General features: G+C 41.7%; 1 protein-coding gene across 2 annotated transcripts; it reads left to right on the plus strand.

The window, feature by feature from the left end:
• Positions 1 to 15,348: 15,348 nt before the first annotated feature.
• Positions 15,349 to 37,584, plus strand: LOC141737840 (cell surface glycoprotein CD200 receptor 1-A-like). Of its 2 annotated transcripts, none has more exons than XM_074572830.1 (6): positions 15,349 to 15,659; positions 28,990 to 29,298; positions 30,065 to 30,310; positions 31,094 to 31,193; positions 32,720 to 32,771; positions 34,596 to 37,575. In XM_074572830.1, the coding sequence occupies exons 1-6, from the start codon at positions 15,590 to 15,592 to the stop codon at positions 34,716 to 34,718; spliced, it is 900 nt and encodes a 299-aa protein (XP_074428931.1). In that variant the 5' UTR covers positions 15,349 to 15,589; the 3' UTR covers positions 34,719 to 37,575. The 2 variants fall into 2 exon arrangements, with proteins under 2 accessions (XP_074428931.1, XP_074428930.1); XM_074572829.1 differs by having other exon boundaries at positions 15,405 to 15,716; positions 34,596 to 37,584.
• Positions 37,585 to 72,089: the final 34,505 nt, after the last annotated feature.

Consider the following 72,089-nt stretch of genomic DNA (forward strand, 5'->3'; position numbering starts at 1 on the left):
ATGGTTTCTCTCTTATCTCAGTAATGAGACTGAAAACCTAATAACACTACCGGAGTCAGAGTTTGTTTCTATTTACAAGAGAGTAAAAGGGCAGAATTTCCACTACAGAAATATTTGTAATAACAAGGAGTTAATAACAAATTGAGTATTCTTGCCAGTATAATTCAGGATGACATTTACATGGCTAATAACAGTCTAATAAGTTAAAAAAAAAAATCATCTTCCCCCACCTATGCCAGTCTAAGACTTAAGCTGAACTAAAGCAAGGGCTCTGCTTTATTAATCTTCCATCTAGTACAAGGTAGAAACTCCACGCAGGCTGTGGATGGAATAGCAACAGTCTGGGGCTGAGGAATACCTATGTGTCGGGTGCAATGACTATCAGGGGTAAGACTAAAGTTACTCTATCACCACTCTTCCATCAAGGAAAAGCAAGGTTAGAAGGCTTCCTCTTCCTGCAGGACAGTCCAGGGGACAGTAGCCCAGTCTAGACCATCAGACAAGTTCGCAGGGATAAGGCTGGTCTAAGGTCATGCTGGGAAGTCAATCCACAAGTCAAGGTCAGATGAAGGTCAGGGTCCAACACGAGGCAGTGATGATCAGGCATCTCTACAGCCACAAAACATGCCTGGAGTCAAGCTGTGAAATCAGTCCAGAGCTAGGCACAGGCAACTCAGAGATCAGCACTCCTACAAGGCAGCTCAAGGAAGAAGCAAGGACCTACACCTGGGCTTAAATGGGATTCCTGGGCCTATGGGCAGAAAGCTTAGGTGGAGGTCCAGGTGAGGCCAGTGAGGGACATTAAGGCTTATTAATGCACCCTGACAGTAGTACCCTAACCCCTATAAAGGGCAAACTAGCTGCACAGGGATGAGTTTTATAAGTCTACCCAGGAATGGGTTTTAGTTGCTGGTTACTAGAGCTGTTGCATCAAGTCTTACACAGAGTGCAGTCACTCCTGAAGACTGTAATGTAGATACAGAAACAGGGGAGGGACTAGCTACTGTGAGTCATGCATCAGTGTGGTAGCCACAAAATTGGTTGTTTCTTGTAGGATTGCAAAAGAGGCTGCATGTCACTTGTAGCTACCACTGAGCAGGAGAGCCTTGGTTCAGAGGGCTGTGCTTAAACTGAACATAATGCCAGGGCTTCATATAGGCTTTGTCAGCATCCAGGGTTTTCTTCACAACCGAAGTTGTTTCTTGCATTCGTTTGTTCATTTCTAGGATAATAATCAGCCTGGAGAGAGCCCTACTTGTCTCTGTGCAAAAGGAATTAAAAATCGAAGAGTTCTAGTCTGACCAACAGTGCAAAAGGATATCCTGGTTGGGACGATCTCAGTGATGGCGGACTGCCCAGTGCCCAGTCTTCAGGATACGATTGCAAATGTTCACAATGCAGCTAGTGTAACTATGCAAAAATAAGTAGTGCCTGCCTAATCTTCACTTATTGCTATCTCTACTTCCATCAGTAAGCTGGTTGGCCCTTGTTTATTTTCACTGCTTGTGGTATTTCCGTTCATGCATATGAACCTTTTCCCATTAAGTAATTTGCTTAACATCTATGCATCAGCACGTTATCTTTCATTGCATCAAATAGAGCGTATTCATTTCACGTATTGCCTGACAGTGTCTTCAAAATGCAGCACATTATGAGACAGGGCAAGCACAAGCAACTCTCTAAAATGGTGAGTGTCAGCTTTTGCAGGTGAGTGGCACATTCCATCAGGAAAAATATTTCGTTATGGAACTCCTTCCTATATAAACCATGTCACAGTAAAGCTGTGCCTGTTTTCTGTAGAGCAGGCCCATTCATATACACTGCATTGAGAGGCAAATACAAACTCAACCCTTTATTTGAAAACAATGAGTTAAATCACAGCTATCAAGTACATCTGAGGCAATGTTCCTCATAGCAAACTCAGTTCTGCTTATTTCAGGTTTTATGTCATGGGGTTCAAGCAGCAATTCTTACGATGCTTACATTCTTAAATCTTTAGATTTAATGAGAAAATACCATTAAGTTGTTTTTTCTCATTTTTTCTATTCTCAAATGTGCAAAAGAATGAACTTATCTTTCTTAGACAAAGAAGAGTCTTTACAGGAGTCTAAATGCAGGTGAATATATGGATAAAAAAATTCTAATAAACCCTTTTGATTTAAATATTTTAAAATAAACCTACATATAATGATGACAAATTATTATGCCATACCTGTTCAAGCAATTACATTAGGTATAAATCATGCAGTAGTACGTGATTTCTCCTAAAGTTTCACAGAAATTAGACCTTCAAAAATACTTTAAAAAAACCCCACAAATCCCGCTCTGTTGAACAACTAAAATATTTTGCTTTGGGTTGAACATAGTATTTCATTCCATCCTAAAATGTATTTCTGAAAGAAGGAAGCATCGTCTGGTTTGACCACAAGGTGGAGATGAAAGGGCAGCTAGAGTGGTGTTTTTTTAATCTTCTACGGAAGTCACCCACAAGTCAAATGCCCATTAATGCAACTGTCTAGTTTTATCCACTGGGCAATGAGAAAAATAATGACTATCAGACACCATGTTTTCAAACAGCTGTGAAAGAGACTAAAAACCGTTCTGGTTCACTGTGAATTCTAGCAAAACCTGTGGGACAGACTGGAGAAAAAGGGACAGTTTTCTCCTCTAGAAGCAATATAACACCCATCTCTTAGATCCTACTGCTAGAAGAGCTGAAAAAGGGGGGTGGTAAGTAGAGGCAATGGGAGAAACAAACATAGATGTTCCTTGTAAAGTCTTTTCTGGTCTTTCAATATTTCTGATGAAACATGACTTCATGACATGTTTATCAGCAGAGAAACCCTACCAGGGAGAAAATGTGGCTGGTAACTTTGAGAAAGTATTGTTCTCGCAGATGGTACTGATGGACAACTCTATCAGGTACAAAGTCCATGCTGAATGTGGATAGCAATGCAAGAAATCTTAGTTACTTCAGCTGTCTGAAGGACAGTTATTTTTAAGGTGGTCACATGATTTGAGTTCTCAGATCATTAATTTTACTCATCAAGACAGTATCTGTGAAAAGATTTGGGGTATCTGTAAGGTGCAGAGCGTGGGCCGAACTCCACAGTGTAAAACGTTTGCCATTGCCTTTTCTCTTTGTTCTGGTCCTTCTGGACTTAGATTTAGATGTTTGATTCTCACTGAAATCAAACATTAATATGTGCCAAAAAGCCTCTGTAATTTCAAGGCAATAACTGTATATGCCATTTCATATTCAGTCGTGTTATCTTCTAGATGGTATTACTGAACCGAGTCTTGGCAGAGAGAAGTTGGGAAACTTCAGCTGGTCTACATAATGACTTAAACAATACATGTATCCCAGCCTACCTTGAAAGCAAGCAGAATATTTAATCACAGAAGATTTAATCTGAAGTTGTACTCAGTTTAGGCAGTTATTTGGATCACAACAATCTATTGACAAAGTGACTTTAGAAGAAGAAAAGCTGCCGTACTCCTGCTGCACATTCACTGACAACAGTGACAAACTCATTAGTAAGCTGCTGTTGGTATTTATAGCTTATCAGGGTAAACAGTTGCTCTTTACAGAGCTCAAATTGTAAGCTGCCATCATAATCAAAGGGCACAAGGTTCAGGAAGCCATCCCAAAGTGGGAAGCTTAGAATGCTCTGCTCAATACCACCCTTTTGTCTCATCAAAATTCAAGTTGCAGTATTTCCTGGATTTTAGTGCTGCTTTATTCTACTTTCAGCATTTTCATCCCAAAGAGCAGCTACAGCAGTTTCTAAAGAAAGAACAGAGCAGTATGAGGCAACATGTCATTGCTAGTCCCCAAATTACACTTTTTGAGCTTCTGATTTACTGCCTCTTTCTTATTCCTGTTGAGACAAGCTTGCCAAGCACTGGAGTGATGCAAATTTCAAATGTCATCACTTGTATTCACCAATATCTAGTTTAGAAATCACACAGAATCACAGAATGGTAGGGGTTGGAAGGGACCTTCAGAGATCATCTAGTCCAACTCCCCTGCCAAAGCAGGTTCACCTAGAGCAGGTCGGACAGGAAGGCATCCGGCTGGGTTTTGAATACCTCCAGAGCAGGAGACTCCACAACCTCTCTGGGCAGCCTGTTGCAATGCTCTGTCACCCTCAAAGTAAAGAAGTTTTTCCTCATGTTCAGCCAGAATATCCTGTGTTCCAGTCTGTGCCCATTGCCCCTTGTCCTGTCAGTGGGCACCACTGAAAAAAGTCTGGCCCCATCCTCTTGGTACCGTCCCTTTAGATATTTATAAGCATTGATGAGATCCCCTCTCAGCCTTCTCTTCTCCAGACTAAAGAGACTCAGGTCTCAGTCTTTCCTCATGAGAGAGATGCTCCATTCCCTTGATCATCTTTATAGCCCTCTGCTGGACTCTCTCCAGTGGTTCCTTGTCTTTCTTGAACTGGGGAGCCCACAACTGGACACAGTACTCCAGATGTGGCCTCACCAGGACAGAGTAGAGGGGGAGGATGACCTCCCTCGACCTGCTGGCCACGCAATTTTTAATGCACCCCAGGAGACCATTGGCCTTCTTGACCTCGAGGGCTCATTGCTGGCTTTTGGTCATCCTGTTGTCCACCAGGACTCATAGATCCTTCTCTGCAGAGCTGCTTTCCAGCAGGTCAACCCCTAACCTGTACTGGTGCATGGGGTTATTCCTCCCTAGGTGCAGGACACTACACTTACCCTTGTTGAACTTCATTAGGTTCCTCTCTGCCCAACTCTCTAGCCTGTCGAGGTCTCACTGAATGGTAGCACAGCCTTCTAGTGTGTCAGCCACTCCTCCCAGTTTTGTTTCATCAGCAAATTCAGACCCACACCCAGGTTATTGATGAATATGTTGAATAAGACTGGACCCAGTACTGACCCCTGGGGAACACTGCTAGTTACAGGCCTCCAAGTAGACTCTGTGTTGCTGATCACAACCCTCTGGAGTTTTAAATCCACCTCAACCCATGCTTCCTAAGCTTACCTATGAGCATGTTATGGGAGACAGTGTCAAAAGCCTTGCTGAAGTCGAGGTAGACAACGTCCACTGCTCTCCCTCATCTACCCAGCCAGTCATGCCACCATCGAAGGCTATCAGATTGGTCAAGCATGATTTCCCCTTGGTGAATCCATGTTGACCACTCACAATAATCTTCTTGTCCTCTACATGCTTAGAGATGACATCCATAATGAGCCGTTCCACCACCTTTCCAGGGATGGAGGTGAGGCTGACTGGCCTGTTGTTTCCCGGGTCCTCCTTCTTGCCCTTTTTGAAGACTGGAATGACATCGGCTTTCCTCCAGTCCTCAGACACCTCTCCTCTTTCCCATGACCCTTCAAAGATGATGGAGAGTGGCTTCACAATAACATCTGCCACCTCTCTCAGCACTTCTGGATGCATCCCATCAGGGCCCATGGATTCGTGGGTGTCAAGTTTGCCTAAATGATCTTTAACCCAATCATCCTCGACCAAGGAAAAGTCTTCCTTTCTGACCTGATTAAAACAGAAAAAGCCAAATTGATTATAACTACCAGAATTTTACCATCACGTTCTTTTCTTCGCCTGAAGTGTTCTTAGTATTGCAAAATTCCCAAACTAAGTGATATTTAGAGTTCTTCTGACCCAGCTGGAGTCATATAGTTCTGAGACCTCATATTTTAGCCATTGGTGTTACAGAACAAAACCACCCAAGCAAATGCGTTTCTTTTGCAGTCATATGATTTGTGTCCAGCAAGCTGAGAAATTATTTTCAATCTTCAGGGCTGGCAAGGCCCTGTTTTCCACATCATATAGATGACGTACCCACCCTGTGCTGCTTTTAGTCATACATCACTAACAACCGTAGGCTGGTATTTCCTTGTGCAAGACAGGCCTTGTTTGTTCTGGTGTAGCAAGCAGGGCTGATTCCTAGTCATATATTAGTATCAGAAACAATGAACTGTTTAGGTCATCAAGTCTGCTTAGATGGGAGAAGCCCATTTGTTCTCAGTTTCCAATACATGCATCCCAATCATTACATAAGCATTGTATGCGTATCATATATGTAGCTGTGGGAGTTGAGCTTCTATGTGGCAGAAGCAGTTTTTACAAATCACTTATAAAAAGTGAAAGTGACAGAATGAGCCAGTAGCAAAACTGGAAGAGAGATTTTTATCTTTGGCCTGTCCTGAACCCCCCGGATCAAGTCTCCTGCCTTCCTCAGAAAGTGGCAGAAATGAGATAAGCCAGAGCATGGTACAAGATCCAGAGATTCAGACTTTTTGTGGCCTTCAGAAAATTTTGAGTTCCATATTATTTTTCAATTTAGTCTTCTTTCACCTTTCAGTATAGCTATCTTTCTTTCACTGGAAAAATCAACGGTAGTGCAGGCTAAAAGCCTAAAGCTGTCAACGCATAACTTCCCTTCATCACCTACAGTTCATCACTGCTATGCAATTCACAAAGGTGTTTAAGATTAATTCTGGGAGACGTGAATAGGTATGAACAAAGGGTGTTTCAAATTTTGTGTGTGTCCTGTTCTTCATCTCAGTAGAGGTACTCCTAGTACTCATTCTCTGTGGTACGATAACCCAGGCTCCAGTAGAGCACTTTTTCTAAGAAGGCAGCCAGTCTTTACTTGAAGGAAATGAGGCATGGGAATCATCACTTCCTACAGTAGTTTGTTGCAACACTGAGTCATGCTCACTGTTAAAAATACATGTCTGATTTATAGTTTGAATTTGACTGGCTGTAGTTTGGTGGGTGTTGCACCTTTTTCACTGAGTGAAAAAGTCCTTTACCACCTGCGCTTTTCCCCTGTGCACATATTTGCATGTGGTGATCAGATCACATTTTTAATCTCCCGTGTTTCCATTTACCTGTTTGTTTATATGCTATTATAGCTATCTAACCAAAGGATTGGTTCTTCCCAAAAGGGTTTTCTTCATATAGTGGAGGAAATTAATATGTGCAGACCAAGATAACCTGTCAGTTTCTTTCACGGAAGGTGCTTCAAACCTTGAGGCAAAATATCATTGAAACAAATTAATTTGTCCCCATTTAGCTTGAAATATTAGGCCTTTTCAGGACAAGATATATCACTGAATGCTCTTGGTCAATTTGATGGTGGTGAACCCAAAAAGAAAAGCTTTCTTTCCTATCTCTAGTCCCACCGTTCAACCAGATTAGACAAAGCTGCACTCAATACTGTTGGAAAACAGGCGCACAGTACAGCCATGTCCCAGTTGCAGCTACTAGCTGCTAACATTAATGTAATATTACACAGTACATACAATACTATCTCAGTGCCCGGCTCTGCACACAGTGACGCACTGTGTGCTCCCCTCAGCCTCTCTTTTCTGTCCTTTCATCTCAACATCCCATCTTGTGAAATGGGGTGCCATATCTCTCTCATGTCTTCCCTGCTCCATCAGTGCAAAGGAAGGTGAAGACTCTTCTATCCCAGATGGTGGCACTTTCCAAGCGATGTAGGAGAATGAGTCAGTGGGTCACAGGGGTAGAGGGTAGCAGGAATGGGGTTTTGCCAAGGAGAGGGAATCAGAGACAAGGAGGGAGTCACAGCAATTTCTACACTATTTGCTTTGTCTGTGGAGATAAGTGCCCTAGGAAAAAGTCCTACAACCCCCATACCCGACTTGTGAGATCAGATCACTTGGACAATAGGGAAGGGTTAGTGAGGCTGGAGAAAAGATGTCTGCCTCCACCTCCTGTCCCCCAGAGTTCTACTTACCTCTGTCCTAAAAGTTTTAACACAATGCTGATTTAGCATGGTTTCCTGATGGCTTTTTGTTTTTATGAAAAAAAAAGACTAATTTCAACTCTCTGTGACTGCTGGGTTCCTGATGGATGAATGTCATGGTGGATCTCAGTGTAATTTATACACTGTAAGAATGATTTTAAGCTGTGAGGTTTTTTGTGGATGTCTCTGTGGTAAACTGAACTTTACAGAGAAGACAGGCTATGCTAGTAAACCAGAGGAAGTGAGAGACGTTTCCTCTCTACTGACGAAAAGCAAGATGCTGAAAATAATAATTTTAAATGGCCAATTTGATGTTTTACTAATTCTCTGTGGAAGTATAGCTGTATTTGGGGAGTCCTTTTGATGCAGGTGCAGAAAACAACAATGAACCTAGCGTATATTTTAATCAATATTGTGGCCTTCCTGCACATAAACAGTCCATGATTGACTGAAATTATAGACAGTAACAAGAGCAATACACACACCCTCACATACAAGGCTCATTATTGCACGTCTTGACTGCACTTTGGAAAGGCTGTAGCTTTTTAAAGTGACAGGAGATATTCAGACCTGGCAACACTTTTAGTTTCATATCTTTCTCCAACTGTACTGGGGAATATGTTTTGCACAGAAATCCCTCCTAAACTACAGTCTATCATTTCAGAGTAGTCTTAAAAACCTGGTCATATATTAGCAAATCATCTATTCCAGACTTGAATCATATGCTTCTCTTTACTTCCTTCTGTTTTTTCTTCAGATTATGTTAAATGAAGTCTGAACAGAAAGGGAGAGAAACCAAAGGTTTTAGAAGAAAGGCATAAAGATTAGGATTCAAGCTTGGATAGCTAATTATTAATTATTATTATTATAATAGCTAATTATAGTATTATTATTATGATGACAAGAAAATAGTTTCTGTTTTCCCTGATCCCCACAATGCAAAAAACAGCAGGATGCCTCACCTCACCTCATACCAACTTCAAGGCAAGAAAAGGAAGTAACTTTTCATTCAATGCATAAATGGCCTGCGTATGTCTTTATCACCAGATATTACTGAAATAAGAAAACAAGCATGACTCCATAAAATGTTAGATAATCATGAATTGTGGAAACATTAGAAATAAGAACAATGCTGGTCCAGTACTGAAACAGATATTAAGCTTTAGGTACTGTCATTTAAATCAATACCTGTCTCCTGAAGATTAGAAAGCGTCTTACTCCTTTCTGTGATCTGATGATGGACTTTAATTTCTTCACTAGAAATGTCCATTCTATTAGAACCATCTTCTCTCAGCCTTATTGCCATTTACTAAGCAAAATAAGGCAGAAATAACTTTCCAAACCCCAAATCAGACAGAATCTCCTGCTTCTGCTTACCTGTGTAGCATCTGTTGCAGAAAATGAAATAAATGCCTCCACACACTGAAAATTTCTCCATACATCAGCTTCTTTCCACTAACCTCCATTTATTTATGTCAGGGAACAATTTCCCACAGATTTCTCATGTTTTCTTACTCCAGCTACTTGAAATAATAGAGGACATATAACATACAGCCTTAGTATTCTGTGCAGCCACACTGGGGATGATAGACTCAGCACAACATGCAGGGTAGTGCAGAGGTTAGTCCCAACCTAGCTGAGCTAGTGGATTTCCAGGCCACAAATGGTGTACAAATGCAGAACTTCCTCCTTCATATCCTTAGCGTGCCCACCCTCCACTGGGAGTTTACTAGGACACATCTCCATTGGGAAAAAAATCAGCCTCAGGCTTTGCCGTCAAGTGAAGACATCCTGTTCATTCCTCAGGCCAAGGATTTCAGCATTTTAAGGAATCACAGAAGTGAAACGTCTTCCTATTGTTCAAGTAGACCCTTAACAATTGCTTATTTCTGTGCAATCTCCTGACCAAAGAAAAGAGAGGCTAAGTCCAATGCTTTGGGCCTCCAGCACAGAGGGGAGCTAGGATTCATTGGGAGGTTCCTGCTCCTTTCCTCTCACCAAACATCCGCCTCAGTTCATCCGGTCCTATGAGTCACTTCCTCCCCACTTTTAAGTCATGCGCTCTCAGTGCACTTGTCCAAGTAAGCCCAGTCTTCTTTACCCAATATCTGGAGCAGAGTTCAAGGGAAGCCTTGCTAGGAGGTAGGCTAGAACATAACCACAACATAATCACAAGGTGAAGCTCCTAGGCGTTGTGGCCTGTGCAGGAGGTCAGGGCAGATGAATGTCATGCATGTTAGTGATCTTAATGCTGATTTCAAAAGAGCCACAACATTTCATACCAGCAGAAACTGTGTGCCTTCTGCATATGTTAGTGACCCCAGAACTAGCTCCAAGTAAGCTGATACGTCATAGCATTGCACTGGGTGGAATCATTCATCCCTAATGGATAGCAGTTAGTTGCATGAACAAGTTGCTGTGCCCTGGCTCAATGCAGTGCTGTGCTGACTTCACCATTTCTATTTCTGAAGCTAGCTCAAAGCCAGATGAGGGAGTCCTGCACTGTCAGCAACTGTACAGCATGGACATGGGCAACAGAAGTTATTGAGACAGGAATGCAAGGAGTGATGGGAAGCAGAATTTCAGACTAGGCTGCAGGGAGGTGTTTAGTATGTGTAGCCCCTACATCCAGCACCCCCAGAAATACTTTGAAACATTAGTAGTGTTTTATTTACCTACAAATGTGTATAAAGGGTGCACAACAGCTCTGAATTCAAAGTCACATCCTCCAATTTCAGTCTTGCTATTAAATGCAAGCTTCTCTGAAGGGAGAGGGACTCTGGGAATGTGGGCATCACCTCAGCCTTACCTACCCTCCAGTATGAGTTGTGTAAAAGAAACCATATTCTCCTTAGGACTTTCAGGTGTGTGGGTGTTTCCAGCAATAAACAACACCCAACCACAGAACAACCAGGAAGCGGCTTTATAAGCATACCATGTCACTTTACTGCCACAAAATTTATAAATTTTATCTCCATAGCCAGCCTACCATATTATGCCATTCTACTCAGGGACTTGCCATGCGGAGGGACTAATGGGCTAGGAAATGACCACTGCACATTGCCCTTCATAGCATGCTGAAAGCACAAGGTGAAATTAAAGAATCTGCAATTGGAACATTCACACAATCAAATTTTGGGCAGATCATGGGTATGTCAATCATATTCCAGGTAGACTGGATGAACTCCGTTAAGAGTTAACAACTGGAATAATCAGAGGACCAGCCAGTAAAGTAAAGTGCATCAGCAAGGCAGATACAGGAGAAGTTTTGTATTTGCCCACACAAGAAGTGATGCTACCCAATAATTTTGCTTTCTCTTTCACATACCCCTATATGCAAAATTAACGTATTTTGTTACAAAGTATGCAAATAAAACTTATGACATTATTTTTCCTTCATTATAAATGTAGCAAGTTCTAAGCACTATGACAGGCCATCAAAAGGCAGGAAATTCACTGACAAGTGTGATACACACTGCTGTCTCTGAAAGAATTAAAGTGGTCTTAATGTCCTATACATCGGACATCGGACGTGATGTAATCCAGCCTTAATTTCACTTCCTTGCCAAATTGTCAGACAAAACCATTGTATTTCATTGCTGGGGTGAGCATTTACTCAGTGAGTAAAACAGATCTGTCAGTACACAGAGAATCATGATGCTTTTCCAGAACCATTCCCAGCTTCAGAGACAATTGGATTTCCTCATTTATGTGCAGCCTGTTGAGCTATCTGTACAGTCAGAAGATTTAGGATCCTCCGCTGTCATACAAAGAGAGAGCAGGGAGAATTCTCCCATGGAAAAAGTCATGGTAGGTCCATAAGAAGTCAAGAGAACCAAGCCAGCTTAAAAGTTTATATGGGCTGAGGTTCCAGAACTCTGATATTCATGTTATCATTGGAAATGAAGTTCCTGGAAAGAATTTAATTTCTGCCTGCACCTTGATAATTAAAATCCAGCTTTACACCTCCAGCACTTCCTGTTGCATGATCTATTAGCATGGAATCTGCTGTCAGCAAGGACTTTTAAGGCTGAGGAAAACCACTTCAAACAGAGTAGATCACAGACTGTGCCTTTGTCAAATAATATCTGATGACATTATGATAATTAACATCAAATGGGTCTGCAATAACCCACACTGAAAACCACAGGCAGAGCCCAGATCTGTTCTCTGAGAACACAGAAGACAGGGAAAGTTCAGTCTCCATGAAGGCTGTGATGGCTCTGCATAAACAACAATGTTTGAGTTTTCTCTGCTGCTATATGGAAAAGTGCGCTTGCTGAAAGTGGGTCTTTAGTTGCACCTTGTTGGCAATGTCTTCACCCTCAGCTACGTCTCGGGCTTTGGCTTCAGCTATCACAATCACTTTATCCCTCTCCTTCTCCTCCTTTCCATCAAATGCACACTACATTTCTGACTGATGCAGCCAGCAAACCCTGACAACTTTCCTCCTTCTGCATGCAATATTTCTCCATCCAGGTCATCCTCTGTCCCACTCTGGCCATTCTCAGAGTCAGTTCCTCTGTCATTGGATCCTGTCTCTCAACGTGTAACTGAGAGGACAGGCTCCAGTGAATAAGAAATAAAGTACTTCTCACTTCTTGTGGTAAATTTATGTTTTCAGTCGTGTCCTGACACAGACTTCACATATCTCACTTCCCAAGTTCTGTTGCCTGTAGCAGAATTTTCACAAGATAGAAGAAGGAACTTGCACTACTTCCCAGACTCAGTCCTCCTCAGATTTCTAGATGTTGCCATGTCCCTATAGATGTGATCAAAGATAGCAACTATGTCTGCACCAGCTAACAGTTACAGTCAGCTGGTGAGCCCTCTCTATTGACTAACCCGAAAGAAGAACTGTTTTGAGTGGGGTCTTGAGCAACAGCAAGCCTTTGAGCAGATCAAAGGGAGAGAGCTCGTGTGGTAGCTCTTGGGCCTGTCTGTATAGCACCAGCTGTGCAAAATGTACTCTACACTGCAGCCAGCAAGCATGGTATCACCTGGAGCCTCTGTCAGAAAACATCAGGATAAACCCAAGGTTGACCACTAGTGTTTTGGAGCCAGGGGTATCGAGAATCGGAAGCCCACAGCACCTCAACTGAAAAAGAGATACCAGCAGCGTATGAGGGGGTTCAAGCTGCTTCAGAAATTGTTGGTAGAGAAGCAAATCTCCTCTTAGCACTGCGATTGTCCATGTTACACTGGATGTTCAAAGGAAACATCTCCTCTACACACCACACAAACAGCGCTACATGGCGTAAGTGGGTAGTGTTGATCGTGTAACAGGCTCGATGGGGGAAACCCAGACATTCAGAAACCCCTGAAGAGATCATGGTCTGGCCAGAAGGCATAGATTTTGGAGCATTGCAGGAGGAGGTGGCTGGTGCCGCAGAAGCACAACCATCTAATGAGTTGTCAGAAGATGAAGGGCGTTATGCTCTGTTTACTGATGGATCCTATCATGTGGTAGGAAACCATTGGAAGTGGAAAGCTGTGGAGTCACACATGGCAAGTCATTGAAGCCACTGAAGGAGAAGGTGAGTCAAGTCAGTTTGCAGAAGTGAAAGTCATCCAGCTATCCCTAGACATTGCTCCCTGGAATAAAGAGCGGTGGCTGGGTTTTCAATATGGCGAGGCCTGGCAAGTGGACTGTATTGGACTACTGCCACGGACATGCCAAGGAAAGCTCACTGTGGTGGAAGCAACTACCAGTTGGATGGAAACATACCCTATAAACCATGCCACTGCCCTAAAGACTGTCTTGTTTTGCCCGTGACGGTAATTGATGAGTGATCTCCCTGTCCTTATCTTGACCCATAAGCCTTTTGTCGTATTTTTCTCCCCTTGTCCAGCTGAGGAGGGGGAGTGATAGAGCGGCTTGGTGAGCACCTGGCAACCAGCCAAAATCAACCCACCACACCTCCTCATATGAGCCCCTCACTTGTACCTATAAACTTAGGCTTTAACAACAAAGTTGCTCCCAAAGTGTCTTAATGACAGCTTAAATAATATTTGCCTACCAAAAGCTGTCTAACTTCTGGTTCCAAATGAATTCCTGTAGGAACGGCAGAGACCTTTCATTGTGGCAACTCAAAGTAGGACTCTTCTTACTTAGATGACAGTTTGCTGTCTTCCAAAATCTCCTCTATCCCATTGTATCTTTTCAATTTTTCACATTCATGCAGCAATCATCTATGCAATATGCCACATGTCTGCACATTTACACTGTCTTAGTTTCCTCTTGCCTTTGCCTTTGAGCACCATTTCTTTTGCCTTTGAGGCCTCATACTGCTTGCATGTTGCCGGCTTCTCTCTCCAGCCTTGCATCTGAATCTCTACTTACATAAAAACCTCTTCTTCCTCTCCATGCCCTTGTCTAAAACATAGCTATGATATCTGTTCACAAGCATTACTAACAGCAAATACTCCAAAAATAAGCCAGAGTGTTACTGTGAATAGCATATCGAAAACCTTAGAACACTGTGGAGGAGTGTCAAAATGTTAAATTGAATTTAAAACATATAGTGGGGAAAAATATACAGAACGCCCTCCCACACAAAACTGTAGTCAATAAGATGATTGTGGGACCAAGATCTGATTTTCTTTACATGAACATTATCAGTCTTTTTTTACTTATTTACATAGGACCTTAATTCACACTTTTCTGTTCCAGTGAACATCAATGCAGACCATTTTTGAACACCAGTCTGATCAAACAAAATTACCAGAACATCAGACTACAGTCATCAGTACAGCTTACTGATGTTCAAACACGGTGTGCAGTCCTAGCTCCTGAGCCGTTCAATTTCCTGCCGACTTTGATATGTTTTCTGTCTTTACCTCTTATGTCGCTGTCCTCAGTGGTAATTATTCTGACTTGTAGCTTTCAACAGCCCTTTCTCTACTGCTAGCCCACAGAACTGTGCTGGGAAAGTGCTGTGGCTAAAAAAAGGAAAAGAAACTCTGAATCTAAAATTAGTAGATCAGTGAGGCAGTGGGGAAACAAGTACAATATTATTTAAAAAAAAAAACCACACAAGAGCATTCTGAAAAATCCAAACAGTTTTTCAGGGAAAGATGTGGGCCAGCTTCAATTCTGTATTATTTCTGCTGAAAAGTATATAAAATAGGCTTTTCTTTCCCTTCAAAACTCAATTATTCCCCCCATGGTCTAGAAAGCCATGGTGTTCAAGATGAGAACTATACTGCCAGTAGCTAAGTAGCTACTGAAGGGAGAAATCATTTAAAATGTCACTTATAGGGAAGAGACTGCTAATTTTTTTGAGGGAGACATAAGGAGGAATGTTCTTGGAGGCAGTGTCAAAGAAGTGACAGAGAAGTAGCAGTAGTAGCAGCAGCAGTAGTAGTAGTGACAAATATGAAGAATAAGTTTCTCTGTAGCTTCCCAAGACTGTTTTCCGTTTTGATATTAAACTCAGCCTTGAATAATCTCCTCTGCTTTTACCCCCTCTGAGGTCTGCTGCAGGGTTTATCTCCACGCATCAGCCTCTTGAGGAGAGCCAATGAACGGAAGGCAGAGTTGTTCAGTCTGTTTCCTCAGCATTTGCCTAGGCTCGGCACAGGAAGCCTAGTGCTCTGAAAAGTCAGAAGGAGGAACCTCTCCAGCTTTGAGGAGCCACTCGATCGGGAGCACGCACAGTTAGAGGAGAGCAGTGGGAAAGGGGGAGAGAAAACACTGGTTGATATTGGCTGTTGAGGACGCACTGGCGAGCAAGAAATACTCCCCATGACCACAGCTAGGTTGGCGGCGGGATGGATGGAGTGACGGAGCTGCCTGAGCTGTGAAAGCAGGAGCCGACATGAAGACTGCTGGAAAGACTGTGTGTGTTTTTGTGCTGCTCACCATCACCAAGGTCACGAGAACAGTAGGTGAGTCCAACGGAAACCAATCAGCCATCGGGATGGAAGAAAGGGAAATGTGCACAGGTATTTTCTTTCCATAAAAGCTATTCATCAGGCTGTGACTTTCTGTAATTGCTAAAAGTTATCGAGCACAACTAAAACGTGCTTCCCCAATATCCGCTCCTGCTCCTTTTTTCCTCAGTGGTCACAAGGCTGCCAGGCATTATCCCTGTGACTTCCATGTAAGCAATTATTCTGTGACCCTTAGCTGGGAACGTACTGTTTGTCACAGATAGCCTTTTTACTCAGACCTCTGAATCCACACCATCTGAAAACTGACCCATGTGACATGTTAAAATAGGGCCATGAAAGTGTTTGTGAACTTGAAGCTTTTGCCCATGTTGTTTCTGCTGAAGAGAGGCTACAGATACTCTGAAATAGGGCAGGGATCTCTTGCATCTTTCTGAGGAGTGGTGGAAGATCACTGATGCGCTGACAGAAGGGAGCAGTTTCTGGAATTTTGTTCTGAGGCTAATGGCCACGTATCAAGTATCGAAAGCGGGAAAGGCTCTTGTGCCAAAGACAGAGGCACTCCTAAGCCTTTCTAACCCCCTCTTTTAGTGTAGTTGACTTGGTTTTAATATAGTCTAGCTACGGCAGTTAATGTCTCTCACATACTGTTCATTTGCATTTCTAGAGCCTGTGCTCTTCCAGGGACCACATAGCAGTCTGTGGACTTGGTAATGGAACTAGGGATTTAAGCAGCGGTTCCAGAAACCTAAACTGTCTATGTATAGAGGGAGAAGGCAGATAGGTCTGTGAGATCCAAATTAAACTAGGGACATCTCCGAATAATATGTAACGTGCCTGCGTCCATTCCTATTATGGAGAGGTTGAACTAAACTGCATGGACAGGTGTTACTCTGTTCTACTTGGCCAGAAAATAAAAACAGCCTCTGGTGATATTTTAAAGCAAAATGGATGCAGTCATTGCCGGCAGCGAGGAAACACCCGTCTATAATGTGTTTTGGCTGCTTAAATGAGGGATCTAAAATGGTTACCTCAGTGCTACCCATTGGAAAAAACTGAAATACTTCACAAGCCTTATTAAACTTTGCATCGGTAACCTCACAACAGGCACGCTGGAGGTAAAAAACCTGTCCTTATTCTCTAGTAAAGAACTATCTCCGAAGAATATTGATGAACCTGCTCAGGGTCATACAGACAGATTCTGGTGGCATCAGAGACAGTCTACACTTTGAATACAGCTGCTCAAAAAGTAAAGAAGCATGGACATGTCAGAAAACATTGAAGAAAAGAGGGGAGACAAAGTGGAATCCTACTGGCAAAAATTCTTTTTAAAAAAGGACTTTTCTGGAAATATTAAAAAAAATCCAATGCCAAAAAGCTATTTTTTTCACCCAAAAGGTAATTGGATTTTAACTTCTTGGTGTCTTGGTGAATCAATGATATTCCCCTTCAAAGAACACAGAAAAAGCTGATTAGTTAAAATGTAATTTCATGCTTGAACCTTCCCCTCCCTCCCCCAAATAAAAAGCAGGTCACATTTGATGGGACATTTTTAGCTAACACTGCTCTTAAACTTGTTTCCTTCAATATTAGGGTGGCTGTTCTGAGCAAGATGTAATGACAAGGTTTTTTTCTTCAGAGTTCACATGCTGAATATGTCAAGGTGACCCAATGTGTCTATTACATCCAGAGAATTTTAGTGTCATATGAAGCTCAGAAGGAACTATGTCCCTGCTGCTGAAGACTACAGCAAGCTACCCTGAATGAAATAAGGTCATGCAAAACCTGTTGTGTGTAACCAGGCTTTATCTGCATTAGCATTTTCCTTAACATTTCCTTAGCGTGTTGTTGTGTGTGGTTTGGTTAGTTTTTATAACAGCAGAAGGGCCAGTTCAGAAGCAAGGCTGACATCACGTCATGATTGTCAAAACTAGATCTGCCCACAAGCAGAATTGGATAACATGCTATGGAAGCTGCTGGTGTGAGATCTGTATTAGCAATCCTTCTGCGACAATCCCCATAGAAGCAGCAGTGGAAAAGATGCAAAATTAAAATCTTTTCTAGTAACACTTTGAAGACTTCTTTATTTTAACTAAGCAGACAGGACACCTCAAGTGGTTGTGTACTTACTCCAAAGGAGAGGGGACAAGGGAAGGCAAGATCTGCCATGAGAGGTTCATGCAACAAATCCTTTTTATTGGATTAACATTTGCAATGTTGGACTGTGTAAATCCTGCATCTGCAGTTGTATCCTGTGACAAGAGATAGGACCGAGTGCTTCAGAGGAAGCTGCAAGAAATCCATTGTCAGTGATGAGATGTGATTCTCCATGGTTGGTTCAGTTCTGTCAATGGTGAAAAACTGAAAGCAGGGGCATTGCATTAAAGATGTGGAATTAGAGTGTATGAGGTGAATAAAATGGAGTAGATTTACAGAGCAACCTGGCTAGAGTTCAAGTTTACCGGCATACATAACTTTCTTAAATGCTGCTGCTTTCATTGAGTTTCTTTCCTTAATATAACTTGTAAATTCTCTTTCACTAGCGTACTAGTGAAAAGTTATTGCCTTCTTACTTTCTCTGTCCTAGTGTGTTTCAGTGATCCGGTCTCCCTCCTATTCTAGATTACCGTGGAATCTTGCTCCAGATACAAAGAATCACAGCCTAAAAAAATATTCTAGTAAACTTACATTTGTCTCCATTTCACTATTTCTTTGCTGTTCCTTTGGGTCTATGTGCTGGAATCATTCTGACTTCTTTTACCTCAAAAAAGCCTAATCCAAACAGCCTGTTTTTCTTACCTACATGCTTAAAACAGAATTCTGTACTATTAAATTAAGCAAAAATTTTCTCAGAAGGCACCCAAATTGCCCTAGAACAATTTTCAAAGCATGTCCTTGTGACATTAATGCTTTACTTTGCTGTGGTCCAAATGCAGTGTCTGAACATGTCTAGTGTCAAAACCATGGAAACAACGGAGTTGTCTTCCATGCTGACCATATACTCCATGACTACAAAGCTGATTTCCCTTAACTGGGAATGCACTTGCAGAAGTACCTGCTACTTAAAACTCATAGTTGATATATTTTGTATTTAGAGGTACAATCATTCATTAAAAAAAAAGTGCAGGGAATCTTCTTATGCTGCCTTATCGTTGCATTGAGCACGAAAATGCTAGGAAGTACTATGCTAAAGCTAAGCACTAAACAGGGTATGACTGAGATTTTGATGACATAGAAGTGAGGGCATAAGCACGTTTTCACAACGACCCCTTATGTGGTCTCTGCAAAGTATAAAAAGAGGGCATACAACCTACTGTTTGGAGTCACTGATCAGTTTTTGTTCAGAATAGCAAGAAAATGCCACTTAAGCATAAATAAACAGTACAAGTTATTTTATTCTTCTTATCATGGGGAAGAGAGTAAAGTCCAAGTTCAGTGTGCAGAACAGAGTATAAAACATTCTGTATCTCTTTTTCTATACTGAGAAGTGGGGAGCCTTTGCACTTTTTAACACATGGTGTCACAGTGCTACTCTGAAAGAAACACTACCTAAGGCACTTTGGCATCCCGTGCAAATCCCTTTTCTCCTCATCCATTCCAGCTCGCATTCTGCAAGGATCAAGATCTGCTTACTTTGCACACAGAAGTTGCTATACCAAGTTTAAAGTTTACAGCCAGACTGATGTAATATGTGACAGCTTGTGAAGTTCAGTGATGATTTATTATCAGTTGAGGATTTGGCCAACAGTGTTTGTTCGACAAGCTCGATGGCTCTAAACATACAATTTAAACACCAATTCCTTCATTAAAGAATTGTACCCATCCTTTTTTCTACAAAGTCATGTTTATATTGAGACATAGCCCATTTATGTGAGGGTAGAAACACAGCTTCAGAAAGACCCCTGCATCACTGCATCAAATTGCCTTTTTTTGCAGTCATTGTATCATGAAACATTTTTCATAAACAATCTGAGCGCCAAAAGAAGCACCCACCTTCTTGAAAGGCTGATTTTAATCCTGATTGAGGCAAGATTCTCTATTCTAATTTCCAGCTTAAATTTGTTGTTCTGCCTGTTTTTACTGTTATTACATTTTAGGATGCTGAATTTCAGCACACATCTACCATTCAATTCATCAAGGTCACCTGATTCTTTTTGTGTGACATTGCCATACTTTATATTAAAAATACTTTATTCTTCCTGCTTTCAACAAATTTCCTCACACACTCCTGATACAAATGCCAATGCCATTAGTAAAACTGTTAAACAAAATTACCATAAAATCATCTGCTGAGAAACACTATTAGCAAGCTACCTTCAACCTGACAACTCCTTTTAACGCTGACTTTTGCTTTCCTTCTTTAATCCAGTTTTTTGTCCATCATGTTTCCCTCCACTTTTCCCTCTATTCTTCAGCTTAATTTATGATTTTCAAGAGGACGCTGTATCAAACTGCATCTCTAACTAGGTGAGCTTTAACATCTCTCCTTTGCCTTCAAAATCAGCTGTCTTGAATGACTGCTTGAAAGGATCCTGGAGAAAGCTAAAGAGAGTGAAAAGGTCATATAAAAATTAAAAAATAGGAACTGGCAACTGCAAAGATATATTCCACCTTGAATGGGAAGACTGAAACCTTAAGTTCATTATTAAGTTTTGTCAGTGTGCTCACCTCTCTGCAACATATAAAGTCACTTCCTAATATTAAAGTTTGCCATCTGAAAAAAATCCAGCCATGCTGCAGACACTTTATACTGGAAAAACGGAGTTTACATTGACAAAGTGTATTTTTCTGGCTGTGTTTTAAGGTTGCTATTTCAGCTTGTATGAGACAGCATCAGGAAAGAGATGCATACTGCAAGTGACAGTAATGGTGGCAGAAGAGAAATGTGTTAAAAGGAGAACAAAAGAAGAATTTAAGTATGAGGAAGAATGGAATTTTTGAGAATAGAAAAAAAAGCCTAAATAGAATGAAATGGGAATGGGAGATATTTTTAAGGAATAATGATGATTATGGATAAAAGAGTGTGAATGGGAAACTAACAATAAAGGTATAAGTCTCTCATTATGTCCTTTCAAAGATATGTCCACGCTGAAAAAGCTGTGATTGCAGCTTCTAAAAGCAGAGCCATGTGAGCTCAGGCCAGCTAGTTCATGTATTTCCATCACGAAAATTAGAGTAACTACTTACTACTCACCCTACACACGGGGCTGGTTTTCAGCCTACACCCCATCCTGTGCTGTTGTGGCTACAGCTTCGGAGTCACAAAGCTGCCATATATAAAACTCTGTCAGTACTTCAGCAATCCCTACCCTAGTACAAAGCACTTCTATTTGTTTGTCTTTCACTTCATTCCAGACAAGCCTTGCCAAGTGTCACAGGCACTCTGTGGCAGTAGAAGAGGAAAACAGACGCAGAGCTCAGCCTGGTGTATCCGGCCTCTTCCAAGCGTCCTGTATTGCCTTTTTGATTATGACTTGCTATGACTCATATAATATATTCATTCCAAGATACAGTTAGTCATTTGCTTGTGGCATGATCAGTGTTTCAGTTCATTATACCTCTCAGTTTAATATGTCACTATCTGCAGTGGAAGTGTGGAGGGTGGGGGAGACGCCCCAAAACGCTGTGGTAGATTGTTACTGTAAGAAATAGAGACACAATAAGTAAAGTGCGAAAAGCTCTTTAACAACTAAATTTCTGAAGGTGTCATGGAACTTGAGTCATTTTGGGGGCAAGAAAAAATACTACTGTGGGTTAAAACCTGCTATAAAGAGTAACAGGCTGGAAATCTTTCCTATTTGAAAGCAATCAAAAGCACTTTCAAGCTGCTTAGCTGTTTCTTATTTTGCAGTGATTCCCCTAAAAATTTCAGTGGCTTCACAATCAAGTTATCCTGTTTTTCAAATCTTTCTTTCTCCTTTTACTGTGAGACAGATTCTGAGAAACAGGAGAAATGACTAAATAAGTGACACTGCAAAGGAACAGGTGCAACTAGTTATCCACAAGAAATGTCAAAGACACTACATAAACCATGTTGAAAAAAACAGAGCAAAATCTTTCCCCCAATCTTTTTCAATTAAAGTAATGACAAAAGTATCCTGCACATTTATGAAACACAAATGCGAACTCCTCAACTGAGTTTGTTTTTTCCTGAGAAAGGATATGTCCATTTCCAAACATAAAAGTGGAATCTGTCAGTGCATTGGAATGTGCACTCAATGTGCTGGAATAGAGTTTGAGAACCTCCTCAGACATGGCTTGAAATCTTCTTCAACAGTCAAGGAGAGACAATGAGGACAAGGAGAGGGCATAATATTATTGGTGTCATAATTAGATGAACTTCAGAGGCTGGAGTCAAATTGGAGGACCTCAGTCTAAAAGCCTGCTACCCACCCCAGCTGTCAGATGAGTCTCTGAGGTGAAACCTGCTCATGATGGATTTGCATCCACAACCAAAAAAGGCTGGTTCAGCCTGGAGCTGTACAGGACTCCCGGAACCTGACTTGCCTATTTTCTACATCAGTGTGACAGACAGCACGTATGCCTGGGCTCCTGAACTCTGCTCCTTCTGGCTAACAGAAAAAATGATTGCCATTTTCCAGAGTCCACTCATTTGTGAAGAATAAGACTGAAAATGAGAAGTTCTTTACAATAAATGTGTAGGTATACTATCCTTCATTTCATCTCTCGAGTGCAATGAAATAGTTAACAGGACTGACATTTAATTATCGTCCTTTGGTTATCACTGCACTGAGATGAGCTTGATAGCTCACACCACATTTCTTGTTCTCTGCAAACTTGTGGCGAGGCCTTTGCTGCACTGATTATCCCCTCTTCAGGTGCAGCAAGCAGTCAGTTCATCTCAGCTATAACATGGGATTTCACCTTGAGAGAAGTAGCAGTGCAACACACTAGCTTGTTTCCGAGCCTTCATTTGAATAGATAAATGCTGACGTGTATGACATATATGCCCCAAGGCACTGGTCATAAACCAACCAGCTATCGCAGAGGAAACTTTACCAACTGACTTTTAGCCATTTTACAGTATGAAAGCACAATTCCAGAAAACTGTGGTGCAATGACAGGTCTGAATTAAAACACTTGCAGCACTGAAACTTTCCTCCTTAACAGACTGGAATACTTTTGTTTGTTTAGTTCTCCTGCAGAGCAGACACATGCCCTTTAGGTTTAGAGAAATTCCCAGAGAGAAGGGGAGGTTGTGTCCTCCCTCAGAGCTGCTGAGTACATACCCAAGAGTGCAGGCTGGGGCGGGCAGCATAAGGAGGGCAGAGAAAGCAGATGGGGAGACCCTGGCAAAGGGTTTGATTGGAGCAGATCCACAAGTAGCAACAAAAAAAGGAGCTCAGAAGAGATCATGCGGAATCTGTGCAGACTGACAAGTCAACAGAAGCTAGTGGAGCAGAAGAGACGACTGGGGGAAAGACCCCGTTGTGTAGCGGCAGAGAGCAGGGGAGATTTATTTTCAGGCAGGTTTTTTTTACATTAGTATAGCTAGCAATTATGTGTTCCCTAAAGAGCTATCACTATCTAGCATATCGGTTTCTGTTCTAATAAAACATATTTTTAGAGACTAGATGGCTTTTGGTATGCTCACTCGAAAAAGAAAGCAGGGCATGTCCAACTTTAGCCCAAGATGAGGTCCTATCAACATCTCCAAATTAAAGGAAATGCTATGGCTGACCAGGAGGCACAGGACAGGGATGTGCATAATTTCTATTTAAAGAACTGCCTTTGTGCTGGTGGGTTGCATAGTTCTTTACAGATCAAACCCTGAGAATATACATTTTGGACTGTTTTTAAATAAAGCTAACTCTGTGCTACAAACCAGCAAGTCTTGACATCTCATTAGGCTATATTTTAGCTTGAAATAGACAGAAGGGCGAATCCTTTTTTCATTAGAAACAGTTATCAAAATGGCTGACACTATTCTTTATGGTTTGGAAGCTTCTTATCGAGTATTACCCAGGCCCAGACCTATTTTTCTTGTGAGTGACAAGATTTTAGCTCACACAGTTCAAAACCTCACATTATCTGAACTTGGTACTATGCTCTGTGGTAAAACGAAGCAGAGCTCTCTCTTTGCGTATACTTTCTTGGGAGAATAGAAAGCACGCTGGAAGATTTCTGCACCATGTGATAATGTGAATGACCATCTATAGAAAAGGAAGCACTATAATCATGCATATGGCTGACAAGCAGGGCTAATGAGCAAATGCCCAGCAGAACTATCAGCCTGGCTACGCTGGTTTTGGGACTCAGTCGAGCCGGTATCCAGAGCACTCTGCTATCACAACATGCTTCCACGCCACATTGAACTGGAAGAGGATCAAAATAGGCACAGGCTCTGCAGTTATGCCTTGCTCCCTTACCATTTTGTTACTTTCTCTGTCTTCCACACAAAGATAGACAATCAGAGTTTTAGACAGTCTTGGGAGAATAACAGGCTAACAGGGTCATAACACAGGATAAAATCTCTTCCTAATAATATATATCTGTTCTACAGAGCTAAAAACATATTCCCTTTTCCACCTTAAGAGGAGGCATTCAAAGTAATTTCCCAAATACAAATTAACCAAACCTTTCAGGATTTTTGGCACACACATTCTTCTGTAAAAGAAGTTTAAAGATCACGTTTCCAGCAGCATGCCTGAGAACAGAAGCAAAGCAAGGAAGAAGTACGGAATTCATATTTTCACTGATGCCACTTACCTGTGCTCTAGAGACAATAAAGAGGACAATAAAGTGAAAGCAGTTTAACTTTATTATGTTTATAAGGCCTCTTCACAACAGTAGGAAACTGTATGTAAGAGTAGGATAAACGAGAAGATTTTTTACCAATTAATCTACTGTTTGGGGAAAAGCTCTTGCCTTGCTAAAAGCCTTCTAAACTCATAACAAGATACTGGGGAATTCATAAATTCACAGAATCACAGAATAGTTTGTGTTGGAAGATCATCTAGTTCCAACCCCCGTGCCCCAGGCAGGGACACTTTCCACTAGACCAGGTTGCTCAAAGCCCCATCCAGCCTCGCCTTGAACACTTCCAGGGATGGGGCCTCAGCAACTTCTCTGGGCAACCTGTTCCAGTGTCTCACCACCCTCAGAGTAAAGAATCCCTCTACAAATGTTTTGTAAACCTAACATTGTACTTAAACATGATTCAGCAGATTTTAATCTGACTGATGTGGCTTATCATTTAAAGTGAATGGTACCCGATTCATTCAGGGGAGAATATGACAGAAAGGCACAGCAGAAAGCACCACTTTCACTCCCTCTTTGTTCATTATCTTGAAGCACACAAGCTGTTAGGTTGTGGAATGTGTACATTGCAACAGGCTGCTTAGGAGATGCAGAGTTGAAAGACAAGTAAAATGATACTGCTTTAATATGTAAATTAAAGTGCATGCACTTAAATATGCACAACATTGTCATTCCTGCACAATCTTTGCAAGCGTTATCCACAGAAACCCCAGCCCCAACACACAGGCTCTTTGAATGCTTAGGGTTGCTTAGTCATTTTCAGATGAGGTCAGCCATACTGATGACATGACTCGGAGCTCTGAGGCTCTTGGCAGTATTAACCTGGGAGAGGAAACACTTTGTTCTCCAATTTTCAGAGATATTCATAGAACTCACATCCAGAAACGTCATGAGACAAAAGGCTTCTTTCAGTTCCTCTCCTGGTAAAATCATCTGAGCTCAAAACACACACGTCACATTAGCTGGAAATGCCATTAAGCAGAAAAAACTTGTCATTTAAAAACACTTCCAGTGTAATAATGTATCCCAGAAGACTGTTGACAATTGAAGTAAGGAAACAAGCATTTGAAGAGTTCGTGGGTAATTTGTGTCTCAGAAAATGCTGTGAATAGATAGCACTTTTCTTCTTCAGCCATGCTTGGAAACATTAATCAATGAATCCTTGCAATACTGAGCAGCAGGAAGCTAACCATTATTTCCCTTATTTAATAAAAATGGGAAGAGGATGGCTTCAGTGAAATACTATCCTTACCTAATTTTCCTCTTCTACCAGAAAAAAACCCCAGACTTCTCAAAATTAGACTCTGACTTCCATGTTAATACAGCTGGAGTAACTAACACATTACAGCACTGTACAGTGTAGACAGTGTGAGGCAATATTGCAGCTCCACCTTCTATCAATCTGCAGGAGCTAGGTCTAGGTTTGGAAATGTCTTCACCCAAAGGATAATTAATCCTCAAAACAAAAAGACAAAAACCTCTAAAGGAATCTTTAAGTGGTGAAAATGCAGGCAACAGTATTCATTTTGTAAGTCAGAAATCATTTCCCAAGAAAACAGTTAAACAGAAGGAAAAGCAGTTGAGCTGGAATGGTTCATTCACCTAGATTCCAGAAGATAATGAGATTTCAGACAATATTATTAAGGTAAAACTAACTGTAGTTTTCTCAAAGAGAATAATAGTAATGATTTGACTAATAATTTGAAGTTGATGCTCATTAAGACCATTTCTCATAGTGTTGTGAATGTTCAGGAACTGGGCTTCATATGGTGCCAGCCAGCAGAGACAATAGAATTCCAGCTCTGCATAGAGGATAGAGAAAGACAACAAAGTCAGGTCTGGTACCTCAGAGGGAGACTTTGACAGAGGTTTGATTAATCACACAAAACTTAGGTCTTTTAATTCTTTGCATATTCCAGCTGAACTTCCAATTGCCTCTTTAGTATATCTGCTTGAAAGGTTTGGGGAGGGGTTTAACATTTTTGGAATGATTTGTGAAACATTCATTTGTCAGTACAAATCAGGTTGGTTAACTTTTGTTGTCCTTCCAGATTAATGCATGGTGTGAAAGTAGTGCTCTGATTTTCTCCTCACACACAGCTCTCAGAGTATGGCTAAAACCATTACTCAGCCCAAGGAAAGAGCAACTTGGGGTTCTACCAGAGACACAGAGCACTCAAACATCAGTGGTTTACAGTCCCTGGTTTCATAGAATCATAGAAAGGTTAGAGTTGGAAGAGACCTTAAAGATCATCTAGTTCCAGCCCCCCTGCCCCAGGCAGGGTCACTTTCCACTACACCAGGTTTCCTAAAGCCCCATCCAACCTGGCTTTGAACACCTCCAGGGAAGGGGCAGTTCAATAGTTTACAGTTTAATGGTCATCTATTAAAAGAGAAAATGACTGAGGTGGTAAATGGAGGCTGGTTTGGACTGCAGCTATGGGTATTATTCCTATTAACTCACTAATTGTTGCACCTAGGAGATTTGGAAAAAGAAAGGTTATTTATCTGTAACAGGTGGTCATTTATACACATACATGCATTGTGGATTTTTGGGGTTGTTTGCTTTTAATTTCAGCAGGTCCCAAAGGACACAAAAGTCCCATTCCCTCACCTATACTTCCCACTGGTTTACAACCTGTGCCTCAGACTCTTGTTTTCTCTCAGCCTCAAAAGTGTCTCACAAAGGAGGGTGGGTTGTGTATGTAAGTGTAAGCAACACTAATGCACATAATAAGCAACTCATCTTGAAGAACAGTAACAGGTAACCTTTGTTGCATCTCTGACTGCTTGCCCACATGTGCCTTCACTGCGAACAAAGCCCACCAGAGAATACTTCATTAATGAAAAGGTCCCAATATGACTAGTTGAAACGAAGCAAAAGAACCAACTGTCCCAAAGGTGGCACCATGTTGAGAGGCTTCAATGGTCAAGGAAATAGTGAAACGAATCTTGGGGTTAGAAACTTCACCCCTTGGATGTGTCAGATGAAGAAATGGGCAGATGAGGGGCCCAAATCTGGTCAATACAAAGAGAGGAAGAGTGACTCATGTTCAATACATGCAAAAAAGAATCAGTCCTGAAAGCTTGTGGAAGAAGAAAGCCTGGGCAAATTAGTTTCTTGGCTAAGGAGAAATTCAGGGGCCCATAAGGAAAAAAAAAATTAAAAAAAATATATTAGAGGCAATCCTCAGAGTGTGCCTTGTCTTCACAGAATCACAGAATGGTTTGGGTTGGAAGGGATCTTAAAGATCACCTAGTTCCAAGCCCTCTGCCATGGGCAGCGACACCTCCCACTAGACCAGGCTGCTTAAAGCCTCATCCAGCCTGGCCTTGAACACCTCCAGGGATGGGGCATTGACAGCTTCCCTTGGCAACCTGTTCCAGTGCCTCACTACCCTTATAGTGAAGAATGTTTTCCTGATATCGAATCTAAATCTGCCCTCCTTCAGTTTGAGGCCATTACCCCGTGTCCTATCACAACACTCCCTAATAAAGAGCCCCTCCCCATCCTTCCTGTAGGCCTCCTTTAGGTACTGGAAGGCCGCTGTAAGGTCTCCTCGGAGCCTTCTCTTCTCCAGGCTGAACAACCCCAATTCTCTCAGCCTGTCCTCATAGCATAGGTGCTCCAGCCCTCTCATCATCTTCATGGCCCTCCACTGGACCCATTCCAACAGCTCCGTGTCCTTCTTGTGCTGAGGACTCCAGAGCTAGACACAGTACACCAGGTGGGGTCTCACCAGAGCAGAGTAGAGGGGCAAACCCAGAACACAGAGAAGCCATAATAGTGGTCTGGCTCTCCACCCTTCACTGGCCAATGTGATAACTTCCGAAAAGGACAAGAGGACTAGGTCCAAGCTTTTCCATACAGACATCTAGCTTCAAGTACATAGTTCAAGGATCACGAAAAGATAGAAAGGACATATCGTGCCTAACTCCAAGCAAGAGTCATCTCTTAAAACCCAAAAGAAGAGTCAGTGTCATAGAAAGAAACAGAACATGTTTCCAAGCAAATGCAAAACAGAATCAAGAACAAGACATACTCACTATTAGGGAGTCAACACAGTTGATTCATCAACTGAAAAAGGTGTTTCTGCAACCTTAGCCTCACCAGCAAGAGACACAGGGATATGGGCATATTTTACACTTTCATAACTGCATGCCTGGCGCAAAGATAGGCAGGACCTACATTCATGTACTATTGGTACCTCTTCAGTAAAAAAAGTACAGTCACAGTGTGAATGCATATGTACGCATTGTGTACATTCATAGTGTGAATGAATATGTTCACAAATATTCAGGAAATGAAATGACACCCCTGAGGCAAAATCTTTTCCCCCTACACGAAGCTCTGCCGTTGTTACTTATGTTGTGTTTATGCCTGAGAGGTATGGACAAGGCCTTTGTCCACAGCGGACCCTAACCCTTACCCTGGCATGCAACAGTGCAGGTATTTCTCTGTGAAGCACAGACCAGAACTCCAAGGCTGTGAGTGACTTCCCTGGGATCCTTCTCAAATATCCCTCTCCTTCTTTCTCTCCTTCAGGGCACAAGAGAGTGTCAGTGACAGTAGGTAACAGCTCTGTGCTCATCTGCTCTCCCAAACCAAATATGACTATGGCAACATGGAAAATAAACCCCAAGGCTGGAGGCCCCTGCAGCCTGGGATACAGGGCTGACCAGAACAAGACAGACAGAACAAACTGCAGTGAGAGCATCAACTGGAAATTCAGACCAGATCAGGATCCTACCCTTGAGATACAGCAAGTGGGAAGAGCCCATGAGGGAAGTTACACCTGCGAAGTAGTAGTAGCAGAAGGGAATTTCCACACGTCATACTACCTGACTGTGCTGGGTAAGGGACTCCTTCCTTATTTTACAGTTCTCCAAAGGACCGTGGCTGGGCCTGGACATACAAAGGGACATGCATGGGGATGCACCAGGGGAAGCGCGCAGTAAGAAGTGGAGGTTTCTTCCTGGGATAAACTTCATGCATTTCATTGATAGCAGCTCCATGTCTCCCTTCTCCTTATTTCCCAAAACTTCTCTTCCTTGTCCCGCCCCCTTCTCCACTGCCTAGTTAGAAATGGCAGGTGTGAAGCAATATCCAATATACCAACAGAGAATTCTGCATATGCATACAGTCATCCTGTGGAATCAATTCTAAATACACTAATTTAAGAGAACTAAAGCATGCGAGACTGACATTTCCAAGTGCTGAGATATTGTACTGAACAGGGGATGTTCTTTTCCAGACAGTAAGAATGGACCCATTTCCTCTTATGCTGCCATTCAAATACATTTTAAAAAATGTGTACAATGGCTGCTTAGGTCAAAAGTCTAATTCAGTCCTGCATTTGGGATAATTGCCTACCGCAATGTCCAGGGAAACCTCCTCCATGGCTGTGGTAAGCCACCTGAATGGGGGAGAGTTGTCCAAAAGGAAAAAAGAGGCACGATCTCTGTCTCTTGTGACTTGGGCCCATGTCACTGTAACGGGATTGCACCTCCTACCTTATTCTCCTCTTTTCACTCTGTTCATTTTGGGTAGAAAACAAGAACATCCTACCCCAGCTGCAGCAAACTCATTCCATGTATCTCCTCCTCCTGATGCTTTGCAGTCCCCCCGAGGCTGACCCTCTACTGTGATGATCAAGGGAACCCCGTGTGCAAGGCAGCGGCAGGGAAACCGGCTGCTCAGATCTCGTGGGTCCTAGAGAACAACTCCACCCCCAAGGAAGAAGGCCATGACGACGGGACAGTGACTGTTCTCAGCAAGTTCACAGCATACAGCACCAATGGGACAACCTGCATTGTGTCCCACCTGGCTGGGAACTGGAGCAAGTCCATAGCCTGTCATCCCACAAGTAAGCTTCCCCCTGTGCATTCGGCATTCAAAATCCTGTGCACATTCTTGTTCCTTCTAGGAAGGAAAATCTGTAAAAGCTACAGAAATCTTCAGTGAAGTCCCATATAGACAGAGTACAATCCCCAACTGCCTTTGCCCATAAACATGACCAGCTTGTTTGTGTTCTAGACACTATTTCCTAATGCTTTCTTTCTTAGGACAGATATACATAAGTGCGGTAGTATTGTTTTGGTAATGGAGATGTTGGAACCAGAAACAAAGCACTCATGATCTTAGTGTTAAAATAATCACTTGGAAGCAGAATATCAGCAAAATTTTTTTGGATGCAAATGTAAAGTCTCTTGCTCAGATCACAGTAAGAGAGACAAAGAGAACCAACTCTTGCATGGCCAGCAAAAACAAATAAATGACTTAATTCTGAGTTGTGAATGTCTGACTGTATGACATTTGGTTTCTCATTTTTGCTTTTTTTCTTGCTTTTGAGAACTACACATAAGTTGCAGTACTGAGATATGCTGAGTTCTTGAGAGGATCTCAGGTATGACTTAGTGAAAAAATACCATGAGTGTCCACTGTGGGATTTGTGGGATCTGCTTTTGTCTCTGACGCAGATTCCATTTGTGTTTCTCAGACAAGTTTCATTACTGACTTTCCCTTCTGCTGAAGTGGATTTTATTTATTTTACAAGCATGAATTAAAATGTGTGTACGTACTAAAGCAGCTTTAATCTTATACTGAAATAACAAAGAAGACATAACTAAGACTAACTCTTTGTGTTTAGAGTCCACCATCTTTACCCGATACGTCTACATCATTCTTTGCTTCCTGAGCATTATCACCTTCATGGCTGTCTTTTACTACTTTAAGCTCCACCGTGACAGGTACGTATGATAGAGTGTTAAGAAAAGATTGTCTGCTACTGGAAGAAATCTTTAAGTAGCATTTGTGTCTTGAAACCATATGAGTTTGACAGTCTGTGCTGCTATGAATAACTGAATTAACTACATCAAATAATTCTATACTGCAGACACTGTGCGTTGCTCACATCTTCACTGAATAATGCACCTGAGTAAAATATAAATGGGCAGAAGCTGGCAGAGGTTCCTCATTGCATTGCCTGCTATGCTAAAGGGGAGCTCTTCTTTTTAATAGGAAACTGGGAGAGTAAAGCTGTTCTTCAGATCGGGTGACAGTTTGTCAATGTCTCTCTTGTTTAGATCGGGGGGTTGGTTCTGCTGCCTAGTAAGTTCCATCAAGTGCCAGAGGACTGACCAGTGCTATCCTGCCATATCAACAGAGGGAACAGCAGATTGTAACTGTATTTATGAAAAAGCTCCCTGCGTGAAGCTGGACTCTAGCCCCACTAGGACTATCTGGGGAGAAAAAAAGCAGTTCCAATAAAAAACTACAGAAATCATTTCTGCAGAGAAAGGCTCAATTAGCACCTGTACTGAAAACCTCAGCTATGTTTCCTCTTTCCCCTGTTCCAAAACTGATTTTCTCCCAAACCTTCTACCTCAAGGTTAAGAATTGGTTCAATATAATTTCACTAACCGCAAATTGTACATCCTTCCAGAGAACTTTGATTTCAATCTTCTGCTTCCACTTTGTACTTAAGCTCCCACAAACAGGGGAAAGAACTCTAAAGAAAGTCAGGGTGCCATAATTTCAGGATTGCCATGGTTTAACCCCAGCTGGCAACTAGGACCACACAGCCACTCGCTCGCTCCCCTAGTTGGGAGGGGGGAGAGAATCAGAAGATTAAAAGTGAGAAAAAACTCATGGGTTGAGATGAAGACAGTTTAATAGGTAGAGCAAAAGCTACACACACAAGCAAAGCAAACCAAGGAATTCATTCCCTGCTTCCCATCAGCAGGCAGGTGTTCAACCATGACCAGGAAAGCAGGGCTCCATCATGCGTAATGGTTACTTGGGAAGACAAACACCGTCACTCTGAACATCCCCCCTTCCTTCTTCTACCTCCAACTTTATATACTGAGTATGACATCACATGGCATGGAATAGCCCTTTGGTCAGTTGGGGTCAGCTCTCCCAGCTGTATTCCCTCCCAATTTCTTGTGCACTCCCAGCCTACTCACTGGTGGGTGGTATGAGGAGCAGAAAAGGCCTTGACTGCTTAGCAGCAACCAAAACCACTAGTGTGCTATCGACACTATTTCCCATCCCAAAGGAAGGGAAAGTTAACTCTATCCCAACTGAAACCACAACTACACAAGGATCAAAAGTCAAGGAGAAAGAGATATGAGAAGGCTTTTTGGCTTTACTCTTCATGACAAAAAAGAAAGAAATGCTTCATAAGATTGTGATCAAAGAAACCAGGCTGTGATCCAGCCAAACCTAGTATTAAGAAAGGAATTAGCTTTAATACTTGTTTTCTTTTCTACAGACTGTGCCACAAAACCAAACCTCCTGAGACTGCTCCTACACATTCCCCACAGGTAAGGAGAATTACACAAATTAGACCATCACCAAATCAGGGATCTTTTGGTAGCCCTGAAAACATAGTCAGTAAAGGGAAACTATTAGATTTTTACACTCTGCTTTCAGCAGGTGCTTATGTCTTATATATTTACTCTTAGCTGTATCTCAGGACAAAAGAAAGCCTATCATCACCATAATTTTGACTTGGAGCAAACATTAGAGGCATGTTCCAACAGCAAAGGCTCAGCAACTGCCACCCCTTATCTTAGCAAGTAGTGAGTCCCACCACATCTCCCTGCTGAAAACAGATAGACTGACCACAACTGCTGTACAAACAATACTCAGGAAGGATACTGCATTGTCAGGGGTTAGGGAATATTAATAAAGCTATTAGTAAAGAAGAGGATTAAATAACAAAATTAACAGACACAGGAGAAAAAAGAATATTCCTCTTGATGTCCAGAATGATAATGTGCAAGTTTTGAAAGCCACTCTTTATCTTGTATGGTTAATCCACAATCAAGGACCAACCATACTCAAGACAAAACATTTTATAAAACAATGTAAGCAGTGCTGACCTGCAAGCTGGGAGGTATTCTTGAATTCCCTATGCTGTTACAAGCTTCCTGTGTAGCCGAGCAATTCACTCATCAGCTCTGTGTCTCTGTTCTCTGCTACTAAATATAAACAGGATTTCTATGCAGGCAAGATTTGTTACATCTATATTGTGACTATCTGTGCACCTAGAGTAGACCCTAGGCTCAAGTTCTATCATCAATTTAAAAAGGTGCTTCAGTTTTGATTTCTGAAAAGACTTAGTCCATTATAGTTACTATTCCTCCTGCCCTACCTCACAGTTGTTGCTGACAGATGCAGTTGCATTATTGTAAAATAATGGGTTAATAACCAGTGTTCTTGCTGTCACATCAGGCAACTTTCATTAGTTTGTCTGTAGACTGAAATTGTAGACTAATGGAGGGATCAATCTTGGTCAAGACTCTAGCATGTTATTTGCTCTTTCTAGAGAATTGGAATCATAGAATCATAGAATCATAGAATTGTTGAGGTTGGAAGGGACCTTTAAGATCATCGAGTCCAACCTTTAGCCTACCCTGACAAGAGCCACTTCTAAACCGTGTCCCTCAGTGCCCCATCTACCCTTTTTTTAAACACCTCCAGAGATGGTGAATCCACCACCTCCCTGGGCAGCCTATTCCAATGTTTAATAACCCTTTCAGTGAAAAAATGTCTCCTAATATCTAATCTAAACCTCCCCTGACGTAACTTGAACCCGTTTCCCCTCGTCCTATCACTTGTCACCAGGGAGAAGAGGTCAGTCCCCATCTCTCTACAACCTCCTTTCAGGTAGTTGTAGAGGGTGATAAGGTCTCCCCTCAGCCTCCTCTTCTCCAGGCTAAACAACCCCAGCTCCCTCAGTCGTTCCTCATAAGGTTTGTCCTCCAGGCCCCTCACCAGCTTTGTAGCCCTTCTCTGGACACGCTCCAACACCTCAATGTCCCTCTTGTAGCGAGGGGCCCAAAACTGAACGCAGTACTCGAGACCCTAATACAATTTTTTTCAGGCCAAAAAAAGTGAGGTAGAAGGGGAGGAAAAGGAGGCAGGTGAACCAATACCTCAGCTTTACCCTAAAAATATTTCACAGAAACAGCAATACATGTTCTTTCGTAGAAATAGCAATAGAGTTTCGTTCTTAAATACAAGAGGAATAAATATGGGAGCACTATTTTCCAGTTACATTCTTCAGTCCAGATCAAAGGCTTGCAGGCTCTTGCCAAACTAAACTAATCGTTGCATTTACAGTTTTTGGTTTTGTTTTCTAGGACGACACAATGGAAGTGGAACCTTATACTACTTATGTGCAGAAGGAAAATGTAATTTATAACTCAGTGTCTGATCTGACAGTGGGGCAGAATCTTCTACAAGGACTGTCGCCAGCAACATGAGTGATTCAACAACACTGGAAAGGGAGAGAGACACTTTATAAAAGACTCGTTATTGACAGAAACTTACCAGAGAATTTCTTCATATTTAGGGACAACATAGCTCACTAGGTCTGTTCAAATACTTGTGCTTGCTGATGAGTCTGTATAGTTCTTTTTTCCCCATTTTGCCTTCTTCCTTGGGAAAGGAAACACGTTTCCTGTTATTCCTTGGGAAAATGTGACTGACCCCACGCCATAGTTTCTCCTGGAAAAGTTGCTGTGATCAGTCTTCCCTTTGCTGTTCTTGCCTTGGAGATTCTAGTTTTGTCAGGCACTTCTAGGCATTACTTTGATGCACTTGACACTATGTTGCACACATCTGGGAGATGGGAGGAGTGTTAACCTCTGAACTAAAATGAAACACTCTTCAATCAACAGCCACTTTTTTCTAAGTCACAAATTACTAATATAGTGGCCTGAGTACTGATCATGATGGAATAGCTCAAATGGCGGAATATATTGGTAGGCAAGACCTTTAATCCCCCGGTTCTGAAAACGGAAATGAGTGATGAATTTAGAAGGTCATCCACTAAGACAGAGACTTCACTGGCATAGAATCATGGAGTCACAGAATCATACAATACCAGGTTGGAGGGGACCTCAAGAATCACCTGGCCCAACCTTTCTCGGCAAAAGCACGGTCTAGACAAGATGGCCCAGCACCCTGCCCAGCCAAATCTTAAAATTGTCCAGTGTTGGGGAATTCACCACATCCCTGGGGAGACTATTCCAATGGCTGAATGTTCTCATTGTGAAAAGTTTTCCTCTTGTGTCAATTGGAATCTCCCCAGGAGTAACTCGTACCCATTACCCCTCGTCTTTTCCATGCGACTCCTTGAAAAAAGGGAGTCTCCATCTTCTTTGTAGCCACCCTTTAAATACTGGAACATGGTGATAATGTCTCCCCTAAGCCTTCTTTTCTAAGGCTGAACTAACCCAATTTTCTCAGCCTTTCCTCATGTGTCAGGCTTCCCCATCCTTTGATCATCTTTGCGGTCCTTCTCTGGACCCTCTCCAGCTTGTCCACATCTTTTTTTGCCTAGCGGAGACCAAAACAGAACACAGTGTTCCAGTTATGACCTCACAAGTGCTGACTATAATGGGATAATGGCTTCTTTACCTCTGCTGGTGAAGCCCTTGTTGATGCAGCCCAGCATCCTGTTGGCTTGCTTTGCCGCAGCAGCACACTGTTCACTCATATGGAACTTGTTGTCCACCAGGACCCCCCAGTCCCTTTCCACAGAGCTGCTCCCCAGCCGGGTAGATCCCAGCCTGTGCTGCAGTCCTGGATTATGTTTTCCCAGGTGTAAGACCTTACACTTGTCCTTGTTGAACTCCATAAGGTTCTTGTTAGCCCTCTCTTAGGTCTTCCTGCAGGGTGGCTCTCCCTTCTGAAGTGTCCACTTCCCCACTCAGTTTGGTGTCATCAGGGTACGCTTGATTCCATCATCCAGTTGACTTGTGAAGATATTAAACAGCATTGGGCCCAATATCGATCCCTGGGGGATCCCACTTTTCCTGTCAAAAGGTTGCCAGTTTGAAAAGGAGCTATTTACCACCACCCTCTGGGTATGGCCTGTCAGCCAGTTCCCCACCCACCATACAGACCACTGTGTAGATCATAACACAACAGTTTCTCAGGAGGAGGCAGTGTGGAACCATACTGAAAGCCTTGGAGAAATCCAGGTAGAGAATGTCTACTGCTCACAGCTCACCAACCAAACAGGCTACTTTGTTGTAGAAGGCAATCAGGTTTGTCAAACTCGATTTGCCCTTGGTGAATCCATGCTGGCTTTTCCCAATCCCATGCTTCATTTGACTTGTGATAGCCCCCAGGAGGATTTGTTCCATAACTTTCCCAGGGACTGAAGTAAGACTGATTGGCCTATAATTTCCTGGATCCTCCTTCAAGCCCTTCTTGTAGATGGGGGTGACATTAGCCTTCTTCCAGTCTTCTGGGACATCCCCTGATCTCCACAACTTCTCAAAGATTATGGAGAATGGCCTTGCAACGACGTCAGCCAGCTCTCTTAACACCCTTGGGTGGGTAACATCAGGGCTTATTGATTTCTAGGGGTCAAGCTCCTGTAATAATTCGCATACCAACTCTTCCTTCACTGACAGTGTGTTTGTGTTTGCATCAACCTGGATATTTTTTTCCCAAGGCCTGTGGCACAACAGTGCTGGTAAAGACAGAAGTGAAGAAAGTGTTGAGAACCTCTGCCTTTTCAGCATGATAAATGTATTTGTTAAGTTCATATATAGTATTTCCACTAAACGTGTTCATTCTGTATTTCAGATTATCGTTATGATTACTTTTCTGTATGATTCTCTGAAGATATGGTATTCCTCTCTTTCTTAAGAGTATTTGCATTAAGATACTGTAAAAGAATTATGTTACTCAGATTTGGTAAACTACTTGTAACAGAAGCAAACATCAAATATTTCACAAAATGAAACTAGTTAAAATATATCTTCTATAACTGTGCAATATTGTACAAAAAGGATAAAATGCTTGCTAATTCTAGTCATATTTATTTTAACTACCACAACTGAAGATTTTTTCATTAATATGTCTAGATGTTTTATTGATTTTTTTAAAATATACTTGCAAATTCACATTTTTGTATGTAAATTAGCCTATACATCTTAATGTCTCTCATGTTGAGGTTGACTTCTTCTCACCTTCCCAAAATATCCTTTGGGAATAAGATAAATAAATTGTCCTTTACATACTATCAGTTCTCAGAAGTTTTGATTGATGCCTTACTAGCTGAAGTATGAAAAATAAGAGTAAATAAATCCATTTGTAAACCTCTGCTTACTACCTCTTATTTCAGTATTTTAAAGGACTGACTGGTTACTTGTCTGATGGTAGGATCAGAAGAACAAGATTTTTCCTTTACGCCATAGAAATGTCTTTGCCACACATTGCTAGAACTTTTCTTTGGGATAGCCTCCCAAGGGCTATGACCTACTGCTTGTAAAACAGACTTCTAAATTGATTACAGTTCCTAAATGTATTACTCATGTAAACTCATACAATTGGTTATTCTCACTCTACCAGCAACGTAACGGCCACTTTTTTCCAGGCGCTTTCTGCATGTAAGTGTTGCTTTTCTCTGTTTCTGTCATTTTGGAATGGAAGGGTGCCAGGCTGAATATCAGTCAGCTACAAACAGAAAGTTTTAAAGGAATCTCAGTTTCCAGTGACTTACCAAGGAAGAGAGCCAGTCAACTCAGTCATAAACCTCTGAAACTCCCCACTCAAAATAGTGTAATACTATCCAATGATCTTTCTTCCCTTCCAAAAACAGAGTGCCATCATTTCTTAGACTTCTTTTGTGTGGACTGGAAGGTCATTTATGTTGTTCAGTGTCCATAATGTGGGGCTCGTCCTATGAGACAGCGGCTCTTGAAGGTTTGTATGTACTATATATATGCCAGTTTATATGTAATATATTTGCAGAAGTATAATACCTGCTGTCTAGCTGTAGGGGCTTATGATCCTTTACAGGCCTATTTCATTGTACTAAATCATGTATGTTCCATACCTGGCTGTTGCTAAGTTGCTAACTGGTTAATTAATTCCTTTGTCCTCTACCTTTTTCCACATTCAGGCCTGCTATGGGCACTTTGAGTCAAAAGTCATGTAGGCTGTTGATGATGGCATGTATGTCTTCTGCTCCGAAGCCCAAAGCAGCAAAGTGGCTAGAAAGCCAAAGCAGCCATCACAACAGCTAATCCTGCCCATTCATGTAGGCAGGAAGACCACTGTTTCTGTGCCTAACTGATTAGCATAGCCAAGAATGTAGCCAGATCCTCTGCAGTAAGTTGGCAGACAACAAGATTTTAGTTTGTCACTGTGATAAATAATATGTCAAGAGTCTTATGTATACACACATATACAAATATGCTCTTTGCTCCTAGCAGCACAGAAGGTCTAGAGCAGAAAGTCCCTTCCTGCACTTCCACATCAAGGTACTTGCAATTTCTTTGCAATGTGCTGCTATTGTGCTGCAGCCATCCTCCATGCAAAAGTGCTGTGTTGACTATCTCTTAGCAGCCAGGCAAGTTTGCCCTCTAAGCTCCCCAGCATGTTGCAGAGTCACAGGAAGAAAGTCAGCAGCTTTTCAGCTCCTCCCATAAAGAAATGCTTTGGCTTTAACCACATTTACCAATGCTATCTCTTGCTGCAACACTTAATTTTGCTTAATTTGTATCATCTCCCACCTTTACTGCTATTTTTTATCTTCACACACATATTCCAGTCTCTTGACAGTTTACAACTGGCATTCCGGCTCTAATCAGGCAGTCAATAATCATGGTTATCTTATGACTATAGAGAGTCCTGAGCACTGAGCTCACATGCAGAGCAAGTTAGCAGATTCTGTGCTGTTGTGCATCCACAGAGGAACTGCTCGCTGAAGTGCAGCAGGCCTCCTTCAGACCAAAGGCCTATTCTTTAAGATGGCACTGGCAATACTAAAAAATAGATGCACTACAAATCCTGAGACTGAACATAGCTTCTGTACATACATTAATTCTTGTGCCTTTCTAACCGGAAATTCATGGGAAAAAAGTCAAGCCCCTCATCACCCATTACAGCAATGTGTAAGATTTCATTAAATTGAAAATTTTTGCAGAAGGGTCATTATATCACCACTTGCCTGGTTCAAACAGCTTTCCTAACAACAGAATCCATTAAAAGTGGTGTTTCAAAAACTACCCTGTCTCTGCATCCCAACAGGTTTCAGAACTTACAACTACATTCTCCTGCCAGTATCACCTACTCGTGTTTGTGGTTTACTACTTACAGTCTAGTTTGTAATCCTGCTGTCCATCACAGACCTTCTGTTTCAGTGTGGGACTGCTCTGTCGTTCTGCCCAGCTTACGTCCAGTTATGAATTAAAATGACTTCAGTATCTTCTATTTTCATCCTACTGGCAATAGAAATTTAAGTTTCACATTAGAGCTGGATGACTTTCACATGAGCATTGACATAGCCACCTGCCTCTAGTGGTAGCAGGGACTTCCTCATACAAATCTAGAGAATGAATGTATTGGCATGGGAATGCTAAAGGAATATTTTTCAAAAAAACATTTATCAAAAGAAATTTAAAAAAATCTAAATTCTTTATAGGCAGAGCAAAAACTGATTCATACTGGTAGGGAAAGAAAAGTACGCAATGCATTTAGTCATAACTAGAAAGAAAGCTCAAAAACTACATTTGGACAGAAAGAAGCTATGCAGTCAGACCAAAACCTATTCACAGAAAATACTGAGCAAAGAATTTTCACTACCGAATATGTAAGAAAGGCTCCCTAGCCTAACTTGTTGTCCCTTGCATTCATTATTGAGAAACCATTTCTCTCTGATGGAATATAGATGCCACCTATCTTTGACCACATGTTAAATTTAAAAATAATTCACCTTGTGCTTTTTGTCATTTACGTCAGATGGGACACTCCTCAGTTAGGAAACCGCATAAGCATCCAGAAAAGTACCTCATCATTTTTTCAATGTCTTTGCTTAACTTCTGCAATAACACCTGTACAATAAAAATTACATTTTTTAGGGTGTGAACATACTGGAATTACTGCTAATTACATAGAGCAGATTGTCTTGTAATTCCCTTATGGTTCTCATCATCTGCTCTGTCAGCATTGCCCCTCAATATAGACTTAAAACTGAAGGCATTTTAAGTCAGATGCTATCTTGAGGTTCTGAGTTTGCAAGCACCTTGAATAAAGGGATCCTAATCCAAAACTGGGGCTCCAACACCTTGTGAAAATAATTCAAATCATACACAGAATCGGCAAACTGAGATAGACGGGAAGTTTGTTTGCTAAGTATTATGACTTATATTAGCCAATTTGCTCCAAAAGGCACAGCTTGCATAAAAGCTTCCTCACTGATCAGTACACATGAATCTCTCAAAAAATTGAGAATCGCGCCTGCTTCTGTCCACAGTATCACAGATACTAGAGGCAAATGTTAATGCTATGCAGCAGTATTCTAGCCTGAGTCATCAAACTCGTAAGACTGCACTTTGCTCTGCCAGTTTTTGCTCTTTGTAAGAGCACACTCTTATTACACTGTGTACTAGTCCTGCTGTTTCACATTTATTCTTTGAACACCAGTCATTATTGTCTAGATAGATGTTAGTATTAGCTTTAGCAATCAGTCAGCTGTAAAACACTAATACATTAACAAGCCCATAGTGAGGAGATGCACGCTCTTCTGACTATCAACATACTTGCTGCAGAGTATCTTTTATATAAAGAGGTCTGTACTCAAAGATCTAGGAGCCTGAGGCTGTGCCCACTCATGGGTCTGTTGTTTCTTGATATATCCCTGCAGGTTTACTACAACTTGCTGAAGTTGATGCACAACAGAAGACCTACACCTTTAGGCTGAAGGCTATTCTCCCTTACAACCAATGCTTGTCCAACTGAAAACACTATCATTGCACTCTCATGCTGTAACAAAACTTGACCTTCTAGGATGAACTAGGGTGAAGCGTCGCTACTATTTTTTGGGGGAAATTTGAAATTGAGGCTGACCTGTAAAATGAATCTAGTAGGATGCCTAACAAGATAAGCTCTTTTGATGCCCTATTTTAGCTTCAGTTATCTTGATCTTCTGCCTCCCACAGCTCTTCAGTAAGGCAGAAGTCTATATGTCACCGCGGTAAATTGTGGGAGAGAGAGGGAAAAGGGAGTTCACAGCCTTGCTGCACGAAGTTATAAATTTGTTTATTCTTGATCAAAGATTCTAGGGTTTTTCCCTTCACCTAAAGTCTCTCAGATATAATTTCTTTTTTTTTTTTTTAGCTTAGTATTTTCAGGTGATACATACTGGGAATAAGAAACATTCCAGCTATATCCAAATGAAAATGGTAATTCAGGAACACCTATTATGACCACTAGATGACAGTTTCACCTCACCCTATGAAAAACACTGGATTCTAGTGACTCATTTTCCTACATGTGGAGCTTCATTTGTGACAGGATGTTGTCACCAAAACAAGGCATTTTCCCATGCATGACACCACTGAGTAATAAGTCAATTCTAAGTAAAATGAACAAAAATTACGTACTATGCACCAACAAGTTCATTCAGAAATCGCTGGAGATACCTCCATGGTATATGCAACACTCAAATGTGCAATGTTAAGTAGGTTCTGAGGCTATGGAGAAGAGAACAGACAAAAACCAGTGGGATCTCTAGGGCTGTGTAGTAAAAGGCAAATTGGGAAGAAGATGAGGGAGTGATTAGTGGGAATTTCAAGGGCTACCATTAGGAACAGGAGTTCCTCTCCTTTTTCAGCACTCCACCTTCTCAGTGGGAAGGCTCATTCTTCATCATAGGGATCAAAATCTGCCTACTACTTGGGGTCCACAGAGCAGCGAATTCCCTCCTGCGGCCCCCACTGTTCCCATACCTCCTGGGCTGCTCTTTCAAGACAGGAAGTAAGTGGGTGTGAGGTCCCAGCAGAAAGCCAGCAAAGGACAGGGACGTCTGGGCTGGTTAGTCCTGCTGCTGGTATGACCAAACCTGCAGGTTTGCAGTAGAAACCTTAGGAGAGGTTCCACATGTTCAGTAAAAGCGATCCCCTCACTTCCATGGACCCCTGGCCTCCGTATGGATAGCAGTAGAGCAAAATATCATCTGCTCCAGCGGTTGCTCTATTTAGAAAATTGGTCTTTATATTCTAGACAAAATAAACCTCTAAAGCCAGCTTTGTCCAAATTTCCTCCTCTTCTCCCTTGTGTGCCGCTCACCTGTAACCCAGAAAATTACACAGCTCTTGACAAGGTGGGATCCCTTTATGGGATCTTTTGGCATCACATGAGAGTTGATATCAAACTTAATCTCCAATTTGGGGAGAGGAACAGGAAATGGGTGAGAGGTCATTGCACACCAGCCCAGTGGGTAAGAGTGATCAAAACCTGATGGAAAACATCATGGAGAAAGCATGCCATGGCCACACTTTCTTATTCCATGAAGGATTAAGCTGGGAAGGGGCTTGTAAACTAAGGAGCGTTGATGCTGGCCCTACCTTTTAAATGTAGAACCTATGTATTACCACTCTGCTATGCGAGGCCTTTCTTGAGAAAACCCTACAAAACATGGCCAAGAATTTCTGATCACAGGAAAACATAGGCATACACACCTGCCAGAAACATTTATTTCACCAGTTCTTTGCCTCTTCCCCTGTACCTTTATGGCACTCTCACAGTAAGAACCGGGGACTAAATACTTTTTTAAAGTTTGCATCCCGTCACTTCAATCCCGTTCACATTTCTGATGAGTAACTACTTCCCATCCTCGGTTCAACCTGCCCATCTCTGCTTTTTTCCTCTCTCTCCACTTCTCTGCAAGCTTATACTTATCGCTATAACAACCAAGGTCTGCTAATTTTGTTATTTGCCCCATGGAGGGCTGGAAACGGAAAAGCGTAGAGGGCCCCACCTGCAGGGAGGAGCAGACAGGACAGGTGACCCAAAACTGACCAACAGGATATTCCATCCCATCTGCCCCATGTTCAGTATAAAAGCGGAGGGATCAAAGGGTCAGCTCTTTCTTCAGTGGCTGACGGCTGAGGAGGACCCTATCTGTTCATCTGCCTTTTATCCGGATCTGTGCATTCCTGACTCCAGATCCGGAATCCAGTTCCCACCCATCGCTGAGTCCAGTCTGGGACTTCCCCAGTGCCTGCTGGTGATGTCACCCTGGGAGCTTGATATGGTTTTGTATACATTGTATCTATTTCATTATTTCCTTTTTATGTTATTAATATTCCATTAAAGTAGTTTTATTCCTTCTAAACTCGTATATCTCTATATCTCTCCTTCTCCTCTCTGTGTGCGAGAGGTGCGGGGAAAGCATTTGTTGCCGGTCATTGGCCAATTCAGCCAAAACCACTACAAAGGGCCTGGCAGTATGATGTGAAAAGCTGTTTATCCAAACACAAACCAAACAGATGTCTAGGCATGGACTAGTGCGATCCATCTTGCTCCCTGGGATGCTGTTTCAGGAAAGGGAAGTAGGTGTGTGTGAGGTCTCAGTGAAGAACAGGGACATCTGGGCTAGCTAGTCCTGTTGCTGGTAGGACCAGCATAGATCCACAGTAGGAACATTAGGAGAGGTTGTATGATCATGACTTATAGATGACTGACTGTAGGAACATGCTTTTTAGGAGTATTTACCACCGGATGCAGCGCAGTGCAGCCGTCTCTTTCCAGCTCCAGGACTCGCATTGCAGGAAAGCAACTCAGCACATTACAAATGTGCTATCAAGGTGAATCTGATGTAGGGAATATCCAAATCAAGAGGACGCTGCAAATGTAGGAGCTGCTAGTGCCACAGCAGAGCAGCATGGGAGGTGATAAACACATGAGGTTTTTTAAATATCCCTCTTTACCTCATTGATCGAATTATGTTGATGTAAGTAGGCAGTCATGGCTCTCTGGGCTTAGTATCAGTATTTCAGAATGCTGTATAAGAATAATAATATTGCTTTGCCTTTCAGTAAACAATTCCTAGCCAAAGATCTTATAGCACTTCACCATTACTTATAAATTTAACCTTATTAATCTCCTCTGAATCATCCTCAGTATTTTAAAATCAAAATCAAAATATCATCAATATTTTAAATAGACAAGAACATGAAGGAAAGAAGGATTCAGTGATTTGCACACAATCACCAAGAACCACACTTTGCCTGTTCAAAAATCAGGACAGATCAACTGCAACATCCTCCTTAAAAAAAAGCTACCAATACTTTAATAAACATAGGCAAATTTCTTCACCTCTAGGAGCCTCACTTTTCCCTTAGGTAAAACAGGATAATGATACTGACCTACTTTGTGTAGCGCATGGTCTTCTACTTTTGCTAGATGCTGTGTAAAAACTAAGTATTACTTTTATCATCGAAGTGAAGTCACCTCTGAGTCTGAACACAGAAAGCTGTGAAAACTGCAAAATTTATCTAACAGTTACAGAATAGAAAATGAAAACTGTAACACCAAATTGAAACTGCCAAGTTGAGTTTAGAAGGGCAAGCTGTCCTTCACCCCCCTATTTGCACCATGTCATGGAAGTGTGTATAACGTCCTTACAGAGAATACTGAGTTTTTAAAGGACAAAATGTTAATGTCATTTGGTATTTGATTTAAGATGTCACCTAGCAGCAAATTAATCACTGCCCTTTGTCTGTTTATTAGATAATACTTTCCAAAGGACACTGTTTTTCGTTTGCTTGTTTGTTTTCCCATGGTCTCCTCACTTCACACTGACCAGTGCCCAGCAGTGGTTTATCTGTACAAGCTGATGAGCTCATGCCCTAAAGTGGAAAGGTTACACAAGATTCAGCTGCTAACATTCCCAAGGCTGAAAATCTACAAACGCTGCCATGTGTATGTGGGGGTGGGAGGATGGATTTCAAAAAAACTAGGAAAAAACCTGCAAAAACAATGTATAGCATTGGGATTTTGGTTCTCCATCATGTGCTTTCAAGCTCTATTGCAGAAGCTGAAAGTGTGCTTTTTCTTTTTATAATTGATATCTGTAACCACAGAACAGGACACATAAAATCACTTATACGACCATATGACAGTGAAAAAGGGTTCTAAGGAACTAAAATAGAGTAGGATAATTAGAAAGAATTCTTAGGTATTATTCCAAGTAAATGTATGCCCTCCTTGCTTTAATCCTCACATGTCATCATAAGAAGAAAAAAAATTGTAGAAAGGAACAAGTTACTTTTGGGGGGTAAAGAGGAGAGCAAGTTAATAAAAATTTCCGTGGTGACTTCTCAGCTTATAATGAGATTCCATGAACATTATTCATCTCATAAAGGGGGCAAATCTCAAGTCACATACAGTCCAACATATGATCACTTGATTGCTTTTAATGTAGTAGGATTTTATTTCAATGCCCTGGCTAAAGATTAAAAGAAAACTATTAGGACTGGAGGTGGACAGCAAAACTTTTTTTGATGCCAGCACTTTTTTTCCCCTTTTTCAGACACTCATCCAAAACATGCTTACTTTGGCAGCCTACACAGAGGGCTGTGAAATCATAAAGAGCCACTGTCCAATTCTTACCTCTTCAGGACAGTAGACCAAATCTAATCCTTTCAAACTGCAGCTGTTTTGATCAAAACTAGAAACTCTTCCCCCCCCCACCACCACCTTTCTGTGTTTGTGTTGTTGTCTGGACCTGGAGGGGTTCAGGAGATTTTTCACAAGAGCTATTGAGGTCATTCTCTTACCTGATTTTTAACGGCATACAGAAAAAGGTGGTGAGGATTTCTGGGAGGGAGGAAGGGAGAAATGACTTGTGATGTTCAAGAACTTACCTTGAAGAGACTGAATGAATGGTAATAGGGATAATGAGGCCTTGCCTTTATGCTTCTGGCTCAAATCTGAGGTGACTGAAGATTCCTAACTGCTTTGTTATTGCCCTTGTTTATTATAGTAATGTCTAGGTACTAATCAAGATGGACAAAGATTTAGTAATCGCTATACAAACAGGGAGCTGTAGACAGTCCTTGACCTAAAGAACTTACATTGTAAATAGACATGCCAAACATGACAGAACAGGATGTTATCAGTGATGTTGGAAAGCACGTGCAATTGTGGCAGCTTGTTCAATAATTTAATGCCCAGTTACACCTTCCTGGATCAAAGTTAAGAATATCAAAAAGGGTGGGAGAATACATTGAGAAAGCTCACCTTAAACTGCTAACTCTGAGAGCTGATACGGTCTTCACTGTTTCCATTTCCGTTGCAACATCCTGTAGAAACAAATGCTAAACTTTATGCCATTTAAGTTAATTGCATGTTTGCCATTTAAAAGCTCAAAGCAACGATAACAGCCTAACTTGTTATGAGGACTTTTCTTGGGCAAGTATCAAGGCAGTTAAGTCAAAGGTATGTAAGCCTCACTGCATTCTTACTGTGGAGTGGAGAAAGTAGGCAGCAGATGGAATTTAAGGCATGAAAGATTGGACAGGAATTAATTACAGATACACAATAACTCAAGATTACACTGGCAGGACAGAATTCAGGGTCTGTCCCATCAGCTTGAGCAAGACTAATCAATAGACTGCATATTGTCAGAAATCTAATAATTGCAGGTACATTGAGACAGAATAGGAAGTTATATGTAAATTTGAGTAGAATAATTCCTGCACTAATAATCCCCTGATCTTTGGGTGCATAAAGTACTCCCTTTGAAGTTGTGTTGAAGTACAGGCAGCAATTTAGGAAAGGGAAGACTGTGCAGAAGTTACTTAGGTGAGGATATGAAGTGGATTTCTGTTCCAGGGAGGTTTGTGGCACTTTTTCTGGCATCTTATTCAGATTTTAATACTCTATGAAGTTTAATTTTAGTCAATATAGTCTGATAGACATTAATAGATGATGCTGTAATGCATGTATGAATTGTATTCCCCCTTGATCTGCAATACAAAACCCCCTATTTCTCAGTAATGTGAGAATTTGATCTCACAGGAGAATTGAAAGGCAGCGTAGCTAAAACCTAAAACGAGTAAATTATGTTCTTTGGGGAATCACATCTGGCAGTTTACTAAGGAAATTCAAAAATATAAATATTTACAATAGAAGGTACTCAGATTTCTCATAATATTGTAGCTGATTCCAATTTGGAATACATGCTGTTTTGCTTAAGTTTCTTCCATTTGCTTTTGAAATCTGACCCATACTAAACATATAAACATCATTATTTGCTCATCCTTTCTGTCCCTATCCATGCTCCATTATTTTTCTGGGGTTTGTCTTCTATTGGAAATTTCACGTGCTTTTAAGTTTTACCAAAGGATTGCCTTGATAAAAAGCTCTGAATAAAAAAATGCAGATTCCTTGATATTTACAAAACAGATTTGTGCTGTATATATACCATATGTATTTATAAATGTACTGTATGTAACATTACTATTATTTAACTGCATTACTGGCAAATTTAGAGATCCTAGTGAAAACCAAGGATAAAAGCCTCTTCCTTGTAGAGTTTACAATCTGAGTAGTTAAAATAGGCACAGTGTGGAAGAAAATAACTTCAAGTCTTCATGACAGATGTATACTTTCAATCCTTTTTTACCTCATTCCTTTCATGCATCTCAAAAGAAACCTGCAAACACAGTGAGTTTAATACCCATCGATAAAAAAAAGCCATCTCGTAATAGGCAGGGTCCAAAGAATGAAGCCATTGTCAGCACAGCTTGACACATCTGCATTAGGAGCTTGCAATAGCATTACTGCATCAGAGCGCCTTGCACCCATGCAAGGAAAATCATAATTAAAACAAACTATAAGGCTCTAACTAGGGCTAGGCAGACCTCAGACTATGCAGAGATTCCCAGCAGCTTTTAAGTGTGCAGATGCTGTCTGGGCTTTCTCTCAATAAGCCTCATTCAGAAGTGTCTACTCAGTGTCTTCAGCTCTCATACAGTCGGGCTACTATCAGAGTTTACTGCTTGCCATTTCCAAAGCAGCAGTAGACATAAAAGAAATTATTTGAAACACATTTTTATTAGCTAAAAGTGAGTGAGCCTTACATTTGGAGCATAGATATATTAGGACGCAGAAGAAAATAAGTTCTGATTTCATCCATTCTGATTTTGTGCCACTTTACCAGTTCACACACTGAGAACCTGATTTTTCACTGGAGGATTCTTCTGAATCAAGTGGAGATATTAGTGTCTGGCCATAGGAGAAAAGTGGGGCTATCACAGAAGGTAGATAAAAACTCACAAAAATGTGAAGCCTGGGGCATTCTGTAGTCCAATGAGGGGTACGCCGTGACATTCATCCTTGGTTCACTGGAAGCTGGAAACTGATGGCACAGGATCAGGTCTCCAGACTACCATCACTATCGGTAACAACTGGAGTGATAATGTGGTCTATTAATCTTACACTGGAGGCAACAGATCAAACAGATACATGGCAGGCAGTACACTTACAGTAGAGAGGGCAGTCACTTCTAGAGCTTGCCCCTTTTTTAAAGAGACAGCACTGCAGAATGTTTAATTCCTACTCTCTGCAATAAAATGATGAACCCCAGTGCTACCAAAACTGTTGAAAAAACACTTTTTACCAGCTTCCCAAAGAAATATACAACGCCAGCCACAGGCCTAAGTACCTTCCAGGGTCAAAGTTGTGCCAGTCTTACCCAGTCTAACATACATACACTTGATACAGATACCCAAGAGATGTGTGGACAGCTATGCCTTGAAAGCTCAGCTTTCAGAGATTTGAATCAGGCATAAATCTGAAGTCCTAACATATCCTTAAAGTAGCAACAGTTAAACTAGGCATTAAGAAATCATAAATGTATCCTTGTCCTGGCCTCATCTTGTTTGGAAGTAATATAACTGTTTTATTGGACAGATCCCTAAATTGCTGCCAAGAGATTTAAATAAGGTCTTGTTATCCACTGAAGCCTCAGGGGTCCAGGAATATAAGCAAAATCTTGTGACTCTCTTTTAGATAGGGGGCTACACTGCTTTCAACAGTCTATCACCTTTTGGACCAGGGTGCTTCTGCTCCTCAGGGACTATTTCATAAATGGCGCGCAGAAGAAAGCACAGCCAGGCAACAAAATCCCAAGGATTTACTGTTTCAGGACTGCATTATGATCAGCAGTCAAGCAGTTCTAAGGTGTGAATTTTAGGTCTAGAGCACAGATCTGACAGATCATCTACAGCTTTGCTGGGATGGGGAACGGTATGTATGATAAATACCACTTCGTCGTGCACTTACATATGAGCAGAGCAGCTCCCACTGTAGCAAGTTCTTCATCCAAGACTGCAGCCACAAGGCACTATGGCAACAGCAACAGCATCTAGCATAACAGTCTTACTCAGTAAATGAGATTCTTAGCCACTGTCTCTAGTGCGCCACATTCAACTGGCTTAATAGCATCTGGTTTCAGAGCATTCATATAGGACATAGCACATTGCTCCCATCCTGTTTCCAACACTTCACTGTATTCATGCAAAAATAATTCAAGGGCTGTTTACTATCTGCCTCACAGCAGCAAGGTTAGGAATGACCTCTCCTGTGGCAAGAGAAAGCTATTGTATAGTCATACCACTGATGTCCAGATTAATGTCTACAGAAACCTGCATCTGAGAGGAAAATGGAAACAAACGGAGGGTTGGGAACATGCAACACATGAACAATGGTTTTGAGAGGAAGAGAAACATATCTAGATCTTAAAACTCCTCTTGGAAGCCAATTTGGAACATGGCTCCAATTTCCTAGCTGGCATGAATCTCTAGACTGAGCCAAAGCCAACACAGAGCTTTGTGTTCTAGGTCATGCCTTTTGTGTATTCAGTACACAGAATATAAAGGGGGAACTAACTGGTTGTCTCTGTCCACCAGAGATCCCCAGCTACTGGAGACTTTTTCTTTAGACAGTTTTAGTCTGTGCCAATGGGTGTCCCAAGACTTGAGGAACCCAAGAACAGGGGAGTTGTATGGGTGGTTTAAAACTGACTATAGCTGTGTGTAAAAGACCCCTTTGGACTTCTGCCAGGTACAGTTCAGGCAATCTGGAGGCCCTGGGCCAAGCTGTACAATGCAGGCCTGTGGTGGTTTAAGACCTGAGGCGCATGAACACTGCGAGGTTCAAAGGGATGCAGGGAGAAAAAAGCACACAAAGCACAAAGCAGTATCTTACTGTAGCTGTGAGTTCTAGACCCAAGAGTTACTGCCTTGTCTCAGGGAATAACCTGGAGGCATAACCAGCTCTGATCTGTTTGTTTTCATCTCCTCCTGGGAGCCATTATATGATATTAACAAAATAAATCAATTTTAAATAACTCAGTGTGTATGCTTACAACGGAGCGGTTGTTTCTGGCATACCTCAGGGACATTGCACAGTCCTCCACCATTATGAATGAATGAATGGGCCTTAGCTGTACTGCAATAGAGTAATTTGTTTTAATAATGTCTGAATATACACTGAGGTAATATTTGTGCAATCCCTAATAGTGTTCTTAGGGCAGAAATTCACGTATTAAGAGAACAGTGTTTGTTTACATTTAAAGAGCAGTTATGGATAAAAAAGAGGCTCTAAAAATGACACCAGGAGGATCATATTTACTCTCTCCCTGTGGTTTCAGTTCAATCTTGCCTGGTGCACAAGTCAAAGGTGTTTTCTTTCAAATGACAGTTACAGAAACTTCACATGGGATTTGAAAGACATCTGCTTTTTATCCCCCTACGCACAGCCTGCAACTGTATTTAACTGGAGAGCTGGCAGCAAGGAGAGACTCCAGATGCTCATAATCTTCTTAGTCCTTTACAAGAGTCAGTCCTCCTCCTCTTAGAAAAGGAACATTTTGGTTGGTGGTAAGTGAAATCCATATACGTACTAGAAGCACCACAGAAAAAGCACTGTTTTCAGGGCGGGAGTGGGTTTTTTGGTCTGTTTTCTAATGTGAATTCCTTCTCCCATTAAAAAAGGCAGGATGCTTGAGAATGGAAGATTATGCTATGGTCTTCAGGAAAGCCTTCCTGGGGAAGATTCAATAGAGACATGTTGGTGCCTTTAAATAAGGTTAAGAACTGAATATTGCATGTTTGTCATTTTTGATTCTACAGAAGTATCCTGGAACGAGTACCTCCACTCAGTCGAATGCTAAGCTGCTCTGACGGCATTTCCTATGCTGGCTTGTTTCTGCAGAGATTCTACCTGTTTCTTTTTAATTTATGACAGCTCCTCGGATGTTTAGTTCTGATTCCAAGAGAAACTATTTTTAAAAGAACAGATGAAATCTCATTAACAACATAACACACAAATATAAATTGCTGTAGGCCAAGATTTGAAGGCCCAATTCTCTGTTAATAGCCAACTATTCAGAGTCACTTGATAAAGGTTAATCTGTATTTAATTCTGGCAGAACATCTTGTTTGGTCACACGGTGTTTCAAATCAAAAAAAAAGATCACTTGCTGAGTTTGATGCAGTATATGTATGTTTTTTGGAAGGAACACTGATGACTGCTTTCTGTTCTCCAGGCTACCTGCTTACTACGCTACACCTTCCTTGATGTAGGGATTCGACGCATTTTTTTGTTGGAGCCGCTCACTGCATCATAAAGATAGGTATGCTGCTCCTGGATTGCTGCTTCAGCAGTGGTGGAGCTCGTGAGAGCGCTGCAAAAGCATGATGCTGAAGATAAGGTTGAGATGGAATTTCCAGGCTCAGCATAGCAATCAGCTATAGCTGTCTCTCTCTTTCCAAACAACAATATCCCTTCTGGGCAGCAGTTATTGGTGTTTGGCTTTCACTCAGAAGCAAATCTTTGCAAGCTTTGGAAAATTTGAATGTAATAATCTGGCTGCCTTGCAGTTATCTCAAGTGAACAAAAATGTTTTTCATCCGTTAGGAACTTCGTTCAGCTCAAGGCAGTTGAAACATCATGCCAACACTTCACAAACCTTTATGCTTCTCCCTTTAGTATTTTGTTTTGTCAGATTCAGGATGTAGACTCTCTATAGAAACTGCTTAACAAAATGAATAAAATCCAAATGCCTGACACTGCTGTAGAACTCAGTTACACTGGGGGTGACAGGCCCGTATTTCATCTGTACCTGGCACGTTCTGTTAAGGCCACCAACTACCAATAAAAGTCCTTCTTGAGGAAGGAATATTAGTAACATGATTAAAACCCTTGCTGGGTATCACTGAGAGGCAGAGGTAAATTATTCAATTTATACCTGTAATAGAAGGTCCATGATAGTCTACATGACAACATCCATGATATAGAAGAGTTTCATTAATCCCCATTGACAGGAAGATAAATGTCAAAAGAATGATTTTAAAAAATATATTCACTACATAAAAAATACAGAAGAATATAAACCAAGCTCGCTCTTTAAAAAAAAAAAAAATTTGGCAATCACTGATAAGTTATAATAATACCCTAAATTTACAGTAAACATTCTTTACTTTACAGTAAACATTCTTTACTTCATAAAAGTAACAAAGTCATAATATAAAATCTTATCACAAAACTGCGAGCCTGATTTACACAAAGAACCTTATGTTTACATCCTAATTTAGGAGTTTTTTCATGTGCTTACATTTGATCAAAAGCATCAAGCACATTTCTGAACTGGAATCAGGTCTCTCTCAGTAAATATTTCCTCATGTTTTAGAAAAGACCATTGTAGGATTAACATTATAAAAGTGAAAATGAATGCCTTTTGAATATTTTTCAATTGCTTTTTGTTTCCTTACATCTGTGCATGGACAAAACAACTGTATTTTCACTAAGTACATTAGCATACAAAGTGCCATTTTTAAGTTAGGATGGAAAAAGGTGATTCCTATGTCACTGATGAAACCTGTCACTAAATTTGCACCTGTAGAGGCAGTGATACAGAACCATTTTCAAGAGAGAAAGCATCATCAAAATTGCTAGAGGGAGCTCCTGAAAACAACATACCTCAGTTATTTTCTGCCAAAGAGACAGCTCAATGCCTATGACAGCAATATGCACATTGTCACTCACTCATTATATCTTAGACTAAATAGTCGTTTAAATTGCTGTCTGCTCTGAGCTACCCTTATTAAAGGTCCTCTAAAGAATTAATGGGTGGATGTATCTTAAGGCGGCTGTCTGGTATTGTGCAGAGGAAGTACCTGAAAACATATTTAGAAGTACAGTTATATGTCAGATATATTTCTTCTATGAAGAATGTTCCCCAGAGCTCAGTATTGGGGCCAGTTCAGTTTAATATTTTCACCAATGATCTGGACAAGGGGATCAAGTTCACCCTCATTAAGTTTGCGGATGACACTAAGTTGGGTGGGAGTGTTGATCTGCTTGAGGGTAGGATGGCTCTACAGAGGGATCCGGACAGACTGGATTGATGGTCCGAGACCAATGGTATGAGGTTCAACAAGGCCGAGTTCTGGGTCCTGCACTTGGGTCACAACAACGCCATGCAGCGCTACAGGCTTGGGGAAGAGTGGCTGGAAAGCTGCCTGTCAGGAAAGGACCTGCGGGTGTTGGTCAACTGCCGGCTGAATATGAGCCAGCAGCGTGCCCAAGGTGGCCAACAATGCCAGCAGCATCCTGGCCTCTATCAGGAACAGTGTGGTGAGTAGGACTAGGGAAGTGATCGTCCACCTGTATTCAGCACTGGTGAGGCCCCACCTCGAGTACTGTGTCCAGTTTTGGGCCCCTCACTACACGAAAGACATTGAAGTGCTGGAGTGAGTCTAGAGAAGGGCAACAAGCTGGTGAGGGGTCTGGAGAACAAGTTTTATGAGGAGCGGCTGAGGGAACTGGGAGAAAAGGAGGCTGAGGGGAGACCTTATCACTCTCTACAATTACCTGAACGGAGCCTGTAGAGAGGTGGGAGTCAGTCTCTTCTTCCAAGTAACAGGTGATAGGGACAGGAAGAAATGGCCTCAAATTGCATCAGGTAAAGTTTAGACTGGATATTAGGAAAAATCTCTTCACCGAAAGGGCTGTCAAGCATTGGAACATGATGCCCAGGAAGGTGGTTGAGTTACCATCCCTGGTGTTATTTAAAAGCCATGTAGATGTGGTGCTTACAGACATGGTTTAATGGTAGTTTTGGCAGTGCTAGGTTAATGGTTGGACTTAGTGATCTTAAAGGTTTTTTCCAACCTAAATGATTCTATGATTCTATAAGAAGAGCATGGAAGCAGTAAGCAGTGCCAGTCCAAAGGGGACAGTGCTAATTGATGCAGCTTTTTAGTATGCTTTAGACAAAATGGTGTGTACAAGGTCCTACTAAAACAGCAGGTCTGGGTTTGAGAACACTATAATAGCTAAAAATTTCCACTGTTTAATGCAGCTGCTTTAACACAACATTATTGTTGTCAGGTTTTCTTTGATAGCTAGGCTTGACTTAAGGATGTGTGTGTCTTCTTTTACGAGAAAAGTAAATAAAGGAGCATAAATATACAGCCTTCATCTGTTTTTCACAAAATTCAAGTGATGTTTGTTAGTATGACTTTAGCAAATCAACGTTCAGAGTCTGAGCCAAAGATCACCGAAGTAAATTGGTGGAGCCTTTTTGGCGGACTTCAAGGGGCAAATGAGCTATCATGTACTAAGGATATTTTGTTATTATTCCAGACATAAGATACAAAGAGCTGCCTATGGTCTGCATAAGCACTCTCAGGATGCTCTTCCAGGAAGACCAGTGAATTGTAGAAGACTATAAAAAGCAACTGAAAACCAGCAAAAGAGAAAGTAACACACTTTAGCAATTCTTATTTTTGTGTGTGAAGGAAAAATGCTGTTTCATCCAGTGATGACAGGAAGTATAGATAGATCAGAAATGCTGTTCCATTCAGTTATGACAGGAAGTATAGCTACATCAGACTGTGCTCTGAACCAAACTGATTTGTGAGAGAATCTGCCCTTTCCTGCTTCTAAAATTACAGAAAAATCTACCCTGCTTCACTGCAAGAACAGAGGAGTAACAGAATTCATGGTTCACTGCAATCAGTTAGAATATGCCTTACTTATTTTTTTAAAGTCAGTCTAATGTATTTTGCATTTTCTGTGCTAAATTACAAGCCTTGGAGTGGACCTTTTTTTTTTTTTTTGGCTAAAACTGGCTTTGTGATTTATGTGTTATTGGCTTTCACAGACTTCTCTGGTCTGCAGAGATTCATCATGGAGATTCACCAGCTTTTCACAGACCATGCATTCTTGTAAAAAATTCCCAGGACAAAAGATTTTAGTCCAATGTTATTTATTAAATGGCAGTGGGCTGACTTTTTCCTATCATTTCTTCCTCCCTGTTTCCTTATGTTGAAGCACATTTCATTTGGCAGTAAGCAGGAAAGGAGTCACTGTCAGCATTTGAACCATCAGGTACTAATCGGGTCCTAGCAATATCTAGTAATTAAAATGCTACAGGTCAGCTTGAGCTACAGAATTCATACCCGGATCCAAAATTTCCCCAGTGTTTAGGTTCACAGGAACTGCAGATTTGCTTTAAGCTCAACTTGATTCACACAAGGAAAAACCACACTGTATTTCATTACAATATTTTATGTAGCTGGTGCTTGCTTGTGTGTTAGGCAATGAAATATAAAGACTTCGTTGGCTGCAAGGACCATCAGCCACGTGCACAAAAGCCGGTGCAGAGAATATTATGCAGAGAATACTTTTGTTCCCTCCCATTTGGTCTTCTCCCTAAACAAGTTTAAAGACAATACTGACAAGATATATCTACAGAAATGCAACGAGACTTAAGCAGATGAGGATGATGACGTAGAATAACAGAACTCAGTGACAAGGAGTCCCTACAAAGCAAATAAACAGTGAAAAGTTCTGGTTCATAATAAAAAAGAACAAAATGTCTACTTAAAGAAATACTGAAGATTTCTGGTTTTCTAGTAAATCAGAAATACACCGAAACAGTAAGAAAACTAGATGTGGTCAAGAGATTGCATTTGTATATAAAATCTGTTGCTGTAGGGCTCTGATTCTGTCTAGGGGCTCTGTATTTCTAGGAGAAATAATAACAGCAATATTAATAATCATAGTTCAAAGCACATGTTAGCTAAACTAGAGGCATCCATGTGTAATACTACAGTACAGTCAAGAAACTGCAGAACCAAAATATTAATGTTGGAATGCTGGAGATGAAAGGACAAAGAATACAGGATGAGTGCAGAGTCTGTGTTAGGAAACACTACTCTGAACATACAAACTTCGGGAGAGGAAACAAAATCTCCCTCGAAACCCGGTTATTTGTGGAAAAGCAACACAGTAAACTCACATGTTTTTGCCCCTGTGAAGGGTCCAAGGTGCCAGATCAGCTCTCTACAGCTCTTTTTGCAAGAACAGTTTTCATTCCACATGTGACTGGATTGTTGACTGCGCTGTTTCCTGGTAGGCAAGTTCACACATCTAACTACCCTGCCATTATAAAGTGGGGTACAGGCTGCAACTGCCACTGCTAAAATGACTATTGTCTCACTTTCAACAGAATATTTCTTAGTGGTAATGTATGGGAAGGGATAGAAAAAGTCCAGCTGCAATTTCAGAAAGATGAGCATTTGCCTCATTAATTTGCATATCAGGATTTGGAAGAGAGTGACATTAATTCTGGAGAGTGACATTAAATCTGGAGAATAAGTTTTATGAGGAGCAGCTGAGGGAGCTGGGATTGTTTAGCCTGGAGAAAAGGAGGCTGAGGGGAGACCTTATCGCTCTCTACAACTACCTGAAAGGAGGCTGTAGTGAGGTCGGTGCCAGTCTCTTCTCTCAAGAAACAGGCAATAGGACAAGAGGAAACAGCCTCAAGTTGCACCAGGGGAGGCTTAGATTGCATATTAGGAAAAATTTTTACACTGAAAGGGTTATAAGCATTGGAACAGGCTGCCCAGGGAAGCGGTTGAGTCACCATCCCTGGGGGTATTTAAAAGATGGGTAGACATAGTGCTTATAGATATAGTTCAGTGATGGTTCTTGTCAGAGTTAGGTGGATGACCTGAAAGGTCCCTTCCAACCTCGACAATTCTATGATTCTATGATTTTAATAGAGTTCTTAAAATCTGGCGTACAGCTCAACTGAGTCCTTTGGACAAGGTCACTAAAAACAAAGTCATCAAAGAACAAGCTATCAAAGTCTGAAAAAATAGCAGCGGATAGTAACCTCCAACCACAAGTACCTTAACCACCCAAAGCATGGGCAAATGAAAAGAAATTCAGAAACCTCAAACACACCAGCGAACCAGCTTCATTGCATACTCAAACACATCAGCAAACTAGCTTCATTAGTTACTCAATTATATAAACATGCGTTTATACGGATCAGAGTGGAGGGAAGGAGATGTGCGAGTGACAGCAAAGAAAAAGAAGAAACAAAATTCAGCATATCAGTAGAAGCACTGGTAACTGAGAAAAAGTCTAGAAAGGCAGCTTTCACCATGCTGTCACTGAAATGCTAAGAACTGAAAACAGACAGCTTGATTCCTACTGTGTTTGGGGGAATATGTCCATGTATTTGCATACTTTGTAAATACACAAGATGACATCAGAGATACCCAATCTGTTTTGTGTCATTAGACAGGATGATGCTCTTTTCAGAGACAGTGAAGTTTTATGACAGACAAATCTTACACATCCCAGTTCCATGCAGAAAGCCAGATGTTGTAACATCCCCCTTGCAGGGTTCCACTGAAGATTTTGCTTTTGCAGGTTTCAAAAAACTGGTGCATTAAAGCTCTTAGTCCTTGGTAGAGTTTGGGTACTTTAGTGAAAACTATGGCTCTGCAGGGCTCCACCCTATGAAACATGGAAATTCTGCAAGATTACAGCTGCAAAGCCAACGGGCTCTTTCAATGACACACTTGAAAAAGCAGGTCCAGAAGGCTCCAAAGTCTGTATTCAAGATTATTCAAAGATTTTGGAATTATTGGACTTGCATAATATTAATCTAAAGCCATGTCCTCAGCTCTTAGGCAAAACTCATCTCATCATCACCATCTCTGTTCTTCGTTTCCATGGAGCTTTGCCAATGCAAAAGCAGCTCAAGCTGAGCCCCACCAGACATGGTGTCATGACTGTTGCTGGGCTGGACCATTGCAGTTAAAATTTCTGGGCCACTATCTGACATAGAGTGCAACCTAATCTAGTAAAAACCTTCATTGCTGGACTCGCAACTATGAGTGCCAAGTCAGCTGTTGGAGATGACGGTGGAGCAGTTCCAGGGACATACATCTCTCTCAATTTGCAGAAAGAGCTTGATGTCTGCACCTGGATTCTCACAGATCTTGCCATCCACCTCTGAAATACCATCACACTGGCACAACAAAACCTTTAAAGCAAAGTCAGCTTCTTTTTCATATTCAGATTCATATTCAGATTGTTCAGATTCAATGCAAAGAGTGGACTTTTTATTTTTTATTATCAGAGTTACATAAAACACACTTAAGATGTAAAATTGCACTAATTTCTCAGAAAAACATTTCAGTTTATTTTTCAGATTATTTCATAGCTAGCCACTTCTAAAAATGTTAAGATACATATACAAGGGCAAAAGGATTAAGGAAGCTTGCTGGTATTCTAATCCGTATATAGACATTGACTTGCAAGGGAAAAATATTCATTATTTTCAGTGGTGTTTAACTGCTGCTACAGTCCTGCTTGCATTGCATTACTGAGCATCTTGGCAGCAAAAATGATTCCACCATCTATCCAGCAACACATTTAAGGAAATTGAGATGTTACACTGAGACACGGTTCTTCTGTCTGTGGCTTAAAAAGGTGGAGGACTTATTCAAGCCCAGGGTAAACAAACATGTCAGGAAGTCAGACGAGAGACCCCCGAGTCTTTGCCAGGAAAGAAATAACAAAAAAAATCTCCTTGTACTTAGAAGGGAAACCAGGGGCCCACACTTTACAACCAGCTCACTACAGGCTTTTGCAGGGAATGGGCTTTCCAGTAAAGGAATGAACCAGTTTCCAGACAAGATCGCCTTCCTCAGTGGCTGGGGATCAACAATGCATCTATATTAACAGTGCTGGGAACTGCAAGTGTGATGTGAAATGAAATATTTACGATGTTATTACAAGCGCTACTTACTTATAAACTGCAAATTCCTGTAACTTTCACTGGCAAGCCTGTTCTCTACTTCACACAGTACAGGCTCACAAAGTCTACATGCTTCAAGTCCAACCTCCAGAAAAGCAGCTTTCTGGCCTGGAGATAGATAAAAGCATTTGTAAGATAATGTCAATATTATTCTCTTATCAACTTAAAGCTTGCTTGAGAGTTCTAAAAATGACGTTCCTATAAAGAAAAATATAGTTTCTCTCTTTTATTATGTCCTCTTCATCAGCCCATGCCTGATGCAGAGAAATCTTAGTAAGGGGATAAGATATTAAGAGACAGCAATTGTCTGAGTCCACAAACCTCTGCCAGCAAACAGTAACTGGAGTCTATTGCTGTGGTGATTTCTTTAGTATGACAACAATTGTTCTCTTGGTAGTTCATTGAAATCACTACCTGCCATCAAAAGATTCCTGTAACAAGCCATGCACCATGTTGGTAAGAATAAACAAAGGGTTTAAATTCATGTAACAAGACTCCTTCTCCCAGTGATATCAGCACATGTAGAACAGAATTAGCTTCAGTAACGTGCAAATAAATCACTGAAGAGAATGGTCAAATTCTCTGCTAATACAATCAGTGAAAAAGCAGCACCACTCAAAAATGGTAGGTCAGAGCAAGTGAAATCTTCCTTAGTGTGCCACAGTGACCTCCATCCCACCCTGTCAAGCCGCTCTCCTACAGATTTAATATTCACTTATATCCATTAAGGCTTTTATTCCTATTGCAGTTGGGTCAGAGACAAACAATTATGATTACCACTGAATTTCAACCTTTTCCTCTAAACTCTGGGATGTGAAGACATGGGTCAAATATGTTTCTAATCACTAACAACAACGCCAGGCCTTGGGGATCATCAGGAAAGCACACAGTACCCTGACAGAGAAGAGATTTCTACAGTGCAGCTACCAAAGGCAGTGAGGACAGCTTCCCCCGTCTCATTCCCTCTGCCTGAGTGTGTGGTGGCCCTAACCCACTGCTGGTTCTTCTAGAGATGGCACTCAGATGCTGGGTTTCAATAGGAGTGCCCAGCTCACAACTATTAGGCTCAACTGGTTACAAAGTGCCAGGGGATACACTTTTCACTTCCCAGTTCTGTACCTATTTCAGAGCCCTACAAATCTCGGAATTACTAGGTTGGGCAATCGTTTGTTTCTCTCTCAGCTCACAGTGCAACAGCCTCTTAAGCCAAGCCAGAGAGACAGAAGGAAGGGTTGGATCTGTGTAGCAAGACTTGAGGGCCCAGCAAACACCTGAGTTCTAGGCATTTGGAAAGCCTGCCTGGTATTTGCAATTCTGAAAGCATCAACATGGGCATTTGGGAGCTAATCAATGAGTTCCTGGGGCAACAATCTGCCTTATTTTTACTCTGTAAAGTACAGAGCATATTTATACATCTACAGATGTATTTTGCTTCCTATGGCAATAAGCTGTTCAGAATCTGCTTTTTAAGTACTCTGTGATTTTCACAGAAAATGGATGAAATTACAGCATCTGCAGAGTTCCTGCACTAACCATCCATAGCAAAATGCATACAAACATTTCAGATCCATCCAAGACAATAAACTGAATTTCCTCAGCACCTCCCTTCATCCTCCACATCACAGTGTTCCCAACTTCTACTTATCTAGTAAGATCATTTGGAATGCCTAAATTTGCATTTCATAGGATCAGCTGATTTTTCCACCAACAGCTGGAAAGCATTCACCTCATTAAATGGGCTGTTTGAATTACAGGTTTCTAATAGATTTATCTGACTTCCAGTGAAGCCAGGTTCTGACCTGGTCCAAGTTGTAAGCAGAACAGTGCAAACATAGTACAAAAGAGAACAGGTAAGCCAGGTGGGCATGTCAGTTGTGCGGTCATGACTCACATGGTCACAGATAAACTGACTGGGAGACGGGAAGGAATTTTTCTCCGAGTCAGGCTTGCATAGGCCATGGAGATACTGTTCTCTTTCCCACAGCTCTGCTTATTTGCCAGAGCTGATTTGCATCCACCAGCACCTCTCTATTGCAAGACTGTTCGGCAGTAGGATCATTTTAGCCCTCCTATATACTAGGACAGCTAAACTTTCCAAATATACCAATGCTTGCCTGAATCTGGTTTTACACTGCCAATTCAACACAGTGGGCTTCATTGTGACAAATAAAAGATGAAGAGATTTTTATGGTCTCATCATTGCTGAGTAACAAGCAGCGACTTTGCTGCAGAGACTAGCACCGATCTCCGTAGATCAAAGAGGAAAGATTACTTGTGCTCAGTCACATCAAAAGGCCTAAGAGGAGAGGCAGCACCAGGAGCTACTCCAGAAACTTGAGCATCCACCCAAATATGTGCTGACTGCAAGGTCTAAGGCTGTTAAAAGCATCCTAAAATCTAACCTCTGCCAGTAGAGAAATTTATTTCCAACCGTAACAATGGATTCATTATAGTAATTAGCTTCATCAAATGCCATGCAGCAGGTGGAAATAGGTCAGGGCTCAGAGGAAAAGCTCTCAGTAAACAACCAAAGTATTTTTAGGCGCAAAAGCCCACAGTGAGTTGTTTTTCTCTTCTCCCTCCCCTAATCCTGTTTGTCATGATTTGGGCTCACAGGTCATATCCCAAAATGACTTGGAAAAACCTTTCATTGTGATCTCTTCTCAAATCGCGGTGAATTCCATCAGCATAACGCCTGTTTTTTTCATTTCTTGCTAAATAAAAAGAATTTCAAAACTGGAGACAGCTTGCTTTATTTCTACATAACTGAGAAGTTGAGATTTATTTGATGTGATCTCCAAGTGAAGTGTAGAGGGAAAACAGGATACTGTATCTGGCAGCAAATATGTGGCAATCACGCAAAGTAAACTCTTGATATGTGTGTAATCTCTTTGTTGGCTTATCCCTGATTCAATTTAAGGATCTGGAAAAAGCCACCAAACCTCTTCATGTGACATGTGAGATGGAACTTATTAGTCATGGCAATTTGCTTCTCATGGGACGCCGGCAGCCAGAGAGCACAGTGTACTGAAAGAAACCTACCTAAAGGTGCAAATCCTTAGTCTCTTAGTCCTCCTTAGAGTCACCAGTGAGAAGAGAGTTCCAGGTAGTTTTATGTGCAGAAGTTAGGCATATGAAGGAAAACCTGAGGGAAAGTTTGACTTCCAAACTTCTTGGCTTTTGACAATCTTTTTGTCTTTTGTTTTCTTAAGCCCTTAGTATGCAATCAAATGCCTTTGCCTTAAAACCATTAAATCAGAGGGATGGGAAGTGAGGCTGCACATTGTTAAGGGGATGTAATTCTAAAAGTGTACACCAGAACACCAGAGGTACTTCCAATTTCTCCTCCAGGCATCATTTTCCTTGCACTTCTTTTATATTCTTTTTTAGTTCTCAGGTGACAAGACACTATTCGCTGAGAAAAATGACTCGTCTATGCCTATTTGTATTTTAAAAAATGACACGTTGTCCACTCTGTTCCTCCTAACTCACTCTAGGCAGGTGAAAAAGACCCCAAACTCACTTCAGACAGACAGGACATATACACGGGCAACTGGTGCTCCAGATACTTACACATCCCATTAGTCTTTAGTAGAGGCGACACAAGGGTAAAATATTTGTTAGACACATTAAAACACCACCAAGGTACATGAGCCTTGAAAGAAGCAGCAGGATGAACCAGGACTTCCCCCCTTACCCAAATATCCTGAGCCTCACCTAAAATCCCACATGCAGTGCCCGTATAGCCTGGCTGCAGGGCAGCTTGGCCACCATGCAGTACTTTGGACCTGCCACGATGGGAAAAGCAAATGGCACCCTGACTGTAGCAGGCCTTGGGTCCCACTCTGCTGGTTTGCTTGTGGGCAGAGGAGGGGACTCACTAGAGCAATTTGTGAGGAAAAGAAGGGGGAGTAGGGGGGTGGAGGCAGGGAGGAGGAAGGAGCCCACAGCGGGGAATACTGAAACAAGCGCAAGGGAGCTGCGCAGCAGCAGCAGCTGAAACAAAAGACCAGACAAACAGAGAGCACAAACTCCCTCCCACCTTCAGGAGAGCTCGAGGGAGCCACAGCCACCGGCTCTTACCTCAGCAGGGGCCGTGCGGAGTCCGGTCTCCCCTCGCTGTTCCTCAGGAGCAGCCCCCCTGGCCCGCGAAGCGCTTGCCTGTACCTCCCCTCACCCTGCTGCTCCCCGTGTCCCGCCCAGGGGGCGCCCCTCCCCTCCCAGCTCTGGTGCCAGAACCTTCAATGCCCAACTGACAACCACCAACTGCCAACAGCCAACGGCCAACTCCAACCGCCAGCCCCTCACCTCCCCAACCGGGGCTTTTTCAGCCTTCCCCTACTTCTTCTCCGAGACAGGCCCCAGCCCCGGCAGGGCAAGTGGCAGCCTGCCGGCAGCCACCTTGCTCGGACACCTTCCGCAGCCCTCCCAGGAGTAATCCACACGTCCAAAGCTGCCGGCTGCAACGTCGTGCAGTGGCGTGATTGCCCTGGGGGAGGGCAGAACGGCCTCTCCGGTGGGGCAAGAGGGTCAAGGCAGGGTTTAGTGCAATGTGAAGCGGCAGTTTTGCAGGAGATACTCAAGAGTGCTTGAAAACAGCTGTTTTCTTCACTGCCCAGCTCCGTGCAGCGCACTGCCAGCTCCGGTGTCTGGTATACTGCTAGCAACACCGCCCTACCTAGACTGACAAAAATAACCAAGAACAGAGTTACATTTTTCTTTCTTTTTTTTTTTTTTTTTTTTTTTGTTTTACTGCTTTTGGTCTCAAATCAAATTGAGGTGAAACACCTGGTGTTTCGGAGTGTCCTTTGTAGGGCAAAGTAAGGGCAAATTGCTGACCATGAGGCTGAGTTACGGTGGCTTAGCAAGAAGCTTGCTTCACACCCACCAGCGGGCCCTTCAACATGGCCCGATTTCTCCGTGTGGGCTGCGGGGCTGTACCCAAGCCCTTGTTCGGTGCCTCCTCCTCCAAGGCATGCAGCCCACCACCTTGGGAGACATCTGTCTTACTGCACGTCAACACATTTTAGGATGAAAAAAAGACTGAACCAAACTTTAGAGAGATCTGTTTTTTTCACGGTTTCAAGTTATTTAGTGAAAAAGCAAAAAATTGCAAGGTTTCGTTTGGGTTTGTTATCCACTTTTCTAGCTTCCTCCCTTTTTTCCTTCTTTTTCCTTTAGTGGACAGGCAAGTATTTTTTAAAACAACAGCTCACTGTGTTGGAAAATAAAGGAAGAGGCAGTGAAAAATTTTGAGTTAAATGGAAAAAATACTTTTGGCAAATTTTAAGGAAAACACTTCCAAATGTTGACCACTCTTTAAAGTGAATTCCCTTAGCTAATTTCCTTAATTCTTTTCCTGAGTTATGAGACAAGCTGCAGAAACAGATGGACTGAGGATTATACTTGACTGTATCTAGCATCTCTCTGTAAATTCTTAACCCTCTGTTCCTGCTCGTCCTTCCTTTTCCTCAGCTAAAACAGTGCTGAAGGGGTTGTTAGCCTATATTCAGGGCTCTTCCGAGAAAGTGACCGCAGCCTATACAGGAACAGTACGGTGCATAACCAGCAGCTCTCTTATGCAGTTCTTAGCATAAGTAAGAGAGGCAGGGCAAGCCGAAGCAGATTACGGCTAGGAGAGAGATACTGTACAGATGCTAGTCCTCACAAACTCCAGAGTAGTCCATGAAAAGATCTGTAACCTTGCTACAATCTGGAGCAGCCCCTTGGGTATCCTTATATTGAGGGCTACATAAACTTTGAGGTACTTAAGTTAATGATAGAGGAATCAGAGTGGCACAAATCCAGTTTTTGTTCTCCTCTATCAGGCTGTTCCTTCTTTGCAGTTTTCTAGGAGGCACAGCAGAGAGCCAGCCCCAGCCTCCTTATCTTCCAAAGTGACTGCAGAGATATTCCACTACCACAGTAAGCTCCAGCCTCCTTAGCATCCCAAGAAACAACAAATAGACGCTATGACGGGCTAGTGCAGGCTCATTCCAGACATCTTTGTTTAAGAAGGAAATAGGCTGGGTTGTCTTGTATGACTTTCCCTGTCCCCTAGTTGTCTCACCACATTTTTGTTCTTCCTGACAGAAAAAAATCACTGACCCGTCTGTCAATGCCATCTCTGCTTCATTGAGCTCCTTTACGCGTTTGTTCATGGAGGGCTGAATAATGGACCAGTGCCAAAGGCCTAATCAAGAGAAAAGCTAAATCAAGAGTTACAGCTCCTCAGCATTATACATGTTTCTAAGTGAGACTGATTAAGACTGTTGTTTGGAACAGGGGAACTGTGTCAGAGGTGCCACAGCCCATAAATTCGTTTAAGCTGAGGTAATGCATGTGCCAACATACAGCAATATGTCTGTTAGCTCAACAAATCTGGTAAGCAAATGGCTGGGACAAACAAAACCATCAACATTTTCAGGCATTTAATCCAAGACAGAGTCACACAACCCTAACAGAAGAACCCTAACTTATACGCGGTTTAGTAAAACACTAAAAACTTTGCCTTTTATTTATTTTTTAAGAGGAAAAAAATATCTAAGGAAAAAAAATGGCGTCCAGACTCAGTTGAACCAGACAGGAAGAACAGTCTAGTTCTAGTATGGCATTTGCCACTAGGGACTCCTGAGTTTTAATCCACACCCTTTGCAACCTCTGTAGCACTCTATAGAAATAAAGTAATTTAATTCTGGTCCAGACGGTGAATTTTGTATGCTGCTGAGCAGATTAGTCATACAAGTGTGTTCCTTTCTGTAGGAGTACTCAAGTGAGTAAGCTATCAATGGGGAGGTGGGGAGCAAATCTGGCCCTCTGCATGGAGTCACACAGAGGGAGAAAAAGCTACCACAAATTTTAATTGGTCTGGCGTCCTTGGAGGAAGAATTATCTACAGTGATGCTAGAAGAAATAGTAAGAAAATTAGGAGACCTTCCTGACAGGAAAATCTGTTAATCGGAACAGTAGTCTCTTAAGGAACAGAAGCTTTATTGACTGTTTCAAATGCAATTAAACTGGACTAAGGAATCGCAAATGCAGGGAATCAAATACACCCATCTCATCAGGGACACTGAGTAAATGAGTCAGTAAGGCTTTTCCGTTTGTAGCACCCATCACGTCTTACAGCAGGTGACTAAGACACCTGAGAGAAGAGCAGGCTTGCCTGCAACGCAATCAGAGAAATGAACCCAACCAAAAGCCACTTAGAAATGTCATTTTTCTTCTGAACCAGAACTGGAGTGTTGTTTTGGAGCCCTTTGGAACCTCAACTGGAACTAGACCCTCTCAACATTTACTTTAGCTAATTAGCAAGGGGGGGTAATATTTTCTGTGCCTGAAGCTCTGTTTTGCTGGATCTTTTCCAGCAACTGACTGTTGTGAGTCAGTTCCAAGTTACCAACATGGTTAACAAACCATTAGTGGCCTGAACTGAAACTGAACATGAACAATTTCAGTTCCAGATAAACCTGAACTGGAACAGAGATAAAAAACCCAACTTGCTTGGCCCCCTGATGTGACACATCCTTGCAAACACTGCAATTACCTATCACATGGATTTACCTGATGGGAAATCTTATGTGAAGCAATCTTTCTTTAGAAAACCATGTTTTATTCACCACATTACCTCTCTGTTACTGTCAGTAGATTATCTGTGTCTTCACTCCTTGCCTTTCTTTCACAGGATCCTAAAATACTAATTAAACTTCCTGAGTCCAGGGTGATACTGGTTTCTTCTTCTGTGAGAAAACTAGGATGCCATACAGAGAATTCAAACCAGGTCTGGAAGCGGGATGTGGGCATCCCGGCGCCAGTCCAGTTCCCCGCTCTACTCTACCTGTGCAGTTCAGTAAGGCGCTGGTGCTCTAGGTACTTGCAAAAGACCTGCTTTGGTCTATAAAGAGCACAACATGCAAGTTCTGAGTAATTCAGCCCTCAGGAGCACTGCCTTTGAGAGAATGTCTTCCTCAGCCACCATCAGCTGTATTTTGTGCCAACGACCATGTCCAAGTAAGGTTCAATTCCTCCTTCCTTGTTTTTGTTTTTCTCAAAATTAAGACTATTAAGTAGATTTTCTGGATTGTGATTTACAGTCGTCTAGACCTGAGCTGGGCTACAAAAATATATTTAGACAGGAAAGTGTATGACTGAAACACTGCATGGCTCAGCATCCCAGTGGGAGTTATAGCTTGCATAAGACTCTGATGCTGTGTGGTATTACTAGGACATGATTATGACACTTGGATGACTCATAACCAGAATATTTTCTAAAAATCTTCTTATCCTCATACAGAGATTGGGGAGAAGAACATGTGAAGGCAAACCCAGAGAATTAATACATTGCCTTGTGCTGCAGAGAATAAAGCTTTTAGCTTGCCTGGAATTTACTAAAGTTACAGTATACTGGAGGATATGTATCATAGTTTATTCATTCTTTCCATACCATAGAGGCCTCCCTCTGAGCAGAGCTTAGTCCATTTTCCATCTGGAAATATTCCCCTTTCAGAACCCTGTGACCTGGGAGGATGGTTGTTCTCGTTTCAGGGGAAAGAAAAGAAAACCTCCATAAATTCCAAGGACTTAGTGTCATTGATTGTGTTGTATTATCCAGAATCAAAGAGCTTAATCACCATTTACACTGAAGCCTTTAGCGCTGCTCAGGCAGAAATTTATACTGTCTCCCGCTCTTATATTCCTGCATGCTTACATTGTCAAGTGCCTCAGAGTTTATTAATAAAGATGAGGTTTGCAGTTTTTACAAGCGTGTGTATGAAGGATGGCAGAGAAGTCCGCAGCCCAGGTTCAGGCCTTGTCTCTAGAGAGTTATGTTTGCACTGTCCAGATGCCAAAACTAGTTCAGAAGCAGTTTAGCATGGAAATCCACTTGGGCGAATTGACCTCACTGAGAAGATGAGACTCCTTCATACACAGGACTGAGGTTACTTACAGCTGGCTCACGTCTCTCTCCAACACACTACCCTTAAGGCATGTTTGTACATTATATGGTGAAACTATATTGCATTATGCAGTCCAAACTCAGACGGGGCACAAGGGAGCTAATGTGCTGTAAATACTAAGTCATAGAAAGTTCACACAGTCGTTCAGCATATTCAGATACGCAGCATGTAATTCACAAGTTACAGGAGACTGAGAGCTGTAACTGGAAAGGCAGTTGCTGGACAGCCTGAAGAACAGGTCTGTGCTTAACACTCAGAAGTGTTAGGCCTGCTTGGAATTTGTAGAGGAAAACAAGTTAAAGAAGAGGGCAACAATTGTGTGTTTTGTGCAGCACTTGGCTGCGCTGCCAGTGAAAGGAAAAACAGACTCAAGTTCATAAGCACTTCACTGATCCTTCGCTTTGTTTTCCCTTACCTCACCCTAGCACCTTTCAAATTACCTTATTAACATAAACCACTTGGTGCATTACACAGACCTTTAGTATTTGTAGCAGTTTTAGGGAGGAGTGATAGTCACACAATGCCATCTGCAGCTGATTTACATTTATTTATCCAACAGTGTTTTCAAGTCTCTTGCCCAAAATCAAAACAGCCGCCCTCTCAGGGAATGCAGTGTCAAAAGAACGCACATATGCAAGGCAGCCTGAAATTTTAATTGCAGAAAGGTCAGGAAGTTCAGCCTGAAGGCTCCCAGAGCAGCTCTAACCCCTTTCCCCTGTGCCTATCATGTTGTTACAATAGAGTCTTTCATTACATAATCACGCAGAATGGGCAATTCAGCCTGCTGTTCACCATGTAAAACCATCTCATACACGGCAAAGGATTTCCACTCCTTTTCTGTCACCTCAAAAGAACTTCTCTACTATGTCTTTGGGTGCTAGTCATGTTCTGAAAAACCCTACAGAACTAGTTACAAGGGAGCCTGCGCCTCTAAGGACATAAATTCAACAAGGTGCTAAGCACATTCATATCTTGAAGAAGGCTTGCTGGACTCACTGATTAATGCACTCACTTCAATTAGGCACATCTTTAAACAGTGGCCCGGTGAGTTACAGTATCCCAAACACGGAAGAGAGGACTGATTCCAAGTTCTCCAAATAGAGAGATATACAGAGAGATATACTTCTGTGATATACAGAAGTCAATGAAGTAGCTCATAGTGAATTACCTTTAGTGATGACAAAAAAAAAAAACCCTAAATAACTGTTTTAAGATGGATCTGATGAGTTCATGACCACTAATTTGGTATACACTTCAGTGACTCAGTTCCGTATCAGCAGTTCAGGTGTTACTGCCGTCTCCCAGCAGTTCTGGATCAGCTGCCAGAGCTGACGCTCTGTAGGAGATTTCAAAAGCTCTCAGAAAAGATGTGAATCATTTCATGTGGGCAGCCAACCAAAGCAAGCCTCTGCCTCTACTGACAGCTTCAGTGGGTCTGACTCCTTCATCTGGCATGCATGGAATGCACGGGAGGCTTATATGAAGGCCAGGGTGTGAAAAAGATGCTTCCTTTTTCCATATGGTTTAGGTATGTGCTCATTTGGGAAAGAAGAGAATGAAGAGATTGTCCTCTGTACCAGCTTAAAATATTCCTAAAAGACCAGAACATTAAAAACAAACAGATAAACAAAACTACAACAAAAACGGATACTCTGCATATCAATGTCTTTTAAAATGGTGATAACATGCAAAAGTAGAGTGTGAAATGTCTTCTTTTCTTCTACAGTTGTCAGTTCTATTATAGCAGAGCCTGCAAGCTGCAACTAAGCTGTTTTACCATGGTGCTAAGTTCTCTACGCAAAGAAAGGAGAGTCCTCATTAGTGGTTCTAACATTACATTGACAAGACAAGTGTTAGAAGTTTTATAGATGGGCAAAAAAGGTGTGAGGAGGATTAAGTAATTCCTTCCAGGTCATACACAAAGCCTATGGCTGAGCTGGAACTGACACACAGGTTTCCCAAGAGTGTGCCTTCACTGTCAAGTAACTTCTTTCCCAGCCAGTCGGGGAATACCTGTCCATACGTGCCGCACACAGGTCCTATTACCCGTCATGTTCTTTCAGGAGTGAGCCAATGGATCTCTGCAAGAGGAAACCCAGGACAGTTCATTCTATGGTCCACTCCAGACAGATGGTATAGAAACTATAGGTACAAACCACACCAAACCCAAGTTGGCCTTTACAGCACGATCTCAGCATGCTTTGCGCTGTCAAGCATTCCAACAAACCCTCATGTTACATGCACTGCGTACAATTTATGACACTGAATTAATCTGATGAAAACATCATCGCTGTGAGCTGCAGTACAGTCCTTGTTGTTGCAGGCATTTGGAATGGAAAGAAAAAATATCTTAAAGTATTGACTATATCTAAGGCTAAATACATGAGGTCTAGAGGAGGTGAAAGGGTATTCAGTGTACACGCATTGCCAGCCTTTTCTAGAGCAGATTAGCCTTGAGGAGTACGACTATAAGCCACACTACACAAACTTGGTCTGGGCAAGGTGGATTTGGTGATGTAGGTGTATTGACATGATCAACTGGAAGACTGAAAAAGCAGAAGAAACACAAATAATGTATTTTCACTAAATTGATTAGCTGTTAAGTTAAAACTAATTGTGAGCCGTTATAGAGACAGGAATTGAGAGATAAGTACTTCATCCCAAGCTAAGTAAGCCATCAGCTTTGATAAAAGCAGATATCCACTGATGTTGAGTGTGACTTACAGAGTTTGGATCCAGATTCAGATTTTGAACCTCCTCTTCTACATACAAATGTAATAGTGCTTTGAGCAAGCATGAAGTGTAAATGCAATACAATAGATGTGAAAGTCAGGTAGGATCTAATTACAAACACCCCCAACTTCTTCTCCAAACTGTGGATTATTGAAATACTAGCTTTACCTCCCCCTGTTCCCCATCTCTGAATGTTAAAATGTCTTGTTCTCAAAGATGTTCTTACACAAAGGGATGTAAGGCATGCTGAGTCAGAAGTAGAATTAGTCTCCTAGGGTGTGATGTGGTACTTCTACAATATACTATAGCTCAAGTGCTAAAGCAGGATTAACTAATAATATCTGCTGATTTAAAAAGGGAAGAGGACCAGACCTTACATTGCACAAAACGAATGACTGGATACCAGCCAGCTCTTTGAGCAAGTGTCTACCTCCTCCATTAACATGTGCTGCCTCTAACTCTCCAGGAAACCTTCCCTAATGGCACTGCTGTGGCAAAACAAATGCTTAGTTTATTCAGTCTTCCCGACCTAGTCACTGACACCATTCTCCCAAGAACTGTGGGGCACATGCTTTATCTTCAGAATTCCTTGCAACATTTTCAGCAGCTAAGCACTGTGTCATGAAGAATTTGGAGGCAGATCTCAGGAAGATTCAAGATTTATGGCTTGCACATAACAAAACAGCATGTGCATAATCCTAGCCCAGCAGCTTCACAAGATCTCATCACTGGAAATCAACAATGAGGCAAATTTAGGTTAAACATAATACGCAAAAAAAGGAATATGAGAGATGTCATCCTTTTGAATAGTGACCGGATGTCTAATAGGCTCTCCTTTGCTGAAGACTTTGAGTCAGGAAGCTTTTCTTGAAGATAAGTGCTAGCTGAGAGAGTTAAGGACTTGAAGAAGAGATTATTGTGAAATCGTAAGCCACGTACAATGGAAGGCAAGTAACAATCATAGCTTTTTCTCTCCATAACATGTATTTACCTATATAGCA

Source organism: Larus michahellis, chromosome 1 (genome assembly GCF_964199755.1).
Source record: "Larus michahellis chromosome 1, bLarMic1.1, whole genome shotgun sequence".
Classification (NCBI taxonomy): Eukaryota; Metazoa; Chordata; class Aves; order Charadriiformes; family Laridae; genus Larus; species Larus michahellis.

Excerpts from the sequence above, each read along its gene's own strand:
- LOC141737840 (XM_074572829.1), top strand. The coding sequence starts at position 15,590 with ATGAAGACTGCTGGAAAGACTGTGTGTGTTTTTGTGCTGCTCACCATC. Across the intron at positions 30,311-31,093 it reads CATAGCCTGTCATCCCACAA|AGTCCACCATCTTTACCCGA; the intron begins GTAAGCTTCCCC and ends CTTTGTGTTTAG. Across the intron at positions 32,772-34,595 it reads CTCCTACACATTCCCCACAG|GACGACACAATGGAAGTGGA; the intron begins GTAAGGAGAATT and ends TTTGTTTTCTAG.